The 72,089-nt window shown below is 38.4% G+C and overlaps 1 protein-coding gene and 2 long non-coding RNA genes across 3 annotated transcripts; 2 read left to right on the top strand and 1 right to left on the bottom strand.

Moving 5' to 3' along the window:
- The first annotated feature begins 16,263 nt into the window (after nucleotides 1–16,263).
- On the top strand, nucleotides 16,264–17,933 carry LOC145790500 (uncharacterized). The gene is made up of 2 exons (XR_014329247.1): nucleotides 16,264–16,407; nucleotides 16,487–17,933. It is a non-coding gene; the product is annotated as an uncharacterized LOC145790500 (long non-coding RNA).
- A 3,752-nt stretch (nucleotides 17,934–21,685) lies between these two features.
- Nucleotides 21,686–24,103, top strand: LOC114316201 (uncharacterized). The gene has a single exon (XM_028262864.2). The coding sequence runs from the start codon at nucleotides 21,974–21,976 to the stop codon at nucleotides 23,957–23,959; it is 1,986 nt and encodes a 661-aa protein (XP_028118665.2). The 5' UTR covers nucleotides 21,686–21,973; the 3' UTR covers nucleotides 23,960–24,103.
- Nucleotides 24,104–41,948: 17,845 nt separating this feature from the next.
- Nucleotides 41,949–43,263, bottom strand: LOC145790499 (uncharacterized). The gene is made up of 2 exons (XR_014329246.1): nucleotides 42,717–43,263; nucleotides 41,949–42,300 (listed from the first exon to the last, which is right to left on the bottom strand). It is a non-coding gene; the product is annotated as an uncharacterized LOC145790499 (long non-coding RNA).
- Between the last annotated feature and the right edge of the window lie 28,826 nt (nucleotides 43,264–72,089).

The following is a 72,089-nucleotide window of genomic DNA, read 5'->3' as shown; positions in this document are numbered from 1 at the left end:
GTATGCAATTGCCTATATTTATTATTGCTATGATTGCCTATAGTGAAATGGATAATGCAAGAACTACTGATGAAACTGAATCATCTGAGGCCAGAATGGCAAGGCTGGAGAGAATAGTTGAAATGTTGACTGAGGCCTTAAGGCTGCAACAACAGAACCAACAGCCCCCACCTCCTCCGGTACAGCCGGAACAGAATGTGAATGATGACATCATTGCTCTAACACAGAAGTTCAGTAAGATGAAACCGTCATCATTTCAGGGAGGCCTTGAACCCTTAAAGGCCGAAGCGTGGGTGCTTGAAACAGAAAAATTATTTGAAGTGTTTCCGTGTTCTGAAGCACACAAAGTACTACTGGCCACCTTTACTTTGTAAGAAGAGGCTAGAAGGTGGTGGATGCTGGTTCTCGACACCAATACTGCTATGGATTGGACTCAGTTTAAGGGAGCCTTCTTTGAGAAATACTTCCCACAGTGTGTCAGGGACCGCAAGGTAACTGAATTTGAGCAATTGAAGCAAGGTACTATGTCGGTGGCAGAGTATGAATCAAAGTTTACCGAACTTTCCCGTTATGCACCGCACATGGTTGACACTGACTACAAAAAGGCCAGGAAGTTTGAAGGCAGCCTTAATGTGGAAATTCTTGACAGGATCAATGTTCTGAAATTACTGAAGTATGTGGATGTTCTTGACCAAGCAATCATGGCTGAGTCGAACATCGAGGCACTGAAACAGACCGAAACATCAGGAACCGAATGACGTGGTAAGAGACGGGGTTTTAAGTTTAAGAAAGGCAGAAATAATTCATCGAACAAAAAGCAGAATACAGGGTCAACAACCAGTTCTAGCCAAGGAAGTGGTTCCATACCGCCTTGTTCTGAATGTGGTAAGAAACATAAGGGGGTTTGTTATAAACTTTCAGGTGCTTGTTACAGGTGTGGCAAGGTGGGCCACATGGTCAAGGATTGCCCTTCTGCTCCTCAGGGCAATAGTAAAGCTGCACCAAGCGCAGCAGCATCAACTGCTCCACCAAAACCCAACCCCAAGGCGAACGGAAAAGAGCCTATAAGGCAAGGCCGAGTGTTCGCACTCGTACCGAGAGATGTACAGAATATCGAGACCGTTGTGTCAGGTATACTCTCAATTTGTGCTCAAAATGCATATATTTTGATTGATTCGGGGTCTAAGTATTCATACGTATCGCATGCTTTTTCGCGAAAATTGAATAAACCATTGGAACCCATGAACTATCTGTTAGCTGTATCTTTACTTGTTGGGAGATCCATGACTTGTGCTTATATGTACCCTGCATGTGAAATTATTGTTGGGGATGTTCATCTGTATATTGATTTACTGCTATTGAATATAGATCATTTTGATGTGATATTGGGAATGGATTGGTTAACAAAATACCATGCTACCATAGATTGTGTAACAAAACAAGTTATTTTCCGTCCACCCGGACTGCCTGAATTTGTGTTTAACGGTGTTGGAGTAGTACCTCCCCCATATCTGATTTCATCCATGAAAGCTTTTAAATTAATTAGAAAGGGGTGTAAAGGGTATCTATGTTCTGTATTGACTGTACCTACTGATGATAAAACTGATGTGAACAGTATTCCTATAGTCAGAGAATTCCCAGATATTTTTCCAGATAATCTGCCAGGGGATTTGATTGACAGGGAGATTGAGTTCACCATTGATGTGATTCCGGGTACACAGCCAGTATCTAAAGCTCCTTACAGGATGGCACCGACTGAATTGAAAGAGTTGAAAGTTCAGCTATAAGAACTGCTAGATAAGAAGTTCATTAGGCCCAGCACTTCACCGTGGGGCGCGCCGGTTTTATTTGTGAAAAAGAAAGACAGTTCACTGAGACTTTGCATTGACTACCGTGAACTGAACAAGGTAACAGTGATAAATAAATATCTATTACCTCTCATTGATGATTTATTTGACCAGTTACAGGGTGCCCAAGTGTTCTCCAAAATTGACCTTAGATCTGGATACCACCAGTTGAAAGTTAAGACAGGGGACATTGAAAGGACTGCATTTCGAACGAGGTATGGACATTATGAATTCTTAGTTATGCCTTTCGGAGTTACCAATGCACCTGCTGCATTTATGGACCTTATGAACCGAATTTTTAAACCGTTCCTCAATGACTTTATTGTTGTATTCATAGATGACAATTTAATTTATTCCAAAAGCACGGAGGAACATGAACATCATTTGAGAATTGCCCTACAGACCTTAAGAGAACAGAAACTGTATGCTAAATTGACTAAATGTGAATTTTGGCTTGACAATGTTATGTTTTTGGGGCATGTAATCAGTAAGGATGAAATTTCAGTTGATCCATAGAAAATTGAAGCAATAGTAAACTGGCCTAGACCAACAAATGTTACCGAAGTCCGAAGTTTTCTAGGCTTGGCCGGGTATTACAGAAGGTTTGTCAAATATTTCTCCAAAATTGCCCTACCACTGACACAGCTGACTCAGAAGGGGATATCATTTGACTGGACCGATTAGAGGGAATCAGCTTTTCAAGAGTTAAAAACTCGACTAGTGACTGCACCGATTCTCACCTTACCCTCAGGTACGGATGGTTATACTGTATATAGTGATGCTTCTTATAAGGATTTGGGATGTGATTTAATGCAGAATGGAAAAGTTATTGCATATGCTTCCCGACAGCTGAGACCGCATGAAAAGAACTACCCGACCCATGATTTGGAACTTGCTGCAGTGGTGTTTGCACTGAAAATTTGGCATCACTACCTTTATAGGGCTACATGTGAGGTATACACAGACCACAAGAGTTTAAAGTATTTCTTCACACAGAAAGAACTGAACATAAGGCAGCGGAGATGGTTAAAACTGATTAAAGACTATGATTTGTAAATTTTGTACCATCTCGGGAAAGCTAATACCGTTGCCGATGCATTGAGTCAGAAATCGATTGGAAATTTAGCCTGTTTACTTACCGGACAGAAAGAGTTGCTATGTAACCTTGAAAAATTTGAAGTTGAGGCCGTTTTTTGTGAACAAGGTGGAACAATAGCCGCTATTTCTACTCAACCGGCACTGATTGAAGAGATTAAAGAGAAACAGCAACAGGATGACTTCTTGAAGAAGATCATCGATAAACGAGAATCTAAACCGAGGTCGGATTTCAAATTTGAGAATAATGTGTTAAAATTTCAGGGAAGATTGTGTGTACCAAGTGATTCTAAACTGAAAAGAAGAATTCTGCAAGAAGGCCACAATTCAAAACTGTCTATCCATCCAGGAAACACAAAAATGTACCAAGACTTGAATTTGAATTTCTGGTGGCCGGGAATGAAGAAAGAAATTGCTGATTTTGTATCGAAATGCCTTCATTGCCAACAAGTTAAAGCCGAACATTAACGACCCGTAGGTTTACTGCAACCCTTACTAATACCGGAGTGGAAATGGGAACATATCACTATGGATTTCATTGTTGGTTTACCTCGCTCCAGTAAAGGTATGGATTCAATTTGGGTTATTGTTGATAGATTGACTAAGTCTGCTCATTTCTTACTTGTCAAAACAATTTATAATGCGGACAAATTGACTATACTCTACATTGATGAAATTGTTAGATTACATGGAAAGCCTGTGTCCATTGTTTCTGATAGGGACTCGAAGCTTACATCGAGATTTTGGCAAAGTTTGTAGACAGCATTGGGTATTGAACTGAGATTGAGTAGTGCATACCATCCTCAGACAGATGGTCAGTCAGAAAGAACCATCCAGACTCTAGAGGATTTATTGCAGATGTGTGTTCTTGATTTCCAGGGAAATTGGGAAAGTCATCTACCGTTGGCTAAATTCGCCTACAACAACAGTTTTCATTCAAGTATTGGTACGGCGCCTTTTCGAGGCTTTGTATGGAAGAAAATGCCGATCTCTGATTTGCTGGGCAGAATTTGGAGATGGGTCTTTGCTTGGGCCTGAAATTGTACATAAAACTACCGAAAAAGTGAAACTGATTCAACAAAGACTGAAAACCGCAAAGAGCCGACAGAAAAAGTTATGCGGATGTCCGGAGGCGAGACAGAGAGTATGAAGTAGGTGATCATGTTTTTGTTAAAGTGATACCGATGAAAGGCCAGACTCGTTTTGGAGTCAAAGGCAAGTTAGCGCCGAGATATGTCGGACCGTACGTACGAGATTATTGAGAAAATCAATCCGGTGGCATATCAAGTAGTGCTTCCTCCTGAAATGGAGCATATGCATAACGCGTTCTGTATTTCAATGTTGAGGGATTACCTCCGGGATCCTTTCCATGTGATTGAGCCTACCCGTGTAGTGCTAAGTGATGACTACACTTACGAAAAACGGCCTATTCAGATTGTGAACAGACGGGTCAAGAAGTTAAGGAATAAAGAGATACCGTTAGTGAAAGTTGACTGGCAAAACCATGGTGGCGTGTATGCCACTTGGGAAAGGGAAGACGATATGATCAAGAGATATCCTGAACTGTTCCCATTGAATCCTGTTTTCTTCCAGAATGAAGGTAATTCGAGTTTGGAGGACCAAACTCTTTATAAGGAGGGGAGACTGTGACAATCCTCACCACTGATTAGTGTTAATCTATGATTAAGCGTGTTAACTGACTGATTGATTGAAATTCCAAACTGATTGATTGATTGTATTGGTTTAAATGCATGTCTATCTGTTTGACTGCTAAATTAACTGTTCATGTATTATGTTTAAACTGCAAATTGAAGGCCTTATCGGCGGCCGAATCTAAAATCGAGTAATGTTTTATGCTAGTTAGAATTTATGTGATTTTATGGTATATTTAATTGAAATGTGATTTGGTATGATTAAATTGGATTAAATAAGCTAAATTACATTAGTTGGACTTATTTACTCTTTTGCCACCTAGTGGGCCACTTCACCAAATGTTGTTTGAAGCTTAGTCTTGCTTCATTCTTCACTTCCTCTAAGAGACCAACGTGAGAGAGAGCTTGAGAGTTGGAGACATTGAATTCATCTAGAATTCTTGCTTGAAATTAGAAGACTTGAAGAGAGATTACATGTTTGAGCTTCCACATTTGAAATTGGAGACCTAAGGTAGGACATTTACCTTCTTGTTTGTGAATTCAAGTTAGTTCTTGCATGGTTCATGGTAGATAGGAGCCTAAGGTCATAAATTGGTCTTCAATTGTTGAATTGAAGCTTGAATCATGCATGCATGTGCATATCTTGAAGTTTAGAGTTGTTTTCATGGAAATTATTGCATGCATGTCCATATTATTGTTATAATCCATGAATTTACCATGTTTTTGGAAGGATTGACTCATTTGATCTTGTGTTGGAAGCTTTAAGTTCATATAAGCTCATGCATGTACATATTCTTGCATTTTGAAGTTGATTTTCATGAAATCTTGCATGTAAGTTTACATTCTTGTTCTAGTTCATGAGTTCATCATGGTTTTGAGTTTAATCTTGCTTTGGATCATGTTTTGAGGCATTAGAATTTACTAGAATTCATGCATGTCATATGTTCTTCATGTTCATGAAAACTTCTTTGAAATTGTGTTTAATTAAACTACCTTTGGGCTTTGATTTCTCAAATTGATCTTTAAAACATGTCATATTATGAGTTTACAAGTATTTTCCAGAAAATTAGCCCAAAATGATCGAATTTGATGCTTTAAAGTTGAGTTTTGAGCTTGGAGGTTTAATCTGAAAATTTCAGAATTTGGACCCATGCTCGAGTGAGGAACTCCATGCTCGAGCGTACGCTTTGTGTGCATGCAGTCCGCTCAAGCGAGGAAAGTGACGCTCGAGCGTGAAATGCGTGTATCCAATACTTTGCATGTGTTTATAGTCCGCTCGAGCGAGGACTTGTGTCTCACGCTCAAGCGAGGGTCGAGCGCCCGTCGAGCGTGAATTTCATGCATCCAGTACTTTTGCAGCCCGCTCGAGCGAGGAAAGTCACGCTCGAGCGGAGCTCCTTTGTCTGCATGTCCGCTCGAGCGTAGAAAGCCACGCTCGAGCGAGACCCCTGTTTTCTGAAAATTCTAAAAAGTGTTTTAAAGTGCATCTTTGTATTCTCATTCCATCCTAGGCATTCCTAGGCCTAGTTTAAGGCATCTTAATGAGGATATTGTTGTAGAACCACACCGAGGCAAATTAGGGATTAAGTTATTATTTCCCAACTGTGTAGCTTAGTGTGTGTTCGTTCTATAACTGTGTAGAGTTGGCATCCGAGGACGCTTTAGCTGCTTATAGCCCAGTGCTCTGTGAGTAACAATGTTGTAAAGATATGTTCAATCATGAATATTTTCTGAATGAATAACTGTACTGCTTTCTGAAATGATATTTCTTACTAAATGAATGTTTGTCCTATTTGTGAACTGTATTCGTGGCATCCATAGCAATTTACTGTTACTGTATTATACTGCTACTGTCACAGAGATCTCTGTCGGTTCCCATGTTTGGAACCACTACTGTTTACTGGTATGATGGCCATCAACTGACTGTTCGGTCTGTTAAGACCTACTGTATTGTTTTGCTATTGGATGTACCACATATGACTATTATAGTTTCTGAATGACTATTATGGCATGAAATATGAGCCATAAACTTAATGACTGATATACTGATAAATGCCTATTTTCAATATTGAAAGGACATTCATTCTTAACCTCTTTACGCATATGTTATTCACTGGACTTTAGCTCACTGCTCATATATATATATATATAGGTGTTCAGGCACCGGACCGTTGCTAGAAGCGTCAGGCTAAGCCCTTGTTTTGTCAAGCCAACCTTTGTGCCTCGCTTCGAGGTTCCAGATCTGTTCAAGCTAGGGCTGCTTTTGGGGTGTCTCAGATTCACCCTATCTGTCTCTGTTATGTATAGATTGAATGATATTTGTACTGTATTGTTATGGTGGGGATTTGGTCCCTAACCTGAATGCCTGTAAATGATGTATGTATATACTGTTTTTGTTCTGAATGTGAATATGTTATGAAAAGTCTTTTTGCATACAGACTGCCACAGCTCATTGGACATCTTTTAATTACTGTTTTGGCTTCTATCAGCCCCTGTACTCTGTATTACTGTTTTACTGTTAAGCAGGCCTTCGGTAATCTCGGATTACTGGCCAGTTACGGTGCTAAACCCATAGGGGCGGGTTTGGGTCGTGACACTTATGCTACCTGGGAAACTGAAGAAGACATGATGAAGAGATACCCTGAGTTGTTCCCTCTGAATCCGGAACTCTTCCAAAACGAAGGTAACTCGAGTTTGGAGGACCAAACTCTTTTAAGGAGGGAAGACTGTAATAACCCCGAACCCTGATTAACGTTAATCCATGGTTAATTATGCTTAATTGGTAATTAGGATGAAATTCTGAATTAAACTGCATATGTGTGTTGCATAAAGTATGTCTATATCTGTTTAACGTAGGAAAATCTGTTTATGTTTTTCTTTCGGTTTGCAAATTAGAGGCCTTATCGGTAACTGAATCAAAAATTGGCTTAATTTATGCGCTAATTAGGATTTATAGAATTTTATAGTAGGCTCAATTGACATTCGATTTGGAACGATTAAATTGGATTAAACTAATGTCCACTAACTAACCATTATTAAACACATTTTTGTTTAGCGGCCTAATTAAGGCCTTAGTGGCCCCATTGATCACCATACATTACCCCATTCACTCTTTCCTTCACCTTCATACATCTTTGAGTTCTCTAAGCCCCAAACGTGTGGGAGAGTGAGAGTAGAGGAATTGGTTCAAGACTTGAGAATTTGAGCTCAATTAAGGGAAATTGTTGGCATTTGGAGAAGATTTGAAGATCTTAACTTCAACCATCGTAGATTCAAGCCCCCAAGTAAGAAATTGAACTCTTCATTGAGTAATTGAGTTGGATTCTACAAGATTATTGATGAATTAAGTGAATTCATGTAGGGATTGCACTAGAATTGGGAAGAATTGGGCCTTACCATACATGCATGTGCATTTTCTTACAAATTGAGGATGATTTCAAAGAATTCCTTCATGCATGTGTTTATCTCATCTATGTTTTGAGAATTCATCATGTTTTCTATCAATTTGCCAAATTTGATTTTGTTTTGAAGTGCTTGAATTCAAAGGAGTTCATGCATGTTGTATTCTTGAAATGGGCATAAAGTTTATGCTGAAATTTTATACAATTGGCAAACTCTTGGGCAATAATTTTGTGAAATAATCTCTTATTCATCATGTCTTACAAGTTTGCCATGTTATCTCAAGTTTTGGGGCCCAAGAGATGTGTTTTGAAGAGTTGAATTCATGTTGTGAAGATTGGAAGCAAATATGGAAAACCCAGAATTCTGCTTCCTCGCTCGAGCGAAGGATTCCACGCTCGAGGGACCAACTTTATTTCACACTTCCGCTCGAACGACAAGAAGGTTGGCTCGAGCGTAAATTGCATGCTCTCATGTGTGTGTGCGTCTAGAAGCACGCTCGAGCGACAAGAGTTACGCTCGAGCGAAGGATTGTGTCTTACGCTCGAGCGAGCGTCGAGCGAAGATTTCATGCATCCAGAACTTTTTCACATTTTGCAGACTGCTCGAGCGAAGGAGTGTGCGCTCGAGCGACCACTCACTTTCGGCATGCTCGCTCGAGGAAAGGAAACTACGCTCGAGCGAGACCCCTGTTTCAGCAAAAATTTGCCTAAGTGTTTCAAGTACATTTTTGCATCCTCATTCCATCCTAGACATTCTTAGGCCATGATTCATAATGAGGTTAAGGGCTAGAAACACACTAAGAACAAATGAGATAAGTTATATGCAATCTGAGTGTGTGTTTCATGCATGAATCTGCTATGTTATGTAGGCCAGGCCTCTCAAGTTAGCTGAATTGTCCACTTTACCGTCTACCTGGAACTACCGGTTATCTGTGAGTAATAACTTAGTAAAGCTATGTTCAAAGTTATGTATTTCCTATATACGATATAAGATCTGTTGAAAGAAATGCCATGTTTTATACGATGAATGATTGTCCGACAATAACAAGCTTTTATGATGCTACGCTATGATCCACGTATGTTGTAAGTGACATGATGTAATGATCCAAGTATGCTATAAGTTCCCGGTCCGGAGGTTCTCTATGGAACTGACAAGCTATCTGTACCCAGCTGGAGGTTCCTAAATGGAACTGACAAGTTTACGAGTTCCCAGTCCGGAGGTCCCTATAAGGGACTGATAAGTTATCCTTACTCGGCCGAAGGTTCTTTTATAGAGTTGACAAGTACGATTTGAGACATTCTATGTGCAATCTATTAGCATTAATGAATGTAAACTTTTATTTCAGCTACGAGTATGGGACATCATTCATATACCCCATTTACTTAGTTATTATTTGCTGGGCTTTAGCTCACTATTTATATTATGTATGTAGGTGAGCAAGCACGTGATCAGGCCTAGTGTTGATGGCTTACACTTCAATTTTGTCAGCCAACCATTGTGCCTCCCAAGAAAGTTCCAATTGAAGTCAAGTTTCATGGTTGTTTTTGTAATCATGTTAGGCTATGTTTATACTATGTTGTGTTTGGACAAGACATCTGGTAATGTGTATCTGGAAGTGATGTGTAAAGTTTGTATTACTGTTATAAAACAAAAAAGGTTTTAAGTTATCTGTTCCATGTATGTCTGCTCAGCTCTATGGACTATGTATGTTCTGATTAATTGCTTCCACAGCCCCTGCTATATGTCATTATGCGAAGAGGCCTTTGGTAATCCAAGGATTACTGGCCGGTTACGATGCTAAACCTATAGGGACAGGTTTGGGTCATGACAGAATGGTATCAGAGCACGAGTTCTATCACACACACAAGTCTGTATGAGCTTAGGATGTCCTAGTAAGAAGTAGGGGCATTCCGTCTGCATGTGTAAGTGTGTGTTTAACAAGTGAAAGCATAAACCTGATTATAATCATGTGATATGGGAATAAACAATTTAGATAATGTAAAAAGGACTAGTTGCCTATGTTCATAATATTCTGTTTACCTATAACAAATGGACAACGCAAGAAGTGATGGAATTGCTGAATCATCTGAGGCTCAAATGAGCCGAATGGAACAAATGCTTGCAGTTTTGACTAAGGTAATGACTCAACAACAACAACGGCAACAGCACTTACCTCCCCCACCGGTCCAGGTGGAGCCAGAAAATAGTGATCTCATAAGTTTAACTTAGAAGTTTTTGAAGATGAAACCACTGACTTTCTTAGAGGGCATTGAACCGCTAAAAACTGAAACATGGTTACTCGAAATGAAGAAGCTATTTGAAGTGTTCCCTTATTCTGAGGTCCAGAAATTTCTCCTAGCTACCTATACTTTGAAAGATGAAGCCCGAAGGTAGTAGTTACTAATCCAAAGTGGTAATGGGAATATGACATGGGCACAATTTAATGCAATCTTCTATGATAAATATTTTCCCCAATGTTTCCGAGATCGAAAAGTTTCTGAATTTCAAGAACTTAAGCAAGGCAGGATGTCTGTGGCTGAGTATGAGGCCAAATTTACTGAGTTGGCTCAATTTGCTCCTCATATGGTAGATACAGATTATAAAAAGGCACGAAAATTTGAAGGCAGATTGGATCTGGAAGTGTTCGACCGAGTAGGCATCTTGAAATTGCCTACTTATATGGAAGTTTTAGACAGAGCAATAATGGCAGAAGCCACAATAGCAGCAAGCACGTGATCAGGCCTAGAGTTGATGGCCTACACTTCAGTTTTGTCAGCCAACCATTGTGCCTCCCAAGAAGGTTCCGATTGAAGTCAAGTTTCATGGTTGTTTTTGTAATCATGTTAGGCTATGTTTATACTATGTTGTGTTTGGACAAGACGTCTGGTAATGTGTATCTGGAAGTGATGTGTAAAGTTTGTACTACTGTTATAAAACAAAAAAGGTTTTAAGTTATCTGTTCCATGTATGTCTGCACAGCTCTATGGACTATATATGTTTTGATTAATTGCTTCAACAGCCCCTGTTATATGTCATTATGCCAAGAGGCTTTTGGTAATCCATGGATTAGTAATCCACAGATTATTTGCAGGTTACGATGCTAAACCTATAGGGGCAGCTTTGGGTCGTGACATATTAGCTGCTGGCATGTAAGATTTTGTCACATTTTTTGTGTCGGTGAATGCATCCTGTAACTGATTTGCAATACTTTGCAAATGAATAATCTTTTGAACTTCTAGTTCACATTGATTAGTACGAGGATGAAGATGAGATAACGTCGAAGTTTTCCAAATGATTTCCCGTCAAGCTTTGGGCTACGACTTGTCTCCCTCTAATGATGGGAAAATTGTTTCATCAAAGTGACAATCCTCAAATCGTGCCTTAAACACATCACCAGTCAAATGTTCTAGATATCTAATGATTGATGGAGAATCAAAACCAATATAAATTCCAAGTTTACGTTGTGGACCCATCTTAGTGCCTTGTGGATGTGCAATAGGGACATATACGGCATAACCAAATACTCTAAGGTGACAAACATTTGGTGGTTGATCAAATACAAGCTGTAATGATGAGTACTCATGATATGCAATTCGTCTGATACAAATCAAAGATGTCACATGCAATACAGCATGACCCCATGCTGAAACATGTAATTTGTTTTTCATAAGCAAAGGCTGAGCAATCAACTGAAGTCTCTTAATGAAAGATTTAACTAAACCATTTTGAGTGTGAGTGTGTGCAATAGGGTGTTCAATATCAATGCCAATGGACATGCAAAAATTATCAAATACTCGAGATGTAAATTTACTGGCATTATCCAGACGAATTGTCTTGATATGATGGGCTGGGAAATGTGCTCACAATCTAATTATTTGAGCAAGGAGTCTAGCAAATGCAACACTACGTGTAGAGAATAGACAAACATGTGACTATCTATTTGACGCATCTATTAAAATCATAAAGTAAAGAAATGGTCCACTGGAAAGGTGTATTAGTCCACATATATCCCCTTGAATTCTTCGCAAAAATGATGGAGATTCAATAATGACTTTTGTTAGTGATGGTTTGGTAATTAATTTTTCTTGTGAACAAGTATAACATGGATAATCATTAGGTAAAAGAATCTTCTGGTTCTTTAATGGATGTCCATGTGAATTTTTAATTATTCGACGCATTATTATAAATCCTGGATACCCGAGTCGACCATGATATAGCATAAACATTCTTGGGTCAAAGCACTTTTGGTGCGTGACAATATTTGACTCAAGCATTTTTATCGTCATATAACATAATCCAGAAGAAAATGTAGGAAATTTTTCTAATACCAGCGTCTGGCCAGAATTAGTTGCAATGATAATTAAACAAATACTTTTTCTGACCTTTATTTATAGTTTCAATATGATAACCATTATGACATATATCTTTGAAACTTAACAGATTTCTTCTGGATTTGCTAGAATACAAAGCTTCACCTATACAAATTTTCGTTCCATTTGGTAACATAATAGTGGCTTTTTCGGAGCCTTTAATTAGGTTTGCAGAACCTGAAATTGTATTGATATTAGCTTTTTTTCATGATTAATTGTATAAAATATTTTGTATCACATAAGATTGTATGCGTGGTTGCACTATCTACTAAATATATATCATCACCAATCATTTTGGAATTAGTCAATGCATCAATGAAAACCATGCAAAATTGAAATTCATTACTCTCAAAACAAGAAAAATACAAACAGTCAGACCCAAGAATACAAACTCTGAAGGCCTAACTAAAACAAGAAAATGCACACTCCAAAGTAGAAAAATACAAATTTCACTATCATAAAACAGGACAATACAAAGCATAACATGATATCTAGAAAATCAAATTAATCTGTGTGAATATTTTCATTACCAATTAAATGATCAATTTTTCCATCAGGGTCTTCAAAGAAATCAGACACATCAAGATGATTAATATCAATGAGTTCATAATGATTTGTAAAATGTATTTCAATGCATTTTCCTTTTTCTTTTATCGACGCTTGATAAAAATTCACCAAATGTTTAGGCATACAACAGGTATGTGACCAATGCCCTGTCATGCCATATCTGTGACACATATCTTCATAATTTTTGGAAGGTTTATTCTATAAATCTTTTCTCTTTTCTTGTGATGGCACGGAGTTATTCCACTTCTAGTGGAATGGCATGGTATTTTTATTTATTTTTATTTGTATATTTTTGAATATGTCCTCCACAGATTCTATACTTATTTCTACCTTGGCCACATCCATGACCTTTTCCTTGTCCACAGCCATGAAATGCAACCTCATTCACTTCAGGGAATGGAGCAAAACCAGTTGAACGGGATTGATGATTTTTCACTAAAAGTTGATTGGTTTGTTCAGTTACTAGAAGACATGAAATCAATTCAGAGTACTTAGTAAATCGATGCTCTCTATATTGCTGTTGCAGAGCACATTATCAGTGTGAAATGTGAAGAATGTTTTTTCAAGCATATCATCCTCAGTAATTTTTTCTCCATATAATTGTAATCGATAATTTTTTTAAAATAAAGCAGAATTGTATTTACTAACTGATTTATAATCTTGCAACCTCAGGTGCAACCAATTATAATAATGAGCTCTTGAAAGGATTACGATCTTCTAGTGCTTGTATCTCTCTTTCAAATTATTCCACAAAATAAGTGGATTTTTTACCATGAGATATTTAGTTTTTAATTTTTCTTGGAGATGGTAGCGAATAAATATCATTGCATTGTGTAATCCTGCAAGGATGTTTCATTTTAATTCTTTATGGTATCTCCAAGATTCATTGTCTCAAGATGGATCTCAATATCAAGAATCCAAGATAAGTAATTTTTTCCAAAAATGCCAATAGTTGAGAATTTCAATTTTGAAAGATTTGGCATGTTTATGTACTATACATAACAAAAAGAATATAATATATTAAGAAAACATATAATTAACATTAGAATTTATTTATACTTACCTTGACTGCTCAGTCACGCTCCTTCTTAGGTGATTAGAATCTCGTACTGATAACGTCCTATAAAACTAAAGGAAATAAAAAAGAAAGAGTCATAATATAATAAAAGGAAATAAGGGACCAAATGAAAATACTAGAAAGTAAAAGGCCAAAGGAGAAATCTTTCTTTCCTTTTTTTTGATGGATAGCATACATGATATGCGTTGTTATACTTATATAGGTAATCAACTTGTATATGATTGGTTGGTTAATGTCAATTAGTGCTACAGCTTCTATAATTTTTTACATTTTGCTAACTTAACCCTGAAGGTGTGGTTATCCATACATTGACAATAACAATAACACATAATAGTTTTAAGGAAAATTTATCCATAAGTCTCGTATAGAAAATGTTGATCCATTTAGTCTTAATGTTGTGTTTGGTTGGAGGATTTAAAAAGAGAAAAGAAAAATATATGTGAAATGTGAATAAAATATACCTATATTTCACCTAATTTCACACATCTTTTTTTTTTTTTTTCCTTTTCCAAATCCCTTCCTAAATCCCCCAACCAAACACAGTATAAGAGTTAGTCCTTTTTATTTTGAAAAGTTATATTTATTTGATTTGGTGACATTTGAGTTTAAGTGAATACTCTTTTGTGATTTATTTTTTTCAATTTTCTGATTTATTTTTGGGATGAGAATGAAAATGTGAGGTGTGAAATTTTTTTTGGGAGGGGATTGGTGGTTGAAGTGTTAGATGTCAAGCTTGAAAATTTACGTTTATATTAGTGTGATTTTCTAGTGTTACATTAGAGTGTTACATCAGAGTGTTATGTTTGAAAAAAATACACTAAGGAGCTTTTGTGTATCACATTGATTGGAATGTTATATTTGAAAAAAATACACTAGTTTTTTTAGAATGTTATGTTGTTACGTTTGAGAAAAGTATATTAAGAAATTTTTTGAAATGTCACGTTGTTACCTTTGAGAAAAGTACACTAAATAATTTTTTAGTGTGTTACATTTTGGAATGTTACGTTAGAATGTTACGTTTGGAAAAAAGTGTACAAAGAAATTTTTTAAAGTGTTACGTTTAGTAATTTCAATATTATGAGAAAACTCACTTTTGTCCCTCAACATATAATATACGCACGTTTATACTTGATTCTTTATATAATTCACAATAGAATGAGACCTTTGGGTCCAATAAAAAATAATGGAGAACAAAAAAATTCATAAAATTATTATTTGAGATTTATTGATACTTCATCTTAATTTTAATGGGGTTATTTGGTGTAATTTATAGAGTTGTTTAATCTTTTTCTTTTTTAAAAAAAAAAAAATTGTATCAAAGTTTTACAATTTTTAAGATGGAAATAACTTAAATAAATTTCCACTTTGGCAAATGTTAAACAGTTTTCCGAGGGCATTATTTTAATATTGGGATTATGTTAAAAAGTGCGTTGAAAATAAGTGAAAGTGTTAAAAAGTGTTGATTTTAATAATAAAAAATATATATTAAATTTAATAAAAAATTGTCTCATAATCTTTAATTATTTTATTTTATTTTATTTTTTGATCTTTTTCTTGTGGCTTAGGTGGACTGTTAGCAAGACCCATCAACTTTTAACTTGTACAAAAAAAAAAAAAATTGTACCAAACAGATGCAACATTGTGGATTGGGGTTTGAATTTTTTACTAGTTTTTTTATTTTTTATTTTATATATATATATATATATATATATATATATATTTTAGGGAAAATTGGTCTAGGGTCCCTCTCCCACTTTTCATAATGAGAGAGATCCACAAAATTATTTTTTGATGTCTAAGGTCCCTAAACATATCACAGAGAAATTTGACCTTACCAAATCAAAACTCATCTCTCACTTTCTCTCTCTAAACTTCTCCATTCTCATACCTGTCCAGATCAACTCTTGTGTCCTCAGCTCTGACTTCATTCTCCAACCGATTGAACTCCACCTTCACCGGATCCGACCTTCAATGGCGTCGCCGAGCCGTCTGAGGAGCGGCGATCCAGAGGCGTTGATATTGGACACTGGTGGTGTTGTTGTTGCTGCAGATCTGCAAACTACACTGCATTGTGCCCCAACGTATATAGATCACAAAGGCACATCTTCACCCATAGTTTGGCAGCTAAGATTTACAGATAGATGGAGATTTGTCAGGCTATGAAGTGCTCAATCATTCTTGTAAACTAATGTCGGGTATCCTGGAGCCCATCCACCCATTCTCGTTCCCGAGCATCGGATTCACCTCGGTCGGTGGATTTTCCGGGTTTCGCATTCCAGCACGAATTTAGGGTGAAGATGAGGAGCACGACGGCATTTCCGACAAGTCGTCCTCTGCTTTCTCTGATTCATACCATTGATTTGAGCTCCAAAACCAAATCAATCTCTCTCTATCAGGTGAATATTTAATACTCATTTCTCTATTTCATTCAATTTTTCATGTATAGTCTATTGTTACATTGAATTTATGTTTCAGTACTCAATCATCAACCCATTGGAGCAACCAAGAATCAGCTATTATCACTGTTTCAGAGAGAGAGAGAGAAAAAGAGTTTGGTTAGTTTAATCCAATGGCTGCTCGTTACTGTGGGAAGAAGAAATCTGAGTGTGTTTTCAGGTTTTTCAATCCCGGTGTGCTTTCTATTTTGATTTTTTTAAAAGTGTGCACACAAACTGATTCTTATATATACATCCAACCTAGAGAAAATTCAAATTTCTCTGGGTTCAACGTAGAGAAAATTCAGCATCATCATACAAGCCTTGAGCCTTTGTATTTTCCCATCCTGCCATAAAACATCAATATCAGTTCCAGAGAAATTCAAAATTTCTTTGGAGATAAATTCAGAACTTCTCTGGATTTCTCTACTACTCTGTTCTCTCTCCCTCTCTCTAATTTTATAAACACACTTGTGTGCTTGTTTTTATGGAATTTGTTCTGGTATTGTCATAATCAATTTAGTGGGTATGTCAGTGAATGAGAGTGAGAGTGGAGGCAATGGTTCATGGTTGATAAATTCTGAAGTCGGAGACCAAACACATGCACAAGTGAAGGAGGTTAAAATAGGTTTTTTTTCTTTTTCTGTTTTTAAAAATTCTCCACCTTCTTAGTAGTAGAATTTCTCAAATTTCTCTGGATTCAACCCAGAGAAATTTGAATTTTCTCTGGATTCAAGCTTCCAAGAGTTTTTGGCAATGGAACTGAATTTTCTCTGGGTTGAGAATTTTCTCTGGATTCAACCCAGAGAAAATTCAAATTTCTCTGGGTTCAAGCTTCCAAGAGTATTTGGCAATGGAACTGAATTTTCTCTGGGTTGAGAATTTTCTCTGGATTAAGAATTTCTCTGGTAATTTAGCTCACAAAACGTCTATTTCGATTATTTTTTTTCATTTGAACTGAATTTTAGGTCAAATATTCAAAGAAACTAAATGCAAATTCAAAGAAACTAAATGCAAATTCAATGTACACTCCCAACTCAGGCACAAAATAATTAACAAGTCAACTTGGTTGTTAACCACAACTTTACATTTTATTTTGGGCAGAGTACAAGAACAAGCAAAAGCATCAAACTGATAGTTTACAGAGAAACAAACTAAAGAAGAAGAAAGCTTGAGCAAGAAGTGTTGATCATGGCAGAAGGTGAAGACGAAGCTCCAGATATCAAGTCAACTCTTATGCTGATTGTTCTCATACTCATCATGGTGATTATGTGCATGCCACCTTCAAGGCAACGAGCTGTGTCCGTATACCGTTGCTGTTGAGAGATTTATCTCTACAACTCATGTTTTTCATTTTCTCGTTCTTTAGTTTCTAGAACTGTACACCTCATTTTAGCTAGAATGAGAGGTAAATTTTAGACAGAATTGAATTTTCTCTGGTTTGGACCAGAGAATTTCTCTGGATTGAATTTTCTCTGGTTGAATTTTCTCTGGATCGAATTTTCTCTGGGACTGAAATTTCTCTGGATTGATGTTGAGGGACCTTAGACATCATGAAAATAGTTGATGTCCTTTATACTATAAAATCATAATATCAGGGACCTTAAAAAAAATACCCCTATATTTTATGGTGCAGCTTTTTAATTGTATGAAAAAATAATATTGACTTAAATTTCCAATTTAACTATGATATTAGCATTTTTTGCTTTAAATTTTCATTTTACCTTGATAGAGAATTAGATGGTACAAATTGTCACAACGGTACAAAATTAAAGATGTATTGATATTTTACATTGATAATTTATGAACGTTGACAACTTTTTGTTTCACGAGTTTGGTTGTTAAATTTGACTATTTGATTTTTTTTTTTAATTTTTTAAAATATTTTTAAGCTAAAAAGCCAAAATTTCAAATTAATGCCTAATGATCTTGAATCCTCTATAACGCACATTGTGTGATGCATTTTGTAGTGTACTAAAACGACGTTGTTTGTAAATAATAATAATAATAAAAAAAAACCCAACTCCAGCAATCACCCTATTTAACAATCCTCTCTAGCAACCATCATTGTCCACCCTTGCACTACCGCCTTCTCCCGAACCTGTCCATGCACCCACTCTTGCACCACCACCACTAGCACAACGCTAGATCTAAGGTTTTGCATCATCGTTGCCGCCTTACCTCTCTCATTCTCTCGCTCTTTGTTGATCTCTCAATTTGAGAATGAAGAAGAAGAAGATGAGGCGGTGATTTTGGAAGAAGAAGAGAAATATTGCAATTTCAAAAGGAAAATGGTGGTGGTGGGGTGAGAGAAAAACGAGAAGAGCTGAAACTGGTGGCCGGAGGCTGGGTCACTGTGGATTTCAAACATAAAAGTGGGGGAAAAAAATACATTTGTAGTGCTATAGAAAATTAATTTTCCCAAATGGTGTGATTTGTAATCTAATTCCATGAGATTTTAGGTAAAAATACTATTTTGTCTTTAATTTGTAAAAATAGTAAAGTCAAATTTAATTTAACAATTTTTTTGACATAATCTTAACCAATACCAACAAATTAATACACAACCATATTTTATCTTACATTTTAACTTCATCACCACACTAAACATGACAACTGTTCCAATCATGTGATGGCACCAAATCATACCGTCATGAGATGAATAAGACATAAGGAAATTATTTAATGTTGTCCGAGTATTATGTGTTCATATTTTTTTAACTAATTATCATTTAATATGTCTCTTCATGTTACTCAATCACCTTACACAATACTCTACCTACTCACATTGTCCACCAATCACAATATTATAAAATATCACGTGTCTATATTTCAGAAGAAAAATGCCTCATACACCCACTGGGGGTCGACCCCCAGTGAGGTGGCACTCCATTATTGGCCAAAAAAAAAATTATTATTATTTTTTTTTTGGGCAAATTACATATACACCCCTCGAGGTTTGGCTAAATTACAGATGGCCCCCTGAGGTTTGAGAAATTACGAATTCCTCCCTGAATGCTATATTTGCATAAGAAATTAGGGGGTAATTTGTTATGAAATATAAACCTCAGGGGGCAAATTGTTATGAAAATACAAACCTCAGGGGGCGGGATGTAATTTCCGAAATCTCAGGGGGTATCTGTAATTTAGCCAAACCTCGAGGGATGTATATATAATTTGCCCTTTTTTTTTAAAATTTCAACCAGTGGGGGCGCGACACCTCACTGGGGGTGCGACCCCCACTGGGGGTATGCAGCACTGCTGATTTCAGGTGGTGTTTGGCAAGTGGGTTGGGGCTAAAATAGCCACAAAAGACAAAACAGGCTATTTTAGCCACAACAAACAAAACATCACATCCAACCCATAATCATTACACTCTTCTCTCACAAAAAAAAGCCAAAAAGCCAAAAAGCCAAAAAGCCCTTCCCAAACCAAGCTTTTTAGCCCAGGCTAAAATAGCCAAAAAAGCCAAAAAGCCAAAAAGCCAACCCACTTCCCAAACGGAGGCTCAGAATTACAGAATAATTAAACTAACACATAAGAAAGAAAGAGTGAAATTTGGGAAAGAGGATCCCAGCAGTTCTCTCCTTTTTAAGGCTTATTTTAAAAAGTTAATTTTTTAATTATATTATGTCTTTATTTATTTATTTATTTATTTTTACGTTTAAAGAAAAAAACTAACAAAAATTACAACACTAATTTTTAACTACTTTCCAAAACAGGCCTAAACCATCCAAAGATTTCAAACAGTCATAATTTCTGGGGAGGATAGAAAGTTTTTTATTTTTATTTTTTATTAACGAGTAAATTTTTTGCTCTGTGAATTTTGAAATCAATTACTTAAGGCTTATTTTAGAAAGATGGTGAGAAGTAATTTTTTGACTTTTAATTAAGTTTTTAGCTTTTTTAGACAAATAATTTGAGAAGTTAATAAAAAGTGGCTTTAGGCTTTTTTCATTGATATTTGTTTATGATGTCAAATCATAATAAAATGACCAAATTATCCCTATTTAGTTTAAAATATTTACAATTTCACCCATGTAACACATTTTGACCCATAAGGGGTAGAATTGTAATTTTACCATTGGCTAAAAACTAACTTCCCAAATAAAAAAAAAAAATTCAAAAAAACCAACTTTTGACTTTTACTACAAACCAAAAAAAGTGGCTAAAAACCAACTTCCCAAAACAAGCCTAAGCTTTGTTTGGGAAGTAATAGTTTTAGTTTAAAACTAAAAAGTTAATAAAAAAAATTAAAAAACCTATAACCTATATCAAAAAGTCAAAGATTTACTTTTCTCTGTATTTTTTGTATATTTTTTGTAAAAAATTAAAAGTTATTCCAAACATACAAATTTTTTTTACCGCATATTTTAGTCAAAAATTAAAAATTACTAAAACAACTTGTTCTAAACAAGGTTTTAATGTCAATTTAATCAGGATAGGTCGAGAGACAAATTTCGAGTGTGTACACTAACTCTACAATATACATACTATTCAAATTAAAAAATAGAATTGTGAAAATTCGATCCCACACCTAAATCTAGATATCATTCACCCAGCACGATGACCATCTTCAATGGTCAATAAATCCATCATCAAATCTAAATTTGATGAAAAAGGTAATTTTTTACTTTTCTAATGGTTCATCAAATTTATCATCAAATTTAAGATTTCACATTTCTTTCATCAAACTGAAGATAAATGTATCTTTCATCAAATCATTGTTTATTGTCGTTGGATTTTCACCACTGAATGTCCCATTAGATATCCTCTTAGATGACCACTTCAACATAAAAGTTTATAAAAAAGATTATACTGGTCGATTGACTCCTCGAATGATCACCTAAAGGTAAAAACATATGAAAAAATTATACTGTCTGGTCGATTGGTCGGTCATCTATCTAGTCAACTAATGATTTGATGAAATTACAAATTCTTCTATTAATGAACTTTATATTAAAAAAATAATTCACTCGAAATTTTATTAAATTCAATAAAAGATTTGATGTGCCATTGGATATAGTGATGTTTTGAAAAGTTAGTAAAACATTAAATTTTTTACTTTTTAACTTTGTTGGTAACTTTTTTAGCAAAAAATTAAATTCTTTTAGGTAAAAAAAATTAAAAAATCAAAAAATTAACCTTTTTTTTTTTTTTTTTTTTTTTTTTTTAAGTGTGTGCCCAAAAGATCCCATGCTCTAATTCTTGCGTTTTTTAACTCTCCAAAAAACACCCAATAGAACAGAACAAAGCCGAACTCAGACGGCAAAAAGGTTATATTCATTTCTGACCTTGCAAAACCCGTCATATTCCACCATCTACTTCAATGTAAACTGTAACCACACCCAACCACCCCCCACACCATTACTCTCTCTCTCTCTCTCTCTCTCACTCACTCACCTGATTCATTTGAGAAAAAGATTCCAGATCATAGCCAGCTAATCTTCCAAAACTCTCTAAATCGGGTTTTACTCTAATTTTTTGATCCAATTAAATTCAACCCGGCGGAGATTCGGTGGCATCAATGGCGGACATAGTGAAGCAGATCCTAGCAAAGCCGATTCAGTTAGCGGACCAAGTCATCAAAACCACCGACGAAGCCAGTTCCTTCAAGTCCGAATGCTCCGAACTCAAGTCCAAAACCGAAAAACTCGTCACTCTCCTCCGCCAAGCAGCTCGAGCTAGCAACGACCTCTACGAGCGACCCACCCGCCGCATCATCGACGACACCGACCAAGTCCTCGAAAAGGCCTTAGCCCTCGTCCACAAGTGCCGCGCCCACGGCCTCGTCAAGCGAGTCTTCACCATCATCCCCGCCGCCGCCTTCCGCAAGATGGCTGCGCAACTCGAGAACTCCATCGGCGACGTCTCCTGGCTCCTCCGCGTCTCCGCCTCCGCCGACGACCGCGCCGACGAGTACCTCGGCCTCCCTCCCATCGCCGCCAACGAGCCCATCCTCTGCCTCATTTGGGAACAGATCGCTATTCTCTCTACTGGGTCGCTCGAAGATCGATCTGATGCTGCTGCTTCGCTCGTTTCGTTGGCTCGCGACAATGATCGGTATGGGAAACTTATCATCGAGGAAGGTGGAGTTGGGCCGTTGCTGAGATTGGTGAAGGAAGGGAAATTGGAGGGTCAAGAGAACGCTGCGAGAGCGATTGGTCTTCTGGGTCGAGACCCAGAAAGCGTCCAACACATGATTATTGCTGGTGCATGCAATGTGTTTGTGAAAATTCTCAAAGAAGGTCCAATGAAGGTTCAGGCTGTGGTGGCTTGGGCTGTCTCGGAGCTCGTTGCCCATCACCGTAAATGTCAAGATCTTTTCTCTCAGCACAATATAATTCGGTTACTCGTCAGCCATCTGGCTTTCGAAACGGTTCAAGAACACAGTAAGTATGCCATTACCAGCAAATCACTGGTCGCGGTCGTAGTGGCGAGTAATAATTCAAATACTAATAATAACAACAATCTCAACAAGGCCAATTTGGTGAATGTGAACGACGACGACGATCCGTTGAGTCAAAGTAAAATTTCACATCCTTTGGGCAATAAGCAACCCAATAAGATGCATAACGTGGTTACCAGTACAATGGCCATGAATGCCCAGTCCAAGTCGCAGCAAAACAATCATCTCAAGACCAACAACAACAACAACGCCGCAAAACAAAATTATCAAGTCTACCAGCACCACCACCACAATAATCATTCGATTTCAGGGACTATCACGAAAGGGAGAGACTTGGAGGACCCGGCGACCAAGGCCTATATGAAAGCAATGGCTGCAAAAGCCCTTTGGCAACTTGCCAAGGGGAACTCGGCAATTTGCCGGAGCATCACTGAATCGAGAGCGCTTTTGTGCTTCGCGGTGCTCTTGGAGAAAGGACCCGAAGATGTTCAGTACAATTCGGCCATGGCTTTAATGGAGATCACAGCAGTAGCCGAGAAAGATGCTGATTTGAGAAGAGCAGCATTCAAGCCCAATTCACCTGCTTGCAAAGCTGTCGTTGATCAATTACTGATGATCATTGAGAAGGCTCATTCGGAACTTCTTATCCCCTGTATTAAAGCTATTGGAAACCTGGCTAGGACTTTTAGGGCGACTGAGACAAGGATGATAAGCCCATTGGTGAAACTGCTGGATGAGAGAGAAACCGAGGTTTCTAGGGAAGCCTGTCTTGCCCTTGCAAAGTTTGCTTGCTCCGATAACTATCTCCACCTTGATCACTCCAAGGCTATAATCAATGCTGGAGGAGCAAAGCACCTAATTCAACTTGCATACTTTGGAGAACAAATTGTTCAGAATCCGGCTCTGGTTCTCCTCTGTTACATTGCAATGCACGTACCAGATAGTGAAGAACTTGCAGAAGCAAAGGTGCTCACTGTGCTTGAATGGGCATCAAAGCAACCCCACTTGATCCAACAAGACGAAGCGGTTGAGAAATTGCTCCAAGAGGCCAAAAGCAGGTTGGAGCTCTATCAATCCAGAGGAGGTTCAACGGGGTTCCATTGATTTGATTCAATCAACTTGTCAAATTGTTTGTTGTTTGATAGAGTTACCGTTTTACCTTTCTTTTTTGCTTTGTTCATTGTCATGGAGTGTACATACCATTGGTTGTATGCAATTATTAAGGGAAATCCCCAATTGTTTTTATCATTCTTCTGGTTTCTCTTTGGAGTTCGTTAGTTTATGAATGTTATTACCAGTCTGATAGTTCAACAAGGTTTGCATTTGTCTTTCTTAATTGGGAAAATGCACTCTGCATTATCAGTAGATTAAATCAACTTTGGATTAAATAGTTGCAAAAAATGTCTTGTTGCCCATGTGAAAATTGTTTAACACAAACCGCTTTCGAGTGATTCTAAATAGTTAATTTTAATTTGTGTTTGAATCTTGAATTTGTCAAGAAAAAAAATTAAATTTTTTTATAAATTTATGATCCAAACACACAGGCACTAATAGAGAGGAATGTTTCAATTCATACTTATGGGACGATTTCAAACTCAAAAGTTTAAGGTATAGGAATGTTTCAATTCATACTTATGGGATGATTTCAAACTCAAAGTTTAAGGTAATTTGGTTGGGGATGTAAAATGAAATCCAATCCATAATGCAGCTAAAAGAAGACTATTATGTTATTCTTGTCAACAACCCCTTTTAAAGGCCTCTCTGTCTCTGCCTAGCCAAAAGAAAAGGTAAAATCAAAAGACACCCTTAAGTGTGGTTGGGGCTGTTTAAAATACTGCATAATTTGCTAAAATCGTATTAATTTACATCAATTTAGACCACTCTATCCGCTAATTGTCGTTAACTGCAGTTTATACTTTAAAATTTATAATCCGTCTTTGAAATTGCTCCGCTTCGCTATAGTTAATAAATATATATTTTTAACTTATAATGAAATATCAAAGTAAGAATAAGTGTGATAAAGATTTAAAATGTGAAATTTATTACAAATTAGTAGTTATATATATGAAAAATATTATGTAAACTTAGTTTGTGTTATATATAAGAAAAATATTTTGCAAATTAATGTCATATATTATGTAAAGACTTGATAATTAGTTAGAATATTTTTCAATCTGTCAATTCATTCAAAACAACTCAAATCGTAATTTATCAATCTGTCAATCTACTAATCCGTCGTTCAATTTATAATTTTATTGTCAAACCATCTGAATCGTACCTTACACACCCCTAGGTGTGGCTGCCAAAAGTGGAAGACTCAAAAAGAGCCTAATGTGTTTCACACTGGGGAATTTTTTTTTTTTGTTTTTCTGCTTTTGTAATGTTAATACTATTTTTTTTTTCCATTTATTAATCTATAAGAGGTTATTTATAATATGAAAAGAATTACATTTGGACAATTATAGTCCAACCACTATAGAAGAGCCCTACAGTGAGGGAAAAAATATTAATTCTTGTAAATAAGAATTGATCCTTGACCTTCTCCATAGAATTATACACAAATGACCAACTGAATTAGTTCGGAACGAGTAATACTAAACAAAAAAATATATATATGAAAAATTTAAATATAATAAGCTTACAAAGTTGTGGGTTTATCATTTTGAAACAATGAAGCTGTTAAGATGTATTTTAGTTTCAAAATTGCCAACTTTATATATAATTTTTTTGGAATAAAGTATTTACCTTTCCTATCTCATTTCCCAAGACTAATATGATTTAAAAGAAAAGAAGAAAAAAAAGAGGATAACCATGAATTTGAACTTTGAGAGAAGAAGCTTTAACAGCAACAATTGACTATTATGGCGAATATGGACAAAATGGATATGCAGATCGGCTTATATATTGATCAAGCAACCAGCCACTTTGTCCCTATCATCTACTATTATTTGATCAGTTAACAAGAAGTAAGGAAGATTAAGCTAAATAAAATACCTTAGTACATTTATCACAGAAAATCAAATCAAGGGTAACAACAATTATGTCATTTTCCTAGAAACTTCTCAATCAAGTTCACAAGGTAAACATACAAAATGCACTAAAAACAAGAAGTATTTGGAATACATACAGCTTTTCGCTGGACAGAGTTGCCATAAAATTTCTTCTTCAATTCCAGCAGTAGAACCCACAACATTGACAGAGATCTGCATGCTGGGACAAAAGACTACAATATTATTGTTGAAATGAACCCACACCCGAAAGCATATCCATATCTATGAAGTCATAAAACATGTGAGTGGGGAGCAAGGGTAACATGGCATGTTGCAACTGTACTTTCTCCCTCCAAATAATACGTTAATAAACAGTAAGAGGGTAATTTTTGTGAAAATTGGGCCGAGCTGGGAGATGGTCATTATGGCCCACAATACGAAGGGCTGAGTAAAAAGGTTGCAAAGTTACTCCGGCCCGAGAGAGGTACAAAATTACTCCGGCCCGAGAGAAATGTAAAGTTACTCCGGCCCGGAAGCGACTTGGAGTTTGACCGGTCTCAGAGTTAGTCCGATCATGGCGTATTGTGGTTAGAACGGTCAGAACCTTACTACTCGGAAGCTCGGTCTAAACACACCATGGGTTGTACATGAGAGAACCGAGATAAGGAGGAGTAAAAGAAAGAACCGAACTACTTATAGTTTGGCCTACTTTGCGGCTCAGCATAGCCATGATTACTTCGGTCATGTTGGAGTTCGGCCATGGTAATAACCATCTCACTTGGTTTAAGCAGTGAGGGGGGTGTTGGAGGATAAGGATTATCCTTCAGGAGGTTAAATCCTAGAAGGACTCTACGTGGAGGAGTAAAAGTCCTAGGATTGTGTCACACGAAACCTATAAAAGCTCACAAACATCACCTTTGAAGAGGTAACACACAACTTTGCTTTCTGAATACACAGAGCTTTGTCTATTTGTCAAGCTTGCTGACTTAGGCATCGGAGAGGTTTCCGGCACACACCCGCCGGCTAGCTCACGTTTGTGTTTTCAGGTGATAAAGCGACGTCGTACGGAGGAGCGCAGACTTGATCAACAGGATTATACGAGAAGGTTTATTTTTTTCCCGTACAATTGGCGCCGTCTGTGGGAATTGCAGACAGAACAAAACCTCTTGACTAAAGCTTCTCCTCTTTACAAACAATGGCACACATTAAAGAATTATCATAGTCCGCCATCGACGGGCAAACACACACTGAAGGAAGCACGTATTGGCCCTCACATACGCACCAAACCAGATCTAGGCAGACGGAGTTACCCAGATCATCCGACTTACGAACCGTGCTCGAAGAAAAAGCACGATGCAAGGAGGATGCTAGGGCACGGGATCCACACAGAGTTTCTGCCTTACAGCGATTGGCTCTTCGGACGCATGGAAGCGTCGAGGTTGGAATGCCAATACCGCGCCCTGCCTACGAACCAACGGACAAAGCATTAACAAGGCTGCAGACTTCGCCATTTGTTCCGGCGATTGAAAATGCGCCCCTACCATCAGGCTTCCTTCAGCCCAAATTCACTACATATGAAGGGAAGACGGACCCCTACTCACACTTGAGCCACTTTCATCAGGTCATGGCTGTATACAGGCGAAACGAGGCCTTAATTTGCATACTCTTCCCATCTAGCCTTGGCGACCTAGGCTTGACTTGGTTCGAGAAACTTCTAGAGGGCAGCATAGCCTCTTGGGCGCAATTGGCAGAGGCGTTCGTAACAAGGTTCCGAACGACCACTAAAACCCCGGTGGAGATTGACCAATTGCTCTCCATCGACATGGGCGATAAAGAGACCCTAAGATCCTACAATAGTCGCTACTGGGAGACATTCAATCAGATTAGGGACTGCCCCACCAATCTTGCCATTGCGCAGTATAAAAGAGGCCTTCCAGTCGGGAACAGACTAAAGGACTCGATCACCATGACGCCACCCCTCACCATGGAAGCCTTGATGGAAAGAGTACATCAGCACATCAGGGTGGAAGAGGATGGCGCACGTGCCAAAGCAAAATATGGGGCGACCACAGTACCAGAAAAAAAGACCTCAGCGAAGGTTAATACGGTAGATCAACCGAACAGAAACGGACGTAACAGGCGAGATAACGGAGAAGACCCGGATAAAAGATGGTTGAGAATCCGCACTGCCATAACCACGGTATTCAAGAAACCGATATATCGGATTCTGAGCGAAATAAGAGATGAGCCTTTCGTCAAGTGGCCAGCTAAGTTGGGAGAAGCACAGAAAGACTACGACGAAAGATCGCGGTGCACCTTCCATAAAGAAAAGGGGCACCGCACTGAGAATTGCACACCATTAAGACAGCACCTGGAGGAATTGGTGGCGGCAGGTCACTTGGATAAATACATTGAAGGACGGACGCAACCAGAGACTGAGGACCATAATAACCCCAATGGGATGCCAATCGACGCCCCGCCTCAAGGCATTATCAATGTGATTCATGGAGTTTTCGAACCTGAGCGTGTATGCAAGCTCAGGAGATCAATCAAAAAGGTTGAACACTTAAGAGAGGTGCTAAGTGCCCAACCTGCCATCAAGAAGGGGAAGACAGAAGCCACAAACGTCATGTCCTTTTCAGATAAAGACTTAGAACGGATATATTGCCCTCACAATGACGCCCTGGTCGTCACTCTCCGAGTCAAAGATTTTGACGTCAAGCGGATTCTGATTGACCAGGGTAGTTCATGTGAAATCATGTACTACGAAACATTTAAACAACTGAAGCTACAAGACAAAGACTTGGCACCTGCTGTATCTCCCCTAATTGGATTCAACTCCATGCCAGAATGGCCCATCGGCAAAATAATTCTTCCAGTTAGAGTAGGAAGCGTGACGAAACAAGTGGAGTTCTGGGTATTGAAGGTCCCCTCCATTTACAACATCATCCTGGGCAGAACATGGCTGCATGCCATGCGATCGGTGGCGTCATCCTACCACCAAGTAATTCGGTTCCCCAACGACATCGGTGTAATTGAAGAAGTCTATGTAGTTCAAATCATGTCGAAGCAATGCTTCGTCACGGTAAATGGCAGTCGCGCTGCCAAAGGATATGTTCATTCGGTGGAAGAACCTGAGAGTAATGAGCTATTCGCAGATGTCGGCAAAGCGGCGGATCAAAAAGCAGTGGAGGACTTGGTAGAGGTAAAAATAGATGAAAAGAACCCGGATAAGTTCTTTTTGCTCGGTTCGTCGCTGTCCAGCACTGAGAGATTAGAGGTCTTGGAATTCTTAACCTCTAACATCGAAGTGTTAGCCTGGACACCCTACGACATGCCAGGCATTGATCCAAACTTCATCTGTCACCAACTCAATGTCCACCCATCCGCCAGACCAGTTATTCAGCGCACTCGCAGATCGACACTTTACCATGCCGAAATAGTGGCGGAAGAAGTAAGTAACCTGCTAGAGGCAGGAGCAATTAGAGAGGTGCACTACCCAAAATGGATCTCCAACACGGTCGTAGTGCCAAAGAAGAATGGCAAATGGCGTGTCTGCGTCGACTACAAAACGGTCAACAAGGCGTGCCCAAAAGATAGTTTTCCTCTTCCACGGATAGATCAACTGGTAGACCTAACAGCAGGGCATAACCGACTTAACTTTCTAGATGCATACAGAGGCTACCACCAAATCGCCATGCATGAACCAGACCAGGAGGTCACATCCTTTACAACTCCAAGAGGACTATACTGTTACAAGGTCATGCCCTTTGGCCTGAAGAACGCAGGGGTAACATTCCAACGAATGGTCACCAAGATGTTTGAACCATTGTTAGGAAGAACGATGGAGGCTTACATCGACGACATAGTGGTCAAAAGCAAGGATGAAAATGACTATCTCAAGGACCTAGGAGAGATGTTTGAAATCCTAAAGAAGCACAAGTTGCGCCTCAAAGCATCTAAGTGTGCATTCGGAGTAGGATCTGGCAAATTCCTGGGCTTCCTTGTGACCAACCGGGGAATAGAAGCAGACCCCTCCCAGATCAAAGCAATCCAGGACTTGGAGAGGCCAAACTCAGTAAAAGAAGTGCAACATCTCACCGGCATGGCGGCTGCACTCAACCGATTCATCAGCCGATCGTCCGACAGACTACAACCATTCTTTCAAGCTTTAAAAGCCAAGTTTGAATGGGACGAAGAATGCGAGCAAGCTCTAGAAAGCCTGAAAGAATACATGTCCTCTCCACCATTGCTGGTCACTCCAATACTAACAGAAGAACTCTTCCTATACCTTGCAGTCTCTCCGCACGCAATTAGCGCAGTATTGGTCTGTGCGGAAGGAATTCAACATCTGCCTATCTATTATGTCAGGAAAACATTGCTGGGAGCCGAAATAAGGTATTTGCCACTGGAAAAACTTGCATTGGCCTTAATGGGGGCCTCCAGGAAATTGGCACACTACTTTCACGCCCACACCATAGTTGTCCTCACAACTTTTCCACTAAAAGCTTTGTTTGAGAGGGCGAACTTTTCTGGGCGAATCTTGAAGTGAGCAGTAAAGTTGGGACAATTCGACATCAAGTTCCAACCTAGGACCGCAGTAAAGGCCCAATCTTTGGCAGACTTCGTCACAGAGTTTACTCCTGGAAGTCATCATATCTACCCAGTCAACCTAACTGATACAACCGAACTAGGGATGGAAGTTGACGTCGGAATAGCGCAACCCCTAGCAAAAGGTACTCAGTCAGATTCCAAGGTAGACCAGACTATAGACAGCAAGGAAGAAGCAAACCAAGCTACAACAAACCAAGACTCACTAACAAATAAAGACTTGGTTCAATCAGATAGCAAGGGGCAGACAGCAAGCATGGACCTTGACCCCACGACATCATCCGACCCCTCCACTTGCTGGAAATTGTTCGTTGGTGAAATGTGGAAGCTCTTTGTGGATGGAGCATCCAACCGGCATGGTGCAGGACTTTGGTATAGTCCTCATCTCACCAGACGGCCTGGTTGTGGAGCAAGCAATCAACCTTGGCTTCCCAGCATCAAACAACGAAGCGGAATATGAAGCACTTCTAGCAGGACTCAAATCAGCATACCACATGAAGGCCACCGAATTAATGGTCTACAGCGACTCACAGTTGGTGGTAAACCAAATTTCTGGCGACTATGAAGCAAAGGATGATAGGATGGCCAAGTACCAAGAATTGGTCAGAACAGAATCAAGAAATTTGAAGTAGTGAGGATAGAACAGATAGGCAGGGAGGAGAACAGTAGAGTAGGCGAACTAGCAGGCTTCGCCTCAATGGCAGACACCTCCATCCCTCATCCACTACTGATCGACTACCTACCTCGACCAAGCATTGAGGACCCCGTCGCAGAAGAGGTATGTTGCGCAGAACTAGGCCCCTCATGGATGGATCCCATCATACTATTCTTGAAAGACGGCGTCCTATGGGAAGAAAAGAAAGAAGCTAACAAAATTAGAGCAAAGTCACAGCGATTTTGGCTCTCCCCATCTCTGGCATTATACAAAAAGTCGTTCTCAGGACCCTATCTAAAGTGTGTCTACCCTAGCAAAGTGGAAGCATTCCTGTACGAGATACACGAAGGGGTGTGCGGAAGCCATCAAGGAGGAAGATCGTTAGCTTACAGGGCCATTTCACAAGGATACTGGTGGCCATACATGCAGGCAGACTCAGAGAAATATGTGAAGAAGTGCGAGAAATGCCAAAAATTCGCACACCAAATACATCAACCAGCTAGAGAACTCCTACCATTAACTAGCCCATGTCCTTTCGCAATGTGGGGCTTGGACATAGTAGGACCACTTCCAACAGCACCCGGCAACAAGAAGTTCTTTCTCGCAGCAACAGACTACTTCACAAAGTGGGTGGAAGCAGAAGCATTAGCATCAATCAAGGAAAAAGATGTGAAGAAGTTCGTCTGGCAAAACATCATCACTCGGTTTGGCATACCAAAAGCCCTAATTTCAGACAATGGCACTCAGTTCGACGGCAGAATCTTCAGAAGCTTTTGTGAAGAATACAAGATAGAGTTCTATAATTCTACACCGGCATATCCCCAAGCAAATGGACAGGCAGAAGCTTCAAACAGGGTAGTCTTGGATGGGTTGAAGAAAAGGTTGGAGAAAGCCAAAGGCAAATGGGCGGAAGAACTTTCTCATATTTTATGGGCTTACCGCACCTCACCTCGGCGGTCAACAGGAGAAACACCATTCTCCTTAGCCTACGGTATGGAAGCAGTAATCCCACTAGAAGTTGGCCTCCCCACAATTCGAAGTGAAAATTTTGATCCAGACTTGAACAGAGAAGCCATAGCATTGGAGCTCGACCTTGCGGAAGAAAGAAGAGAAAGAGCACTGGTTCACATTGCCTCATACCAGCAAGAGTTATCCAGGAAATACAACAAAGCGGTGCATCCAAGACAATTCAAGATCGGGGATTGGGTACTGCACAAAGTGATGGGAAACACCTTGATACCAGGGGATGGCAAGTTAGGGCCAAATTGGGAAGGTCCTTACAAAGTGGTTGGGTTAGCAGGCAAAAGGGCATACCACCTAGAAGACAAGGACGGCAAAGCAATCCCTAGGCCATGGAACACGGCCAATCTCAAGTTATTTTATTTTTAGCTTTTTCAAACATATGTAATTTTTTCTTTCCTCAATAAAACAAATCGATTCTTTTTAGCATAAGTTGTTCTCTATAAAAGTTAACTTAGGTGAAGTTTAGGTACATTGCAAACATTTTTATTCTAAGTTGGCTGAAAAAACTAACTTAGAGGTTGGCTGGAATAAACCAACACCCCTCCTAAGCCTAGGATAAGGATCCAGGCTGCAGGACGTTTGGTCAGAATAGCCAAACATTTTATTTTAAGTTGGCTGAAAAAACTAACTTAGAAGTTGGCTGGAATAAACCAACACCTCTCCTAAGCCCAGGATAAGGATCCAGGCTGCATGACGTTTGGTCGGAATAGCCAAACATTTTATTCTAAGTTGGTTGAAAAAACTAACTTAGAGGTTGGCTGGAATAAACTAACACCCCTCCTAAGCCCAGGATAAGGATCCAGGCTGCAGGACGTTTGGTCGGAATAACCAAACATTTTATTCTAAGTTAGCTGGAAAAACTAACTTAGAGGTTGGCTGGAATAAACCAACACCCCTCCTAAGCCCAGGATAAGGATCCAAGCTGCAAGACGTTTGGTCGGAATAACCAAACATTTTATTCTAAGTTGGTTGGAAAAACTAACTTAGAGGTTGGCTGGAATAAACTAACATCCCTCCTAAGCCCAGGATAAGGATCCAGGCTGCAGGACGTTTGGTCAGAACAACCAAACATTTTATTCTAAGTTGGCTGGAAAAAACTAACTTAGAGGTTGGCTGGACTAAACCAACACCCCTCCTAAGCCCAGGATAAGGATCCAGGCTGCAGGACATTTGGTCGGAATAACCAAACATTTCATTCTAAGTTGGCTGGAAAAACTAACTTAGAGGTTGGTTGGATTAAACCAAACACTTAGTACTCTTTAGCCGAAGTAAGGACATCGGCTAAAGAGTGGTTGGCTGGATTAAACCAACTTTTAGTACTCTTTAGCCGAAGTAAGGACATCGGCTAAAGAGTGGTTGGCTGGATTAAACCAACTCTTAGTACTCTTTAGCCGAAGTAAGGACATCGGCAAAGAGTGCTTGGCTGAATTAAACCAACCCTTAGTACTCTTTAGCCGAAGAAAGGACATCGGCTAAAGAGTGGTTGGCTGGATTAAACCAACTCTTAGTACTCTTTAGCCGAAGTAATTATATCGGCAAAAGAGTGGTTGGCTAGTAAGGTCAGTCAGACAGCTCGGTTAAGACCGGAATGGAGCACCTCGGCCAAAAAATATTGTATTTCGTTCAAATTACAGTTAGAAAACAAGCATAAACTGAAAAGTAAACCGAAATAACAGTTGGAGTAATAGAAGACATTACAAATGCAAGCATACAAATCAAAACCGGAATAAGAGTTGAGCACAAAAGAAGATTTTCATTAAAGAAGTACACAGGAGGGACCGCAGCCCGGTTACAAGTCCAAGAAGAAGAAAAATACAAAATTAGTCAAAAAGATCATCGAGATCGGCTTCAATATCAACACCAACTCCGGTTTCAGAGGGGCAAACAGTCTCAGTTGAAAGCATGGTCTCTGTTGGAAGCACATTTTCGGTCGTCAAGTCTTCGACTACTGGCTCCAACCGAGCTAATTGATCGTTGACAGCCGCGTTGACAACCAGAGTCTCAGTTTGCTCATCTTCTTCTTCATCGTCAGACGCTTCAAGAAATTTTTTCTGGAGGTCAGCAGCATACTCCGCCAGTGAGGCTGGAATGAAATACTGTGGAGCATTGTAGACATCGGTGTCAGGCCCACAACCGAGCTGCTCCACAGCACCCCTCCAGCCACATTTGAAGAACAAGTCCTTCGCAGCTTCACACTGTTGGATATACGCAGCCTCGCCATCCTTGAAACCCTTCACCTCGGCGTCCTCAGCCTTCTTCTTCAGAACTGTTATTTCGGCATCTTTGGCGCCCTCAAGCTGTGCCATCTCCCACAAATATTTGTCTTTCACTTCAGTAACAGCTCGCCGTTTATCACTGTCAGCCGAGGCAACTAGTCCGGTTAGACGAGTTACCTCGGCCTCCAGCTCGGCCATTTTTTGTTGAGAACATGTTAGTTCGGCAGTCTTGGCTTCGGCTTCAGCCATTGCTTGTCTCGTTGTTTTCCGGAGCTCCAGCACTTTCCTATGTGCAATGTTGTTCTTCTGAATGGCCTGCAAAATAATAACTCTCTTTAGCCGGACTAACAGTTGGGAAAAAGTTAGATAAAGAAAACAGAGAGCCACCTACCAGGATCATTGATTTCGTTGATGACCGGATGGCCTTCAGCTCGGTGTTTAGTTGCTTGTTGTGGTGCTCCATATCTTTTGGAAGGCAAACACTCTTGGCTAGATTGAAAGCCATCAAGTGATTCTTCTCAGCAACAACCGAGTCAGTTTCCTGGATATCTCAGTTTTGAAAGGTGAGAATTAGAGCCCATTTGGAGGAGTCAGCTCGGTCAGATTGCTCCAGTTGAAGGCTGGGTTGAGGGCTCGGTGGAAGGATGGACTCGTCTTCGTCGACTAGGCGTTGCTCGGTTTGGCTAGTCCGGGCACGCTTGTGCGCACGAGAGGTTGAGGGCTGTTGAGAAGGAAGAGCCACAACGGTCTATTGCGATTGGCTTGGTGGTGGTACCTCGGCTCTGTTAGTTTCGGTTAGAAGCACCCTTACTCTGTTCCTTTTAGCCATTTCTTCTTCAGCGGTCAGCGGGATTAATCTGATTTCTGGCAAGGTTGGGTCCGGTTCTGGGGCCTCCTCTAGCAGAAAGTCGGTCACCCTCGCTTTTCGGCGGCCGCTGTATCTATAGGTCGGCTCGAACTTTAGCAGCTTGGCCCAACTACGTTCTGGATACCGTAGTGCGGCGCGCAAGGTCGCTAGATTTGGGTAGCTGTATAGAGAATGGAGGTGGACAGAATCTGCGAAAGAAGACAATTGTTAGTTCGGCTGAAAGATTGAAAAACCGAAATATAGTAAAGCACGCAAGAAAACCGAAGTAAATATACCGGGTTCTCCTTTTTTCCAGTTTATACGTCGGCCAGGAATCTGGGCTTGATGATCCTCAAAGTTCCTAGACACCCAGAAAAAATCGTCGTCATTCAAGTCTTTATCCAGTGTATATTTTATTATCTTCTCTCGGGGACGACGTATTCTTAAATAGTAGACCCACCCATCTTCTTTTGAACCAATGGAGTATTGGTGGAAGATTTCGGCCAGGCCGAGGTTGAGACCGGCTTGGCGGTTTAGTTCGGCTATTCCCATTATTATACGGTATGAATTGGTGGACAGTTGGGTTGGACATAGTCTGGTTTGCCTAAGAAACTCACAAATCAAGGATTGGACTGGAAATCGTAGTCCGGTCTCAATTATGGACAAGAGGGTGAAGGGGACAAAGCCTTCATTCCCCCACGGTATGACATCTTTTTCTGCCAGGGTAAGGTATACATCGTCAGGTATGCCATAATCCCTTCGGAATTCGGCTAGACCACCTGGCGTCTCAACTAGATACCTATACTTCCCCACTTATTGTATAATTTACGAATAAATTAGTTCGGTCCAAAAACTGTGCTCAGTAGCTCGGTTGAGCGTGCAGAGGAGTGCCTGGGCAACCTAAGTCTGCAAAGTAGAAAACAAAGGGGTTAAGCACAGATCATTGGACCGTGCTACAAAATAAAAGTAAAAAATAGGAGCCCTACTTCGGCTATGTGGATGCTACAGGTCTTATCTCGGTTTCTGCAAGGTAATTGGTAGCTCGGTTTGAGCAGGACTTTGTTAGTTCGGGCTTGGCAAGCGTCTAGATATCTCGGTTGTGGAAACAGTTCTGTTTGACCGGTTGATCATCTAGGGGCAGTTTTCTGAGTTCCATCTAAAAAACTAAGAAAGCTGGTTTAGTCCCAAAGGCCTAGATCGGTTGGAGTTCAGGTATCTCAGTATGATTAAGTGCAAACTTAGTTCGGTTGGTTACTTCGGCTAAGGTCTATCAAGAGGTGGTTTGACTTATTCAAAGCTACTGGTGTAAACATGAAGTATAAGTCCGGTTGCAAGCTGACTAGACTTTTACCTAGCTTAAACAGTATCCTAGTTCGGTTGCGTCATGATTTTGGATCGAAAAAATAGTCTTCTACAGGATATTACATATACACATGTGTTCTATTGTTAAGTTTTTTTTTCAGAAAAGTACAGAGCAAAACGAAATGGAAAGATGTGTTTTGCAAAAACACAGAAAACCAATTACAAAAATAAAGTAAGATGTACAATACTAACCAGATGAAGAAGCAAGAGCTGAAGATGGAAGCAAAAAGCAGCAGATCACGAACTCTTTCAGAAAAAGAATAATGAAGAACTCAGAAGAAAAGGAAGAGGACGAATAGTAGAAGTGAAGAGATTTTTGCTTTAGGGTTTGCTTTTGTTAGAAAGCCCAAAATTTGGGCGGGACTGTTCAAAAAACACAAAGTACGAAGACGGCGTGACAGCCGTCCTCAGTCAATCAGAGCGTGCCACGTGCCATTAGAATGGGAAGTGTTACAGTCGCTGTGATTGAAGAGACGTTTTGACCGGAAAAGCAGAGCCCGGTGTGAAATTAGCTCAGACGGAAGGCTTAAGAGTTTTTAGCTCGGCTGGAAAGGCTAAAGGGTTTTTAGCTCAGCTGGAGAGGCTTAAAAACTTCAGCTCGGCTGGTAGACAGGTAATCCCTATCATGCTGCGCAGATGGAATTAAGGGGCAATTGAAAGGGTAATTTTTGTGAAAATTGGGCCGAGCTGGGAGATGGTCATTATGGCCCACAACACGAAGGGCTGAGTAAAAAGGCCGCAAAGTTACTCCGGCCCGAGAGAAATGTAAAGTTACTCCGGCCCGGAAGCGACTTGGAGTTTGGCCGGTCTCAGAGTTAGTCCAATCATGGCGTATTGTGGTTAGAACGGTCAGAACCTTGCTACTCGAAAGCTCGGTCTAAACACACCATGGGTTGTACATGAGAGAACCGAGATAAGGAGGAGTAAAAGAAAGAACCGAACTAATTATAGTTCGGCCTACTCTGCGGCTCAGCATAGCCATGATTACTTCGGTCATGTTGGAGTTCGGCCATGGTAATAACCATCTCACTTGGTTCAAGCAGTGAGGGGGGTGTTGGAGGATAAGGATTATCCTTCAGGAGGTTAAATCCTAGAAGGACTCTGCATGGAGGAGTAGAAGTCCTACTAGGATTGTGTTACACGAAACCTATAAAAGCTCACAAACATCACCTTTGAAGAGGTAACACACAACTTTTCTTTCTGAACACACAGAGCTTTGTCTATTTGTCAAGCTTGCTGACTTAGGCATCGGAGAGGTTTCCGGCACACACCCGCCGGCTAGCTCACGTTTGTGTTTTTAGGTGATAAAGCGACGTCGTACGGAGGAGCGCAGACTTGATCAACAGGATTATACGACAAGGTTTATTTATTTCCCGTACAAACAGAATTTTGATTACCTTCCTTGAACAAAAATAAAAAAATTAGAGTAGATATGATGCCTGACTGCTTAATGTTAACATCTACCCAGAGATATGATGCACGACTACAAGAAACACAATGACCAAAAATGAGCATACACAACCCCTCAAGGTTTTGATAAAACACAAACATCAACCAAACTTCACATCTATGAAACAGGGACTCAGCCAAGTATTGAGATTACGTGCAAGTAATATTGGACCAGGAATCAATAATGGAAGAGACCAGAACATATCAGTCCAGAGATTAAAGGTAAATCCCTTCCTTTCCTTTTACAGTTGTTCCTGCTTCTTATTGTGGTTCTCTTCTTTTTATTTATGTATTTTTTGTGTGTTATTTTTTCAAATTCACATACCGTATTGGGTTACACCACTAGCTCAAGTTAAAATAATAATTAAACATGCAGGTCATCCTAAGTGTTGGATATGAGATTTAAAATTCAAATGGTTTCCCTCTTTTCAATTATCAAGCAAATCCATATTCAATTCTTCCGTTTGGTGTCGGTACGTGCGTTTAAAACTGCTACAACACCTTGCCTTTTGCCCCAATAAGACATATCTCAGACCACTCGTGGCATCCCTTGTCTTGGCCGAGGAATCTCTGCCTGTGCGGTTGCCTTCACTGCTCATGGCCAACTCGCTTGGGTATTCCCTCAGCTCAGCTGAGCAACCCCTACCGACTGACTTACACTAGGCAAATCTATCTACACCTGAGCTCCAAAAGAACACTCCAGCATTGCCATGGCGGAAGAAATAAGGCTTCACTTGATTTATTGTAGATGGAAGACACAAGGTCTGAAAGGATGTCATCTAGCTTAGAAGAAATTTATTATTACAAGAAGAGAACATATTTTCTCATTAAATAACCAAGGGCTCTTTATGATGGCATGGGGCACAGATTACAAACAGAACTTGGAATTTTTTTTTTTCCCTTCGTCTTTGATAAGTTCTACTGATGATTTGCAGCCAGAACGGGACAGAGAGAGATTCAGCGTTATGCTCCGATGTTTTCATACCTGCCATGTCAATACACAACTTTGTCATGCAATATCAATTAAAATTCCTGCAGGTAATATGTTGATTCCTAAAGGAAGATTCACTGTGAACCCTTATGAGCGGATAATGAATTCTGCATGTTGCAATCTTTCTAAAATAAAACCAAGTAAAACTTAAAATGAAAATTGAGTTATCCTAACCCCCACTTACAAGGAAAGAGTTCGTACGTGTTGATTTTGACTTTAATGGTACACTGATGAGTGATTTTCCTCTATGATAGATCAATCAGTACATCTGCATTTAGCATCTAATTATTTCTTCTATGAATTATATGTTTTCACAAAATGAGGGTTCAATCTCCATTTTTTGGTTTGACGAGTACGAGCTTGAAAAAATAAGACGAGGCGTATTTTTTTTATGTGAGGCTTGACTTAGTTTTTTGGGGGGCTGTAGAAATAAGGGAGATTTATGGGTCGGTCTTATTGGTCAGATTTATTTACCTGTAAGTCCTGCTCATTTTTTTACCTCTCAATATCTTCAAAATACCTTCCTACACCTCCTTCAACAACTCAATCATCAAATCATTGCCATGACCTACTACCTCCCACTTCTAGCCACAGACGAGTACTTCCAACCGCCGGAGATAACCTCCGGCAACCTCTGACGATCACCTCCGGCAACCTCTGGTGCTCACTACTGTCACTATCTCCTAAGATCTGATGGCGACAAAAGAAGAAGAAGAAGAGAGAGAGAGAGAGAGAGAGAGAGAGAGAGAGAGAGAGAGAGAGAGGAAAAGGAAAAGGAAAAGGAAAAGGAAAATGAAAGGCCTTAGTAGAAAATTGTTAGCCTTCATGTCATAGATTGACATAACTATGCCTTTACCATCTACTCTTTGTCCTCTTTCCAGTGATAAATTTATCACTGATAGATTAACCCATCCAACATATTCACATCTATAATGACAAATTAGTGATAAATTCATCATTGTATAAATATAAAAAATAGCAACAATATACAACATATTCAACAAATCAATGATAAATTTATCACTGATATATTAATCATACTGCATAGTCATCTCTCTCTAGTGATAAAAATGTTAAATTTATCAGTATTTGTTTGTTAAAAAATTACAAAAAGAAAAATTTCACCATCATCATCACCATCACAAATTAACATAAGATTCAAAGACATATTCAGTTATAAATTTAGCAGTGATAAACACATTCACTGATAAATTTCTCACTAGTTGTTTGTTAAAAGATTACCAAAAAAAAAACTCGTCATCATCGTCACAAATCAACACAAGATTCAAAGAAATATATCAGTGATACATTTATCACTGATACAAAAGATTTGTTTTAAGAGAAATAAAAAGAGAGGAGGGGAGTGGGGAAAAGGGAGGTGATAAATATAACATGAAAAAAAATCAGTGATAAATTTATCATTATATTAATATCAAAATTTCAGCAGTAGTAGTCCACAACATATTAAACAAATCAGTGATAAATTTATCACTGAATTAAGTAATAAATTCATCAAATTAGTTCAACATGTTTTACAAATGTAGATCTTTACCAACACACTGTAGAAAGAGTCTCGATCTCATCGGCGGCCATGTAAAGTACCAGATTGGCGCCAAAGATGGTAGATTGGCATTGAAAACAACTAGATTTGAAGTCATTAGTGAAGTTCAGCGTTGAAGATGGTGAATCGATGATTGAAAAAGAACGATGGTGATGGCAAATAAAGGATGGAGAATGGAGGAAGAGCGACAGTAAAGGCAAAGAGGAAGGAAGATGACAATGTTAAGCAAGCGAGTCAAACGGTTAAGAAATGGTAAAGTATAGATCGGCGACGGTGGAAATGATTGGTGAACAATGGTGGTGATAATGGCTGGCGAAGGTGGTGATGGTAACCGATGGAGGTGGCGGTGGTTAGTGACGGACAACGATGGTGGTTGCAAGTGGATGGGATGGCCATGGCCATAACTACAATGATGGTATTTTCTAGAGAGAGAGAGAGAGAGAGAGAGATGAGAAAGAAGAAGAGTTTTGAAAAAATGATCAAGAGAGAAGTTAATACAAATTGAAAAAATTAATGAGTAATAAATATTATAAACAATTAAAGATTTAGAAAGTGTTTGGGATGATTTAAATTGTGATTTTTACTAGTTGGTAACAGGGGCAAAATCGGTATAAAAATATATAACAGGACTTCTTGGTGCATGAAATAAAAACTTAGGACCTAATGAATAATAGATTCAATTATTTGGACCGGCTGATAAAAATCCTAAAAATAATACGCTTATTGGGCCTTGCCAATAGTCTAGAACCATTGTTAAGGGCCTTTGCCAACTAGCAGAATAAAACTTATTAAGGGCCCCCAAAGAATGGGGGGAATACCCAAATATGGGACCTGTGGCAGTTGCCTAATTAGCCTAATGGCTGGGCCACATGTTTCCCTTCAATAGTTGTAAATAGAACTTAAAATATTGATAAATGCTAAAATCAACTTACCTAGGAGGCTGGGACATAATCCTTGTCCACGTTGATTAGCCATTAAAGACCAGTAGGAAACGCACTCAAATGTTTGCACAACTGACGATACCAACAATAAACAGCACAACACATAAAGAGAAGACACTGCAGGAATTTTAACTTTTAGTGGCGTTTAAAAAACGCCGCTGTAAGTGTCAAAAACGCCGCCAATTCTTTTTGTGACGCTTAGCCCCGAACGCCGAGGACGCGGCCGTCGCTAAACTCATGCCGACGTCACTGGGACATTTAGCGACGTTTTTGGAAAAACGCCGTCATATCTTCTTGCATAAATTTGACCGTTAGTATGTAGGGTTTAAGAGGCGTTCGTAAAAACGCCGTCATATCCTCTCTTTTTTTTTTTTTAAATTAGGCTAATTTTATTTGATTGAACTAAAAAAATATAGATCATTCCAAATATAAATAACACCCAGCTCATTAACCCAAATTGTTTAATTCCATTTTATCCACATAATATAAACCATGTTACAACGCTTCCTCCAACAGTTATTTGATGCCACCTTATAATCGTGTTGCACATCAGAAGAAGCCGCAAATTAACAGTTATTACAAACATGGTTTACAATTTTGCTGACATCCCAAAGGCCAAACATCTTGCCATTCGAATCAACACTGTTAGAACTGGAAGTGATCACAAAATTGTATATGACTAATGATTGGTAAATGAAAACAAAGCCAAGGTCACCACAACTCTCCATTTGAAGAAGGTATTTCTTATTCCCTCCTTGTACAACTGGGGGTACTTTTTGGAAAGGGAAGCACTGACATCCTGCCAAAGAACATATGTGATCATTCAGTCACATTTAGATTGGTTGCAAAAATAAATGACAAAAAAACGAAATGTGAAATAAAAATTGTGAAACACCCATAACCAACTTTATCCAAAAACAGTTTTGACTTTGATATAAACTATATACTTAACATTGTGAAATGTGAAACACCCATAACCAACTTTATCAACCTAATATTCTAAGCAGCAATGGTGCATATATAGCATGCCATGTACCTATAAAAATTCTAGTAGAAAACTATGGTGTTTATAAACTTTTCATTGCTTTTGTTTATAAAAACACAAATAATGAAATAAAAATTTTGAAAAATGACACTAGACTATGTTAAGATGGATGGATTAGGTTTTTTTAAATCAGTATTGCCTAGTGATATTTTCTTGAGTGTGGGACCAACCAATGTAAGTAATACATTTCAAAGCATTGAACTGATTATGGGAAGAAATGAATGAACCCCTGTTTTGGCCCACCGGACAGCATATGACAAGCGAAAGCACGGTCAAATACAGATCTGAGAAAGAAAAAGGAATAGGAAGATCATGTTTTCTTCACAATATAATTGCACCACATCTACTATTTATTGTTACTCTTTTCTTTTATGCAGAATTGTTAAAATTTGCAAAATTGACCATTATTTTATTAGTATAGTATCATATATTTGTTTATTATCTTATATGAAACATTCAAAATCTAAAGTCAAATAATTATATATATACACACCCACATATAAAACAACATGAATGTTCACAATATATTGGTTCAAGAAGACAATTTTAGATGGTTACGTAACAGGTTTCCGATACAGAAGACGGTACAGATAAATTCTGAACTGGAAATCTTATTTATTAAAATAAAAACTAAACTTACTTACTTGACATGTTGAACTTTACCTCATCATCTTCACTTCTCAACCTCCCCGTCAATCGGGGCATAGAGATGTTGGACTCTAGGGAGCTTTCGAATTGCCTTCTTTGGTTCAACTAATACCCTGACACATACAGCCTACGAAGCAAAATAGAGTCAAAACATAGATGTTGTTCTGGAATTATTCGCGAGGGGTACAAGTGATTATAATTTAAATAGTGAAAAATGCACTAGATTGGCAGTTAGATATTTGTCACAAGTACTATGAAAGACCAATGCCTTTCAGGTTTAATTTTTCCAAGGGGTGTTTGTTTCCTGAGAAATTGTTGGGGAATTGGTTGCCAACAGGGGAGAATGGTTTGTTGGGGATTGCTTGACAAATAACTCATAGTTGCAAGGTTTGTAGAAAAGGCTTGCCAACCAAGTCTCATTCCAGATCCGGCTAAACAGCACAATATATTTATATATAATAAACTACGGTTCAAAATATACATATTCTCCTTCTTTAGACTGTTAAAATTATTATCTTTGGTTGAAATATTCATATATATGATATATAATTATCCTTATATATGACATAATAAATATATAAAATTATATATTTTGTACGTGTCACCCACGTATCGTGTCCTACATTTTTTGAAAATTTACGTGTTATCATGTCCGTGTCATGTCTACGCTTCTTAGAAATATGAGAATAAAAGCACTCACCGGATTCTTCAAGAAAGAGAAGATACCTTTATTTTTTTCCCTCAGCATTAGCCATGAAGACTTCAATTAAAGTTTATAACACAATTAAAATAGCATTAATAGCAAATAACCATAAACACAGTGGAAAATAATATGACAATAATAAGATTCAAAGAATTAATAAACTTATGAGACATTTAATATGAATTGTTATAGTTTATGTAACCTTCTTTAGCCATACATGGACTGAACAACATCCTCAAGCAATGGCACTCCCATCTGGTTGTTTAATGCATTACTGTTAGTAATGGGCGCCCATGTGGCATGACCATTAAATTTGATTTTGAATCCTTATCCAAATAGGTTTTGATTTTGAAATCAAACCTATTTAGGATAACCACTCTTGAAACAGACGTTATCAGTTTGAACTGATATAGATAGATATAATATATATTAGATATTATCTGTATCTTAACTGATATGGATAGATATTATAATATATTAAATATTTGTTATATGGTTATGGGTAATCTAAGAGAAAAAAAAAACGTTGAGTCTGTTTCAACCCATACACTGACTCTCTCCCAAAAATACAACGATCAAGTCTTTGACACTGTGGTTAGTGTGGGTGATATTCAATCTGTGATATCACTCCACTGCTGGGTTGGTTCATCAAGAAGTTTCCTGGAAGCACGTGATTTATCCAAGAAGGTTCTATCATCAAGAAGGTATGATCTGATCATTTTAATCCGCTGCATATTCTGTGTTTTTTGTTTTGATTTACATTGGTATCAGAGCCAATGATGGATATTTTCGTGCTTTCTTTTATCATGTGTATATTTATAAAAGATGTGGAGATACAAAATATTTTTTTTTATGATCATTAATGTCATTTTTAAGAGCATAAATGATTTTATTTTGGAAAAAGGAGTCCGGCAGTACAAAAATCGGAACAGTCAGCACCCTGGAAAGCGGCGCGTGGCAGTCACGCGCCACCACGCCGAAGCCACGCGCTCCCACGCGCTCCCACGCGCCTACACGCGCCGGATGCCATGCTGACGCGCCTGCACGCACCATCACGCGCGCGTCGGCGGTGCTGTCCACGCACGCGCGCTGTCCGCGCCCGCACGCGCGCCGCGTGCTGGAGCCGCGCGCCGAGCCGAGGCTGAGCCGCGCGCCGAGCCGCGCGCCGAGCCGAGGCTGAGCCGCGCGCCGAGCCGATCCTTGAGCCGACTTGCGCTGAGCGGCGCCGAGCCGAGCCGAGCCGTTTTTCCGCGCTGGCTTGGGTCTAAGGCTCTGTTTGTTTGTTTTTTTAATTCTGAATTGCGTTAATTGGCCATAATTTATTCGTTATAGCTTTGTTTTAAGCATGGTTGGTACCCTTAGACTCAGAATTATTTTTTCTACATTCTGTAAAATTTTGAAAATTTTACGAAAATATGTAATATTTTTCCTGTGTTAATAATGCATTTGTTTTGCTTTAAAATGCATCTGGTGTTGTATGATTAATTTTCTGGGGTTGAAATTTTTATTGTGGACTTCTGAAATGTTTTAATATCTACTGGTAATATTTTCTCATTTTATCAGTTTCTGGATTTTTTATTTCTAATTTTATGTGTATTTATTAGTCATTTAAAATTCCAGAATATTTCAGAAAAATTTCAGAATATTTCAGAACAATGTACATTTTAATTATGGAATAATCTGAATATTGTTTCTGTTTACTAGTTTCTGGATTTTTTATTTCTAATTTTATGTGTGTTTAATTAGTTATTTAAAATTCCAGAAAATACCAGAAAATTCCAGAAAATTTCAGGATGATGTACTTTCTGTTATGGCATAATTTAAATATTGAATACAGCATATTTTTTTGGGTTTGTAATATGTTGTAATTAGAAGAGCATGATTATTATTTATTTATTTATTAGAATTCCATTATTAAATAAATATAGCATGAGTTATTTGTAGATTTACATTAAAATGCTATTGTATGGAATTTATCATGCTTTGTATATGCCATAGTCAGTGGGAGGTTATTCGGTTGAAAGAAATCTTTGTAGATTAACTCCCGAAAACCAATATTTTGCGCATAAATTAAACTAAATTTTGGATAATTGTCACTTGTGGCGCAAGAGATGATTACGAGCATAGCGGATTTTCGATCTTGCGACTTGTGTAATATTGTCACTATTTAATTTAGATTTTTGCGGCAAAATTATATTATGCTAATCAAATTAATCCCAATGCGAATTTCTCTCTAAATTGATTTAGCTTATGGAAGTTAATTTGGTTGACCTAGACTTAGTAGAGATGTTCAAATGTGAACAAACTAATCCCATTCTTTAGATGAGCAAAAGTCTTGGAGACTTTAGGTCAAACCTTAATTGAGCCAAAGTAAGGAAACATGACTCAAAGTCGCCGTGGTTTTGTTGCCTTGTTTGGCACAATAAAAACTAATGTGTGCGCTATAGTTAGCGGCACGCTACATAGTTTTGGTTGAAGAGTTTTGGAGTTATGATTTTAGTAAGCCCTCAATAGATCTGTATATGATCTTGACTAATGAGCTGCGCGGATTGACTTTGTAATTTGACTTGTAAATAATGTTACATCATTGGATGAAGTAACATTCAAGAGTCACGTCATCCAAGAAATGCGAGCTTAAATAAATTAGTCATTAAGTGTAAGACGAGTAGCCAGTACGAGCAGTGTTTTGCTCTCTACCCAATTATTGGGAGTGGATTGAGCGAAATTTCATGCACTATAATAGTGTGCGTTGAAATATCACGTGAAGTTAAAAGATTAGCGCTTAGAAGCTGCAAAATCTATTAACACTGAGTGAAAAGATTGGCGCTTAGTGGCTGCAAAATCTATTAGCATTGCCAACTTGTCTAAGTGTGTACACTTACTGTTTCCACACTTGAGTGTGAAACATGGATGAGGTGCTTCTTTGTGTGATTCCTTTACTAGGCTAACGTTTTGAATAACATTTACCACTAAGCGCAAACGTTGCAGCATAGTAATGAAAAGGTTAAGGCTGACAAGGTTGTTATGACTCTAAGAATTTAACGCATCGCTTGTAAGAGCATTGTGTTGAATTAGACTCTTTAGCCGAATTCGCGCTTAAGTTACTTCAGGAGCTATCATAGTTGATAGCTTATTCTCTCCTTCTTGTGGATAGTAGAATTAATTGCAAGTAACTATGAAGCGAGAAATAGAGATGGCAACAGGAGTATCGTCATCTTTCAAATAGATGTATTAAAGTGTATGGAGAATAAAATTGACTTGAAGGTGCAGGGGATTAGCACTTACTAGTTAAATTTGCGACTTAGGCGCACTTGATATCTCCATGACATCCCTTTTATGATCTAGTGAATATGACTTTGTCGTGAGTCATTACCTAGTTGGGCCTAAGCCTTTAAAACTTGTCTTCGAGAACTCACACATTAAGATGATTGGAATTAGTTTATGACATTGGTCATGAACCAGTGGCTTATTATACTTAATCACATTAATGAGATGATGACACGATGGTTTGAGTAGGCCTTCTCGGGCCCACTCGCTTATGACATCCTGCTCTCATGTGAATGTGTAACTTTGTTCGCAATGGGTGCGCACAAGTAAGTAGGAAAGCCGCAGAAGGTCATTTGTTTTGGCGCATTTAGTCCACTATAATATTTTGTGACTAGATATGTGTGAGGGTACAATAGCTAAGCCTCAATCTCGACACATTTATAGATTACGATACGCATCTGAGTCAAAACTATTTGATCTCCCATAAGTCAAAAGTTTTGAGATGATTTTTGACATTGCACATATGAGGTCGAGATCAATTAGATAAGAGTTTTTTGTGCTTTTAGTTTTGACCAAGGTGGCGAGTATCTATTTGAGTTATTTTTCCAGAAAAACTCTGTGAAGAGAGATGGATGCTTAGAACATTGATTATTCCTAGTACTCAACAACACACTGGTGTAGTAGAGATAAGGAATTAAATATTGTTAATGTTAGGTAGATAATGGCGCAAAATGTTTCCCAATTGGGAATTGCACTAGTTTGTTGCCTATATCCCTAACTAAGTGCCCTCCATATCAGATTTTACACTCCATTTTTGAGTAATGGGTTAGCAGAGAGCCATTTATGGGCGATCTGTAACCATTAAGCAGCTTATCTTTATTCTACTTCCCATAAGATTGCGAAGTTAAGACCTAGGGTTCTATAGCGCATTATTGTATGCTGTCTTGTAAACACAAAGGGTCGTGTGGCGCATTATTGTATGCGGTCATGCAAACCCTCCGGGTCATGTGCATATAGGTAAGCAGCTTTGTGGTAGTGTAACTAAGTCACATAAAGTTTTATTAGTAAAGGTGACGTGAATAGAGTTTTCGGAACTCTATAAGATGGAGAATTCCAAGCATAGCGCTCTATGTAGCCTAGTTGAGAATGGAAAGAAATTTCCAATATCCTAGGGACAGTGGGAGCGATGTGTCTACTAATGGATTACTCCATTAGAGCAGAATACTCTACATTCTTAGTTGCGTGGTAGCAAATGTGAAAATTTTCCACGTCATCACTGGGTGATTGAGAAGGAAACATTCATGATTGCTCCGCAAGATGATAAAGAGCCTAGGATAATGCCAAAGGCTCTAGTCCCCTGTTTTTAGAAAGTGGATCAATGTTGCGCAGTTTAAGACAAAGTCTTTGAGGATTAACCATTTTTATAATTTGGTTGACTTTCCATTATGACGCAAAACTGTTATAAAGTTATGCGTAATTTGGATAGTCATTGTTGAGGCATAAGGCTCGCTAGATACCGAATGGTCGCACCATTGAGGAAAGTGTTGACCATGAGAAGACTTCCTCCTGGGGAGTGAGGTTATTTTGACTTAGGCTATGATTGACATAAGTTCAGAACATTGATTTGTGGACATTGTGACCCGTTTTTTCATTAGAGAATTGGATAAGTAGATCCGTAAGGATTTACCTTCTGCTTTTATGGTGAAAAGTTAGGAGCGCAAAAAGGTTGCTGGTTCCAATAAATCTTTTACAGCCTAAAACAGTTATCCAAACAGTGGTTCTTAGATTTCGTCAAGCCATGATAGGGCAACGATGATCGATGAAGACCACTGAGGCATGATCAATGGTCCAAAAGAAGTTTTTCCTTACTTAGTCATTATGAGCCAGGAATTTATAAGGTAGTCGCCATCTAGGGTGGGCAGTCCTCTATTTTAGATATGATGGACATGGGTGATGTAATTTATATGCTCGGATGTACGATCCTTAGGGATTGTTTTAGGAAAATCCTCGGTTTGTCTTCGATGACTTACATAGAGAATATCCTAGAATGATTCTAGATGCAAAATTGCAAATCCATTGACTTACCTATCGGTAAAAGCCAGAGCCTTAGCTATTGAGTGAATCCTCGGATTGTCTTTGGGAGGACCTATATTCCTTGATTTTCTTTGTAATGGGAGCCTAAAGTACGCTATGTGGGCGTATTCGGCATGATAAGTGTTATCTTTGGTAAATGGTCAACTGAGTTGTTTAGACATTGACCTTGCTCATTAGACTGTGGATAAAATGCTTTATTAGAAGCATTTTAATTTGCTCCTTATAAAATTCAATGCGCTAGTTGGGCGTATCTGCGCTAGTTGGGCGCATTAAGAATAAACGCAAATTGGTCACCAAAAAATATCTTTAGAGAGGTTATTGCGCAAGAGGTAGTGATCTTAAATCATTTCATGTGAGGCGCACATGGTGGATTCCGTTGTGTATACTTATCGCAAGAGGTGCTGATAAGGCTTATGTTTGGAATCCATAATTGCGCAAGCTGTGGTCAATTTTTTTTTAAAAAAAATCGATCACTTATTTTGAGATGATGGGATGTTGACACTATTATGGTTTGTGTCATAATGATTAGCAAATGATGATGTCAGCAGGCAAGATTGGCTCACTCACACGAGCAATCGCCCTTGGCGCTTGGGAGCGAGCAAGGATGAGACTGGTGGTTTATTTTTATTTGGAGCCAAGAGAGGCTTAAATCATCCACTATGTATGTCGCCTTGGTTATAACCAAGATGAGGTCGTGTTAAGGACCAAACATGGATGTTAGCACCCACTTTCCATGTTGTGCCTGTTATGATTAGCCAGATGCGAGATCTCATTTGGCGCCTAGAAGGCGAGCAAATAGAGAATTCGGGTTAGACGCTAGAAAGCGACTAGACTAATATCTGTACGGTGTATCGAGTATGACGTCACTCTTTATGGAAGAGTTACTCCACCGTAGCATGTATTCATACTATATGTGCTTGGCGACCGAGTAATGAGGTGAGAGAATGGATCCCTGCTTCCTCACCGTGTGAGTCTTACGTGTCATTATTGATATGACTTTCATTTATGTACCCTTTTGTGACTTTTGACTATGTCATAAGGTAAGGGGTTGATGTTCTGCTACTTTGGTATGTTGCCTGCGGTCATGCATGATTCGGCCTTAAGGGACATCACTGGGAAAGCGGTCAATTCTAAACTAAATGGCATGAGTGCAAAGGGAAGATCATCTAGTATTACACCACTGTTGTATATTCACTGCCGGCAACTCATATCGCTCTGTATGAGAGACGAATTGAGTGTGAATATATTGCAAGAATTGAGAGGGTCAAACATGCTCTTTTTGAGGGATTAGAGATGTTTTTTTTGGACCGGTGTAATTAGATGGGTCTGGGGTATATGAGACACTATTTCTTTTCTTTTTTGGGTTGATGTCTCTATGCTGGCTCATTTTGAGTTTCTAGTATAGAGCTCCCACATGCAGGTGTTCTCAGCGGTCGCACGGTGCATTGGCTAGTATGAGATTGTTCGTTTTTGGGGAGATTGAGATAGAGATGTGGCAGTGTCATGCCAACTCATGTGCGAGTGGGAGATGTTAGTAATGGGCGCCCATGTGGCATGACCATTAAATTTGATTTTGAATCCTTATCCAAATAGGTTTTGATTTTGAAATCAAACCTATTTAGGATAACCACTCTTGAAACAGACGTTATCAGTTTGAACTGATATAGATAGATATAATATATATTAGATATTATCTGTATCTTAACTGATATGGATAGATATTATAATATATTAAATATTTGTTATATGGTTATGGGTAATCTAAGAGAAAAAAAAACGTTGAGTCTGTTTCAACCCATACACTGACTCTCTCCCAAAAATACAACGATCAAGTCTTTGACACTGTGGTTAGTGTGGGTGATATTCAATCTGTGATATCACTCCACTGCTGGGTTGGTTCATCAAGAAGTTTCCTGGAAGCACGTGATTTATCCAAGAAGGTTCTATCATCAAGAAGGTATGATCTGATCATTTTAATCCGCTGCATATTCTGTGTTTTTTGTTTTGATTTACAATTACCATAACCCTTTAATATGAACAGCTCCAAAACACAATGGATCCCATGATATGTAAGTACCAAAGCTACATACCTCAGATGGAGTGAACAGAGCACACGCTTGATCAGTTATATTCAATAAGGATGCTTCCTGCCAAATTGAAAATTTGAATGAACAATTACAAAGGAATTGCAATCAGATAGACTGTTTAGAATTCTCAGAGAAAGAAAATGAAAGAGAAGAAAGGAAAGGAAAGAAACAATCACCTGTTTGCACAAAAACCAGAGAGAAGATATATCTTGTCTTGTAAAATTCAGATTATAACGCCCCACTAATGCATGGGTAATTTCATCCAAGGCAGGTTCCTTAAGCTTAAGAACACCAGGCTGCTGACTTGTTCTATAGGCCTGCATTCAGAGATATACACAATAAAACCAAAGAAGTATCATGTGTTGTAAAATTCAGCTCATAACGCCTCACTAATGCATAAAATTTCATCCAAGATAGGTTCCTTAAGCTTATTATCCAGCAGTATAAAGTTTAATTTCAATTTCCTAGTTGATCAGAATTGAGCAGGAACAAGCTGGCAATGCTTTACAATCAATTGAATAACATACGGAACACAATGCTTTTTTAGATATTAAGATAACAAATTTCCTATATTTATTTATTTATTGGGAAGTAAACTAATGCTTGTGTTTTTGGGAAGCAAACTAATGCTTGTGTATTTTTGTTTCCATTTTTCAAAATTTTTTAAAACAAAAAACAGAAAAACAGAAGACATTACCAAATAGGCCCTGTTTCCACATGAGAAGTTACGTTTTTGGTAGGATAAATTAGATTTTTACCGTCTCCGCAAACACAATTCTTTCAAGTGATCCTTTTGAGAATGCAGTACACCTTGAATTGCGGCAAGCCTGCAAGAATGTTCAGTTATTATCTGATATGTTGCTACATAATGTCTTGAAAGCATTTAAATTAGCCTACAAAAGACATATCATTTGACCCAACTCCATAATGTCTTGAAAGCATTTAAATTAGCCTACATGTTTTTCTTAGGCTTCAAAAAATGGAGAAAAACTCCCTACTTAAGCACTCAAAAACTACGTAGGCATAGAAAACTGTTTATGTCAATGTGTTGAGTGTGAGTATTTTCTGAGACAAGTCAAGTAGCTAAGCTGTCCAAATTCTGAAAGCCAGATAGGAATGGAGTGATCTGATTTAGGAAAGTTCAAAATCAGGTGCAGTATTAACATCCCTAAATTTGGGACAATAATAATAAATGATCATGCAACATGATGATATTAACCAAAGTAAAAGAATTCAAGTATTGGCAACAGTTTGGCAATTTTATTTAATCTGGGATAAATTAAACAGATTCAACAATCCATGGGCCATTGGGCCATGTTCATGACTCGGTACAATTTAAGAAATACTTGAATGAATGAATGCTGAGATTTATTGTGTGATACGTCAACAAAGTTCAGTAAGTTTTGCGGATTTACAGGATTGATGGGTGAAACCAGAAAAAATGAAAAAAAAAAAAAAAAAAAAACTAAAATTAAAAAAAAAAACAAAAAAAGCAATGTGCCAACAAACCAAATTGTTCTCAACGATTTATCAAGAGGGCTACTAAATGGCCCCATCATATTAATTTGAAACCCCCACTTCTTTGGAACCCCATGACCAAAATTGATCCCCACCATTTTTTTCGAGAACACCCACCATAATCCCAATCTTACCCTTCTTTCTTAGACCTCCACCCCTACCATGTCCGTCCTCTGGCAGCCTCCTTTCCATAAGCCTCTCCCTGCCACTTCTCCACCTCCGACAGTCGCTTCCCAGCTACCCCCCTCTCTAAATGCCTCTACAATATTTGTTGAATTTATTGGGATGGTTGTTTAGCGGTATCTATATCTAAATCTTACTGATGCAGCACTACAATGGTAAGCCTGACAAACCAAGACAGTGCTATTGTACTCTTATATATGGCTCGACTTGAATGTGTGGAAAATCATAAAGCATGGAAAGAAGAGATAAATTCCCCAATGATTGAATGCAATGGGGATGGAATTTATAGAACTAATGTGATCAAAAACTCAAAATGTACATATTCAACTCCACGAGACATCCAAATCAAACACCAGTTTCGAGCTAGAGAGAAACTACAGCCAAACGCAGTCAAACGAAAGGACAATTTGTCGACATGAACAAACCGAGAAGAGAGAGAGAGAGTACCGATTAAAGTTCAGAAACAAAGTAGACTATTCACCGCCATCGGAGCTTGAAATACGAGTAATCGAGGGGTCAGAGTTCAGATCTGAGCTTCTGGAAATCACTGAATCTCTGTAAATGAGATGGTGGAGCTTGCTACCTCGCCTGTGCAGCTTCAAAATCGCTTCGGTGTAGCTTCGATCTGAATCTTCGATGGAGATTCGAAATCGCTTTGATTTGAATCTTTGATGGAGCTCAAAATTGCTTCGATCTGAATCTTTGATGGAGCTCGAAATCGCTTCGATCTGAGTCTTCGATCTGAGTCTTGGAAATCACTGAGAGAGAGAGATGTGTGGCTTCAATCTTCAAAATGTTGAGAGATGTGTGGCTTCAATCTTCGATCTGAATTTATAGAACTAACCATTTTGAAGATGGTTTGTAAGAATACGCTTCGATCTGAATGTTGAGAGAGATAGATCTGAATCTTCGTTTTGTGTAATATGCTGTAATATGCTTAGAGAGGGTTCCAATTCAAAATAAAGTTTCACAAAACGAGGCGCGTGCGGCTACCGCATTTGGAGGCGTTTCCTATTATAAAACGGTGCCGTTTTGTGTAATAGAATATGCGGCATTTATAAAACGCCGTTAAATGTTAATAACAGTGACGTTTAAAAAAACGTCGTTAAAAAAACGCCACCATAACTCTTTTTTCCTGTAGTGAGAACTGAGATGGGCATAGGGATTGCTTACAGTAATATTGGGTAGCAAAATAGAAAATGTCTCATAGTTCAAATTTTGTGACTCAAAAGTGGTTCAAATGGCTAAAACGACGTCGTTTTGGCCATTTTTATGTTGTTCTGTACTCAAAACGACGTCGTTTTGGCCATTTGAACCACTTTTGAGCCACAAAATTTGAGTTACGTAGCATTGTCGTAGCAAAATATGGCTACGTCAGTCCATGGCCAACTATAATTGTCAATATGTAACAAATTTAAATTGCTGCATAAATTATATTTTCCCATAGAAGCAAAAAGTACTGCTTCCAAAAATCTATATTGCTAAAAGAAATAGAAGACTTGTGAGAAAGTAACGTGTACACATCCAGAAGTTTTATCACACTGGAGCTGGTTGGAAATTTGTTTGCTAATAAGTTATTGATTTGGTTAAAAATGTTTAAAGGAACAATCACGTTAGAGACCACTAATTTGGTGGTTCTAATCCCATCACTAATGAGGTGAAAAAGTTCAAAAAAAAAAAAAAAAAAACAGACACAACACACTGTGACAGTAGATGAGACCCACTTCCACATCATTAGTAGTAACCCTAATTAGAGCTCCCACTCATTTTCCTTAAAGAAATTCAAACAAAAGTCACCTTTTTTTTTTTTGGTAGGCAAAGCAAAAGTAAGCAGTAGCATCGCAACCTTGAATTGCGTCACTGGTGTCTTTATTATATCTACTGTTCAATTTGGCTGAGATGCAATCAAATCATCAGAACCGCCTATGTTTCCTGACACAAAAGCAGTCAGGGCGGGACTATGTCCTAGAGTTGGTATTGTCTACTTCCGAATCATGTTCCATTATTTTCAAGTTTCAATACGCTACCCATGACTATATTATTGAATCGGTGATCCTGATAAGTACTGTTCACTCAACTTTATTGTTCACTCAAACACTAGGTTCAGTGGGAGGTTTGGGGGGCCTCTCCCAAGGGGGAGGGGGGTCCTCGAAATTGTTTAGGTACTTTTATAATTCTAATGTTGCTCCCGTATAATTCTAATTCTATACTTAAAAATAGATGAAAGGCGCGCCTTTTAGGTTAAGAGAGAGTTGCATTTTTTTTATCATAGCAAAAACCGCAGTAGCCATGGACATAATCATGTTCTGAGATGAATCACGTAAATCTTTGTGTTATTGTGTGTATGATTTGTTTGATTTAATTTTTCTTTCCTTGTTATTTTGTGTCTCACTGATCTTAGTTAGAAATGGTCAAATCCCAATATATACAAGAACTCTGGTGCAAAGGAAAAGGTGGTAAGTCAGATTGAGTGCACCGACCGCTTCAAACCCAGATGCCAAAATAAAACATATTGACAGGATAGGCTGCTGAAGAAGATGACAACAAATCATTCTGTTTCCTAAAAATCTCAAAGAATCATCTTACATGTATTTCAAGACTGAGAATTACCTAATCATACAAAGCATGATGTGTCGTAATTCAAATGATATGTATAAACACCATAAAACAATTTCAACAATGGGTGTTTAGGTTAGATTTTTTATTGGCATTTTTTGGTATTTAGTAAACTTTTTTTAAAAAATTCAAAAAGCTTTAGGGATCTAGGTTCTATTTGACTATAGACGGATCAAAAAATGAAAAAAAAAATTAAAAATTTCAAAAAGAACCCAAAAAAAAGCCAAAATCAGTTTTTTTTGGGGCTTATTTTGGGTTTTTTTTTTTTTTTGATTTTTCAAAATATATATATATATATATATATATGTATATATTTACATTTTATATTCGTCTACACAAGAGAGACCCGGAAAGTAAATTTTTTGACATAATATAAAAGAAGATCACAAAAACCAAAGAGTTTGAAAAAAATGTGACTTTTTTAGGTGTATGCCAAACACAGAAAGCCCTCAGGATTATTATGCATGCTAATATACAACCCTTTCTAAGTACGTTATCCATCCTAAATAAATTTTGAAGAAACTTTGGACATTCTCATGAAATTTGATCGAGTGTTCCTCAGTAAATTGCGTAGGGAAGATTTCCTAGTTTACCCCATAAATGTAACACAAAGAAGACTATTGAACATTCTGTTTACATGTGACTGCCATGGTTGACAACTTAGATTGTGTTTGGATTAAAAATTTATGGAGGAAAAAGAAAAAAGAAGGGAAAAGTAGGGGTAGGGGGTTGTGGAAATAGCTTCTACTTCATTCATTTTTTCGTTCCTTTTTCTTTTCCCTCCATAAATCCCTTTCCAAATCCTTGATCCAAACACAAAGCCAGTTATCATCTTTACAGTTATATGAAGTACAAACAGAAAGAAAAAAAAAAAGGGGGGAACAAGCCCAATATACATCCCAGTTAACAAGTAATGGCCATTCGGTAATTGCAAGTCTTCTTGTGTACACGAAATCCTTGCATTACATATGGATTTCCTCTATATTCCAATATTTTAGGATGATGGTTAAAAGTCATTTTTCAGTTTTTAACTTATTTTGAGTAACATCATTTTTTTATTTTTTTACACGTTTTTTCAAAAAAATGTCAAAAAAAATTTAAAAAATCAACTTTTAACCATCTTCCCAAAACAATACTTGATATTAATTGAGGTTTGGTCTTCTCTAGTAAGTTACAACTTAAACCCAAGTTCTACCATATCACTTTTGAATATCTTTGTGTAAATGAAAATTTGTTGGACATGCCAAGAGATGGTCACATTGAATAGCAAAATCTGGCTGAAATTGTCAAAACCTTTCTTCCTTGCATTATATATGCACATGACACACGATCATATTGCTTTACCCCTTCCAAAAATTAAGTTCACTTAAATTGGCAAAACTACCACAGCATACAGCATACAAGCGATGAAAGCATAAGAGAAGAGATTGATGACTATATGTTTTAGTCAAATAGGAAAATATGGTCCTAACTCATAGCTTTGGCAAAAAATATGAGTAAATATTATATGTAACAGCGATACCATGTGGCGGTGTCACCATTTATTGAGTATCCTTGATTTGCGGTAGGGACCACAACATCGTTGCGTTAGTGGGAGGCAAAAGTTGTCCACTTAGCCTCCGTTTGGAAAGTGGGTTGGCTTTTTGGCTATTTTAGCCTAGGGCTAAAAAGCCTGGTTTGGAAAGGACTTTTTAGCTTTTTGACTCTTTTGATTTTTTTTGTGAGAGATGAGTGTAATGATTATGGGTTGGATTTGATATTTTATTTTTTGTGGCTAAAATAGCCTATTTTGTTTTTTGTGGCTATTTTAGCCCCTAACCCACCAAAACCAACTTCCCAAACAAAGCCTTAATGTATTTGCAACTTTTTATTGGCTTGTGACACCATGTAAGATGGTATTACCGTTACATAATATATATATATATATATATATATATATTTAAAAATATATATTATTATTTGAAATTCATCAGAAATCAGTGGAAAAGTTTACAGCAATATTTTAAAAATCGAACCAGTGAGCGAACCAAAAAAGTGATCGGGTGGATGGGTGACAGTTGAACCAGAATCGAACCGTGACATCATAAATATATTAAAGTTATATTTAAATAAAATATAAGTAATAAAATTATAAATTAAAAAATTTGAAAATATTAAATTATCTTAAATATTTATTCTAATATTTTTTTACTAAAAAATATAATAATATATTTTAAAATATTATTAATTTTAATTTTGGAAGAGGAAACTAAATATTTAATATTCTCTCTATATGATTTTAATTCAAATAATTTGATTAAAAGAAGAGCAGAAATTTTGGAGGGACATCAAAATTTCAAGTCCCCCTCTAATAAACTTGATTGAATCCCACAAATTTTTTGAGTTTGTTTGGAAGAATTTTTTTTTCTTATAAATAGATAAAGATTTTCACAATAATTTCAATTCTTAATGGGATTCCTCATAGGAGGAGACCCTTGAAAGAGAGTTTATAATTAAAATTTTGGGTAAATTACACTGACACGCCTTGAGGTTTGGTCCAATTACATTCCACCCCCTAACGTTTGGTCCAATTACATTTCACCCCCTGATGTTTTAAAAATTACATTCTCACCCCTGTAGTTAATAGTCTTATTTCATAAACTCCCCCTACTTATATTAAAAGCAACAATTCCTAGTAGAAAAACAGAGAAAATTGTATTAAAAAAAAAGAGTAAAGCAACGGAAACGGAAAAAAAAAAAAAAAACAGAGGAAGTAAAGTAAAGCAAGAAAAGAGAGAATACATGAGTTCAATGTCTTCATTACATCTAAATAATTATAATGGTAGAAGAGTTAGTGTAATTTCTCAAGCGTCAAGAGGTGATATGTATTAAATCCAAACCTTAGGAGTTGTAAGTGTAATTTACCCTAAAATTTTCTTATATATATATATATATATATAAAACAAGAAAGAAAAGAAAGAAGTAAAGAATAAAAAAATGGTTTGAAAATATCAAAAAAATTCAAAAATTTTAATTTCTTCAACTTAGCCGGTTCACTTGACCCGTCCTCGGGTCACCCGGTTTAGCAATCCGACCGTTGATTTTTTCGGTTCTCTCTAAATAGGCCGGTTTTTAGATTGGAACGATTGAAGGATACATTCGGACCGAAACCCCAATTGGTCAACGGTTCAACCAATCGAACTGGATAGTCCGGTTTTCAAAACTATAGTTTACAGTACAATATCAACCATCTAATAGGGTAATCAGGAATTACTATTTCACAGTTCAATGAGGCAATGCACCAACAACACAACTGCTTTCTTTGGGCTACCTACCAAGTGAAATTCACTTGTTAGATATGTTGTTGTGATTTCTATAATGCTCTGTTTGGATTTTATATTAGTGAAGAAAAAATAAAAGATTAGCTTCTACTTCATTCACAAATCCTTTCTTTATTCCTTTCCCTCAAATTCTTACACAAATTTCAAATCCAAACATAGCCAAAAGTATTAGCAAACCACCCATTTGGGTGGTTCAAATCCATTACACAACCAAATTAGCAAATGGGTCAGACATCAAACCATTCTTAATCCAACTACCTTTGCAAACAAAACTTCCATTTTCAGTCAAATGCAAATTTATCCGACGCATGAAATGCATAACAAAATAGGTTGGGAGGAAGGAAAATTATTAGGTACTGAACTATTCCGTGTCCATATTCATTCACCAATCATCGTTCATTATTCATTATGATTTTTGTATTTTTCAATCACTCAATACAAAATCATAATATCTCACCTTCTCATGACATTCATATTTTCCAATCACCCAATACAAAATTATAATGTCTCACATTCTCCACCAATCATAATATTGCCAAGTGTCCATTTTGTTATTAAAAAAAAAAAAACCATTAGATAAATAATGAGCATGAGACTCAAACCTATAGACAAATAGTATAATGAAGAAGACTCTTATCACTTGAATCAAACTCAATGTATGTGATAAATATTCTATTTTATTTTTACTTATTTAAATTGTATAAGCATTTATATATATATATATATATATATATGGATAGAAGAGGTAATGGGAATTTGGATTTTAAAAAAATTAAATAATTTGAACATATTTGAAAATTTTATTTAAGTATTTCAAGTATAACTATTTATACAAATTTTAACAAACGCCCAACATGCAAATTAAATGATTTTGAATACCCGCGGGACTATTCACATTTATGCCTTTTTCAACAAAGAAAATACTAACATTTTTTAGTATTATAAATTATAAATGAAATATATATAATTCATATAAAGGAATTAGATCTCAGTTCATTTGCTTCTATTAGGATTACTAAGTTGATCGAATCGACTGATGGTGACATCTTCAACAGATTATTGACTTGTGTGAGACTAGCCAATCCAGTAATCAATCCAAGAACGAGGATTATAGATAAAGAAGGGTTGTCTGATTCCTTTAACCGGGGGTATGAAGATAGAGCAGAGTGAAGGGAGACCTTGATAGAGGGTGGGAAATTGAGAACAACTTTGTCTCATCTGGGAATAGATTTTTTTTAATAATTTTTTAATTTTTTAGTTAAAATATAATATAAAAAAATTAATATATTTGTAATAATTTTTTAATTTTTTACGAAAAGATGTATAAAAAGTAGAGAGAAAATAGAATTTTTGATATAAGTTGTTGAATTTTTAATTTTTTTAATGATTTTTTTACTAAAAAAATTACTTGCCAAACGAAGCTATGCACCTAAAGGGGAAGTGTTTAGATATGCAAGGTGTACACTATATACATTTAAATTCGTACAAATATAAATAAGTTACCTTACAAAATCGTATAAGTTTTTACAAATATACGTAAATTGTTATTTCTGAAATTTTTATTAATTAACTTACGTATATTTGTAAAAACTTACGTAATTTTATAAAATAATTTACGTATATTTGTGAGAATGCAAGTACATATAGTATGTACTTATACACTTAAAAATTACCCAAAATAATATAATAATGATATTTTAAAAATGGTAAGTATAATGATAAACATATTGAGTTGAAATAAAAATAAGGTCATATCACACATAAATAAAAAAATATTTATAATATTAATACACTTTTTATATATTTATTATAAAACATCACATAATTTTCTATTACATTTTTGTACAAAATTAATTTAAATAGTATTATCCAAAATCAAATAATGTCAAACACTATAACCTTACTGGAAGCGGGTCATTGCTGTAAACAACTTTCTATTGTCACTTGAGAGGGTAATTTATGTTTTAACATGGGCCGGGCTGGGACCCAATTGGAAATGGACCGAGCTATGGGTTGTGGTGATGGCTTTATTAGCCCGGTCCTTTATCCTGTCAGTTTGGTCAAAACTGTTTGCTAGTAGGCCGGTTTTAATGTTCTGAACCGAGGTACAGAGAAAAGAAAGCCGAACTGTAAGAGGCAAGGCAGAACCGAGCTAGGTAAGCTCGGTGAAATCTGCCGTAAAGCATTGTGGTGTTAGCTCGGTTGGTTTTTGTTATGCTAATGTGGTAAAACTATCTCACTTGGTTAAGCAGTGAGGAGGGTATAGAAAGATGAGCATTACCTTTCTGATTCCTAGGAAAACTATGCTAAAGAGAGTTGATGTCCTACTAGGATTGTGCCATATGGATTCTATAAAAGCTCATAGCAGGACCTATATACAAGTATCACAATTTTGACTCTCAAATACACAGAGCTTTTGTCTATTGTCTATTTGCTGACTTAAGCATCGAAGAGATATCCGGCACACACCTACCGGCTAGCTCACGTTTGTATTTTCAAGGAGTAAAGCGACGACGTTTAGAGGAGTGCAAACTTGATCAATAGGATTATACGAGAAGATTATTTCGTGCTCGTACAATTGGCGCCGTCTGTGGGAATTGCACAAAGAACAAAACCTTTTGATCGAGTTTTCCTTTCTAGTTGAAATCAATGGCGCACAATGAAGACTTGCCGCAATCTGCTATTGACGAGCAAACCCCAGAGGGGGATGAAAGGCGCGAAGGTTTGCCTTCTATCCTACCCATGTTAGAATTAGAACCCCAACGACGGAACTCCTGAAGGGACACACGGGAGAGACCGGGTACCAGTCCCCGTCGCTCACAGAGTCCTGAAAGTCAGAGGCGGAGGTTGGATCCTCAAGTTTTGGAGGATCGCGTGCGAGAGCAAGATGAGTTAATAAGGGGGATGGCGGCAGACATGGAGACAATGAAGCGCCAGATCAAGAAAAAAAATGGTGGCGACAAAAGAATGGTACAAAGGCAACATGCCCTCTTACCACTCAGAAGATTGTGACAGACATGTCACACCATCGCAAGTAGAAAGTAGGAGCCTTAGAATAGGCGACACTCAATCAAGGATTTCCAGAACTCGTTACTCCAGGTCTGAGAGAACGAGGACTGAACGGTCGTATACAGAGGGAAGCAGCTATCGGTCCTCACACATGCACCAAACGACATCTAGGCACATGGAGTTGCCTAGGACAGCGGACCTGCGAACAGTTCTCGAGGAGAAAGCATGATGGAAGGAGGACACTAGGGCTCGCGACCCTCGCAGAGTTTCAACCCTACAGCGACTGGCCCCTAGGACACATGGGAGTGTCGAGGTAGGAATGCCAATGTCGCGCCTTGCTTGCGAACTAGTAGATAAAGTATTAGCAAGGTTACAAAGCTTGTTGTTCATTCCAGCAATTGAGAATGCACCCTTACCCTTGGGCTTCCACTAACCTAAATTCACCACTTATGAGGGGAAGTCAGACCCCTACACGCACTTAAGCCACTTTCACCAGGTTATGGTAGTATACTGGCAAAACAAGGCTCTAATGTGTATCCTGTTTCCATCCAGCCTTGGCGACCTAGGTCTAACCTAGTTCGAAAGGCTGCCAGAAGGCAGCATAGCCTCATGGGCACAATTGGCAAAAGCGTTCGTGACTAGATTCAGTACAAATACCAAGACACCAATGGAGATTGACCAGTTACTCTCCATTGACATGGGCGAAAAGGAAACATTGAGGTTTTACAATAGTCGATATTGGGAGACTGTCACGACCCAAACCCGCCCCTAAGGATTTAGCATCGTAACCGGCCAGTAATCCGTGATTACCGAAGGCCTGAATAACAGTAATAACAGTAATACAATATAAAAGGGGCTGGCAGAAGCCAAATCGTAATAACAAGGTGCCCAATGAGCTGTGAAAACCTGAATGGAAAAAGACTTTTATGGACTAGTCCACATTCATAACCATAAACATATATACATATCAGATACACATAACATGCAGGTTAAGGATCCAATCCCTTCACCATAACTGTACAATCAAGTCTTAAACATTCGATACATAACAAAGACAAAAGGGTGAATCTAAAACACCCCAAAAACAGCCTTGGCTCGAGCAAACTCCGAACCTCGAAGTGAGGCACAACAGTTGGCTGGACAAAACATGAGCTTAACTCGACGCTTCTAGCTTTGGTCCGATGCCTAGCCACCTACATATAAATATAAACAGTGAGCTAAAGCCCAGTGAATAACAAACGTATAAAGGGGTTAAGAATGAATGTCCTTTCAGTAATCAAAACAGTCAATTGCATCGGTAGATTAGTTATTCAATCAGTGCCTCATATTTCATGCCATATCAGTCATTTAGAAATCTTAGCAGTCATACGTGGTACATCCAATAGCAGAACAGTACAGTAGGTCTTAATAGACCGAACAGTCAGTTGATGGCCATCAAAACAGTAAACAGTAGTAGTTCCAAACATCGGAACCGATAGAGATCTCTGTAACAGTAGCAGTAACAGTAACAGTAACAGTCAATTGCTATGGATACCACGGGTACAGTTCATAAAATAAGACAAACATTCATTCAGTAAACAATGTTATTTCAAAAAGCAGTATAGTCAATCGTTCAGAAAACAATTATATTTGAACATATCTTTACAATATTGTTACTCACAGATTACTGGGCTATAGGCAGGCTAATCAGCATCCTTGGGTGCCAAACCTACACAGTTGTAGAACGAACACACACTAAATTACACACTCGGAATTAATAACTTAGCCCCTAACTTGATTTGGTGTGGTTCTAGAACATTATCCTCATTATGATTGTGATAACCATGCTCCGTATTATGCTAATTAATCTTAATTACGAATGTGATTATGTGTTTGATATGATTTTGAGTGCCATTTTTATGAATATATGTGGTTTTGAATTTCTATCTGTTCACCGTAGGAAAATCTATCTGACTTTCTGCTTTGGAATTTAAATTGAAGGCCCTATCGGCTACAGAAACCGAAATTGACTACGCCATTGTGATTAGCGTAATTTTTAGAGCCTACGGTGAAATTTAATTGAAAATTGATTCGGATCAAATTAAATAGATTAAATCGGTGGTATAGTGCTCAATTAATTAGTGTTAATAAATGTGATTAAGGGAGTTTGTATAAAAGGGCCATTATACACTCAATTCCTCTCTTTTTATTCAATTTGGCTGAGATTAACTCTCTATAGGGAGAAAGGGCTGAACCTAATAAGAGAGAGAGGGGCCAACATTGAAGATTTGCTCAAGAAGCTTGAAGATCTTAGAGTGTAACTCAAGAATTAACCATAATTTGGGAGATTTAAACTTCTAGGTGAGTAATTGGTTATGATTTCATAAGATTGAAGTTGTGATTTTGTGAATTCAAGTTAGATGATCATCTAGAGCTTGAATTGAAGTTAGAATGTGCATGCATGCATAGAATTATCATGAATTGGCAAGAATTGTATAATCTATCATGTAGCTTGTTAATTATGAAAAATTGAGTTGTTGGATCATACATGCGAGCATGATTTTGATGGGTTTTATGTGTTTAAGCATCACTTGAGCCATTTGAAATGGAATTGGAGTTAAAAGATTGCATGCATGTTTGGTTGATGAAGACATGGACTTAATATGAAGTTGAATACACATGTTTTGAAACTATGAGGAGAAATGTTGGTTAATTTGAGAATTTGATCATTGTTTTGAATAATTAGTCCCAAATCTCCTATGCTCTCATGCTATGAATGCATTTCTCATGTTTTTGGTACCTAAATTCGAGCTTTGGAGCCTTTGAGTATCAAGTTTAAGCCTCAAGAACAATTCTGGATTTTCCAGAATTTGGCATGTCCGCTCGAGCGGGGAAAGCGCCGCTCGAACGGGAAATACGAGCTTCCAGAACTTTTTGCAGACATGGATTCCGTTCGAGCAGGGAAGTTCACGCTCGAGCGGGGAGCTATGTAGAGGGACTTTCAGCTCGAGCATCCGAATTCACGCTCGAGCGTAAAAATGAGGCAACCAGTACTTTTGCAGACCATGAGGGTCCACTCGAGCGGCAGAACCCACGCTCAAGCGGGGACCCTTGTTTCAAAAATTTTGTAAAAGTGTTATGTGTTTCATTTTTCGTTCTCTTTCATTTCTAAGTACTCTTAGGCATGCATTGAGCATTGTGAATGAATTAAAAGGATAAGAAGGAAGCCTAAGAAGGATGTATGAATTAAGAACGGATTGAATCGATTGTGACCCATCTGTGTTATGTAATGTGTAGGGTCGAGCTTAAGGGTGAATCCACCGGAAGAACACTCTGAGTAATATCTTAATAAAGATATCTGAAGTATGTTATTTGTCCAATTGCTTATTTCTATATAAGTCTTATAAGTTTATTACATTGAATTGGGGGACAAATATTTGTGTGACATGAATGAATGGGCCAGAAGCCATATGACACGAATGAATGGGTCAAAGGCCGTATGACACGAATGAATGGGCCAGAGGCCGTATGACATGAATGAATGATAGTCTGACATATGAATGATTGGGCCAAAGGCTGTCTGACATGAATGATAGTTTGGTATGAACGATTGGGCCGAAGGCCGTCGGATCTGAACGATTGGGCCAAAGGCCGTCGGATACGAATGATTGGGCCAAAAGGGCGTTAGACATGAATGGACGGGCCAAAGGCCGTCGGGTATGAGTTAATTGGGCCCGAGGCCGTTTGATACGTTTAGAACTCTAGTCGATTGATACATTAAATAGAAATATGAATTGCACCCAAGGCCGTCTGATGTAACTGTTTCAAAGATTGTTCATGTATTTTCCTTATTTGATATTATTCACTGGGCTTTCGCTCACGCTCATTCATGTCTATGTAGGTGAGCCAAGGGACGCCCAAACCCAGCCTTGGTGAAGTATGTGAGAAACAGTCAGGGTTTTGGAGAGTTAGCCCAAACGTCTCACGCACGAGACTTGTCTTCACCTCTTTTGTTCTTTTGTTATAGTTTTGTGATGTTGGTGAAAACATTGGATTACTTTTGTACATAAACTTTGGGTTTGACTGACTTAGACTTGAATGATCCTGTATGTACAGTTTATATGTTAACTTCCCTTTGATGTGAGTTATTAACGAATACTTATGTGAAATGTTATGATGTGCATATAAACACAACTCTATGGACAAAGTTTTAAATTTGCTTCCGTTTGGCCCCTTTACTCTGATGAGTTATGTCTTGTTTGGTTTGAGGTCGTAGGTAATCCCTTGATTACCGGCCGGTTATGTCCTTAACCCATAGGGGCGGGTTCGGGTCATGACAATGATGCCTTAAACATGGCCTAGGAATGCCTAGGATGGAACAATGATGCAAAAATGTACTTAACAATATTTTTCAAAACTTGCTGAAAACAGGGATCTCGCTCGAGCGTAGACTCCTTCGCTCGAGCGAGCTTACCAAATGAGAGGTCGCTCGAGCGTAGATTTTCTCGCTAGAGCGGTCTGCAAAAATATGAAAAGTACTGGTTGTTGAAATTTTCCACTCGATGCTCACTGGATGCTCGCTCGAGCGTGAGACACAGCTCCTCGCTTGAGCGTAAGTCTCATCGCTCAAGCGTGCGTCTGCACACGCAAAAACCTAAGAGCTTACAATTTACGCTCGAGCCAGCATTTCGTCGCTCGAGCAGAATTCTAAAAACAAAGGCGGTCACTCGAGCGTGGAATCCTTCGCTCGAGCGAGGAAGCCAAATTTTGGGCTTTCCAGATTTGCTCCCAAAGCTCAAACCATGGATCAAACATTTCAAAACTCATCCTTTTGGGCCAATTTTCTGGAAAACACTTAGAAACTCATAATACAACATGATTTAAAGACCATTTCATAAAATCAAAGTCCAAAAGTATACCAATTGAAACACAAATTCAACCCAAAATTCAAGAACATGATGTAATTATGCCATGCATGCATTCATTTGAATTCAAAGCTCCCAACACATGATCACATGAGAAATTCTACTCCAAAACTTGATGAATTCATAGATTACAACTACAATATGAACATGCATGTGAGAATTCTCATGAAAACAATTTCAAAACTCCATGATATGGGTATGCATGCATGAATTAACTTAGCTCCCTTGAATTCTAGCACAATTCTTCCATTAAATCACCTATTTGATTCATATACAAATCCTAGATAGCTCAATAACAAGATTGAAAGGTTGAGCTTTTACCTAGGCTTCTCAATCAAACTTCACCTAAGCCAAATCCTTGAGCAATATAGACAAGTCTTCAAAATTTTCTAAATTCCAAGCAAAATTTCTTGTTGAATTCAATTTCCCCCAAGTCTCTCCCTTTCTCACGTTTTTGCAATGAGATGGATGAAGAATGATGTGTCAAATATGTGAATTAAGACTAAAACAATGGTTTTGAAGGTGGCCCACTCAATAGCAAACATGTAGATAACTCAAGCTAAAGTAATTTAACATTATTTATTCTAATTTAATCATTCCAAATTGAATTTTAATTAAACCTACCATAAAATTCTATAATTTCTAATTAGCATATAACACAAATCAATTTCTGAATCGGTCCCCGATAAGACTTTCAATTTGCAATTCGAAATTAAAACATGAACAGATCGTTCTGTAACAAACAGAAGAAATACAATTAAAACAACACACTCATGTAATCAATTTAGGATTTCATCTTAATCAATTACTTATCATGCTTAATCACAAATTAATGCTAATCAGAGGTGAGGGTTGTCACAGAAACTTTCAACCAGATTGGGGATTGCCCTATAAATCTCGCTATCACACAATAAAAAAGGGGTCTACCAATCGGTAACAAATTGAGGGACTCAATGACAATGATGCCATCCCTCACGATTGAGGCACTAATGGAGAGAGTGCATCAACATATTCGGGTAGAGAAAGATAACGCTCGTGCTAAAGCAAAATCTGGCACAACAGTGATGCCAGACAAAAGACTACAGTAAAAATCAACACGGTAGAACAACCAAGCAGGAATGGGCAAGGCAGGTGAGCCAAGAGAGAGGACCCAAAAACGAGGAAGTTAAGAGTCCGCACTGCCATTACCACGGTATTTAACAAACCTATTTACCGGATTCTTAGCGAGATACGGGATCAACCCTTCGTTTGGCGGCTAGCCAAGTTGGGAGAAGCACAAAAAGGCTATGATGAGAGGTCCCGTTGCACCTTGTATGATGAGAAGAGGCACCGCACTGAAAATTGTACACCATTGAGGCAACATCTGGAGGAATTAGTGGCTGCTGGACACCTGGACCAGTATATAGAAGGGGGACCACAGCCAACCCCACAGGACCTCAACAGACTAAACGGGATGCCGGTCGACGGTCCACCCCAAGGCATAATCAATGTTATACATGGGATTGTCAAACCTGAGCGGGTATGTGAGCTCAGGGGGATGATAAAAAAGGCTGAGCACTTGAGAGAGGTATTAAGTGCACAACCTACCATCAAAAATGGCAGAACAGAGGCCACGAACATCATATCCTTTTCAGACAGGGACTTAGCAAGGCTACATTGCCCTCACAATGACGCACTAGTGGTCACTCTGCGTGTCAAGAATTTCAACATTAAGCGAATTCTGATTGACCAAGGAAGCTCATGCGAGATAATGTACTACGAGACCTTCAAACAATTGAAATTTGAGGACAAAGACTTGGCACCTGCGACATCTCCCCTTGTCAGTTTTAACTCAATGCCAGAGTGGCCAGTAGGCAAGATAATCATCCCAGTCAAGGCAGGAACCATGACAAAACAGGTGGAATTCTGGGTCCCTTTCACTTACAACATAATCTTGGGAAGGGCATGGCTGCATGCCATGCGCTCAGTGGCGTCAACCTACCATCAGGCATTACGATTCCCTAACGAAACCAGTGTGATTGAAGAAGTCTTAGGAGACCAAATCATGTCGAAGCAGTGTTTCGTCACTGTAAATGGCAGTCGTACTGCAAAAGGGTTCGTTCAGATGGTGGAAGAGCTAGAAAGCAACGAACTGTTTGCAGATATCGGTAAAGCAGCAGAGCAGAAGGCAGTGGAAGACTTGGTTGAGGTAAGGATAGATGAAAAGAACCCATAAAGGTTCTTTTTGCTCGGCTCGTGTTTGTCCAGCACTGAGAGAATAGAGGTTATGAAATTCTTAACCTCTAACATCGAAGTGCTTGCCTGGACACCATACGACATGCCTAGCATTGACCCAAATTTCATCTGCCATCAACTTAATGTCCATCCAACTACCAGACCAATTATTCAGCGAACTCGCCGATCGGCACTCCACTACGTAGAGATAGTGCCAGAAGAAGTAGAAAACCTGTAAGAGGCAGGAGCCATTAGAGAAGTACACTATCCCAGGTGGATCTCCAACACTGTAGTAGTGCCAAAAAAGAACGGCAAGTGGCGCGTTTGTGTGGACTACAAAATGGTCAATAAAGCGTGCCCAAAAGACAGTTTTTCCCTACCATGAATAGACCAACTAGTGGACCTAACGGCAGGGCATAATCAACTTAGCTTCCTTGATGCGTATCGAGGTTACCATCAGATCGCTATGTATGAACCAGACTAGGAGGTCACGTCATTTACAATACCTAGAGGATTGCACTGTTAGAAGGTCATACCCTTTGGCCTAAAGAATGCAGGGGCTACATTCCAACGGATGATCATCAAAATGTTTGAACCATTGTTAGGCAGAACAATGGAGGCTTACATAGATAACATGGTGGTCAAGAGCAAGGATGAGAAGGACCATATCAGGGACCTAGATGAAATGTTTTAGATTTTGAAGTCCCACAAGTTACATCTAAACGCATCTAAGTGTGCATTCGGTGTAGGATCAGGCAAATTCCTAGGCTTTCTAGTGACCAACCGGGGTATAGAAGCTGATCCCTCTCAGATCAAAGCAATCCAAGATTTTGAGAGGCCCAACATAGTCAAAGAGGTACAACATCTCACTGGCCTAGCAGCCACGCTCAACCGGTTCATAAGTCGATCGTCAGACAGATGTTGACCATTCTTCCAAGCACTGAAGGCCAAATTTGAGTGGGATGAAGAATGCGACTGCGCCCTAGAAAGCTTGAAAGACTACATGACCTCTCCTCCGTTGTTAGTAACCCCGGTACTAGGAGAAGAGCTATTTTTGTACTTAGTAGTTTCACAGTATGCAATCAGCGCAGTGTTGGTCAAAACGGAAGAAATCCAACACCTGCCTATCTTTTATGTTAGCAAGACCTTGCTAGGCGCTGAAACAAGGTACCTACCATTGGAAAAACTGGCGCTAGCTTTGATGATGGCCTCAAGAAAGTTGTCACACTATTTTCATGCCCATACCGTGATCGTCCTAACAATTTTTCCATTAAAGGCCTTGTTTGAGAGGGCGGATTTTTCTGGATGAATCTTGAAATGGGCAGTAGAGTTGGGGCAGTTCGATATCAAGTTTTAACCTAGAACTGCAATAAAAGCAAAAGCTTTAGCAGACTTTATGGCTAAGTTCATACCAGGAAGTCAACGCATTTGCTCAGTCGATTTGACCGATGCAACCGAAGTAAGGGGGAAAGTGTCGCGGGAGCTACGTAGCCCCTAATGCAGGATGCCCAGCTACATTACAAGCCATACAGGATTGAGGACAGGAAGGAAGGAGCAAACCATGCTACTCCCAGTAAGGACTCATCAAAGAGTAAAGACTTGAGGCAGTCAGACAGTGAAGATCAAACCCCAACAGCAGGCATGGACTTGGAAGAAAACACCAGCTACACCCATGATCCTAAGACATCATCCGATCCCTTTACTTGTTGGAAACTATTCATCGGAGAGATGTGGAAACTCTTCGTGGATGGAGCATCCAACAGAAACGACGCAAGACTTGGCATAGTCCTCATCTCACTAGATGACCTAACGATTGAACAGGTAGTTAACCTGGGCTTCCCAGCATCCAACAACGAGGTAGAGTATGAAGCACTATTAGCAGGCTTAAAGTCAGCACTTTACGTGAAGGCCACTGAGCTGATGGTTTACAGTGACTCCCAGCTGGTAGTAAACCAGATTTCAGGCGACTACAAGGCAAAAGACGAGAGGATGGCTAAATACCAAGAGTTAGTCAGAAAGGAGATCATGAAGTTTGAAGTAGTTTGGATAGAGCAAATCGGCCGAGAAGAAAATAATAGAGCAGACGAGCTGGCAGGTTTTGCTTCAATGGCAGATACATCTATTCCACACCCATTATTAATCGACTTCCTACCTAGACCAAGTATTGAGGAACCCGAAGCAGCCGAGACATGTTGCGCCGAACTAAGCCCATCATGGATGGATCCCATTATAGTATTTTCAAAAGATGGCATCTTGCCTGAAAAAAAGAAAAAGGCCAACAAAATTAGAGCAAAATCACAGCGATTTTGGCTTTCTCCATCATTGGCGTTGTATAAAAAATCCTTTACAGGACCTTACCTGAAATGTGTCCATCTCAGCAAGGTCGAGGCATTTTTGTTCGAGATACATGAAGGCGTATGCAGAAGCCACCAAGGGGGAAGATCATTGGCTTATAGAGCAATTTCACAAGGATATTGGTAGCCATACATGCAAGTAGATTCAGAGAAATATGTCAAGAGGTGTGAGAAATGTCAGAAGTTCGCACACCAAATACATCAACCAGCCAGAGAGCTTCTAACATTAACTAGCCTATGGCCCTTCGCAATGTGGGGGCTGGACATAGTGGGACCACTTCCAACTGCACCCGGCAATAGAAAATTCCTTCTCGCAGCTACAGACTACTTCACAAAGTGGGTGGAGGCAGAAACACTTGCATTAATAAAGGAGAAAAACGTTAAGAAGTTCGTCTGGCATAACATCATAACTAGATTCGGCATACCCAAGGCTCTAATATCTGACAATAGCACTCAGTTCGATGGCAAAATTTTCAAGGGCTTTTGTGAGGAATACAAGATAGAATTCTACAACTCTACACAAGCATACCCTCAAGCGAATGGCTAGGCAGAAGCATCAAACAAAGTCGCCTTAGATGGTTTGAAGAAAAGGTTAGAGAGAGCAAAAGGCAAGTGGGCTGAGGAGC

The sequence above is a fragment of the Camellia sinensis genome, chromosome 1, assembly GCF_055761805.1.
Source record: "Camellia sinensis isolate YWXY chromosome 1, ASM5576180v1, whole genome shotgun sequence".
NCBI lineage: Eukaryota > Viridiplantae > Streptophyta > Magnoliopsida > Ericales > Theaceae > Camellia > Camellia sinensis.
The sequence above is the reverse complement of the archived record's forward strand: the minus strand, read 5'-3'. Positions and strand labels throughout refer to the sequence as shown.

Coding starts and splice junctions, on each gene's coding strand:
- LOC114316201 (XM_028262864.2), top strand. CDS start 21,974: ATGGCGGACATAGTGAAGCAGATCCTAGCAAAGCCGATTCAGTTAGCG.